This window comes from Paramacrobiotus metropolitanus, unplaced genomic scaffold (genome assembly GCF_019649055.1).
Source record: "Paramacrobiotus metropolitanus isolate TYO unplaced genomic scaffold, Prichtersi_v1.0 Parri_scaffold0000194, whole genome shotgun sequence".
Taxonomy (NCBI): domain Eukaryota; kingdom Metazoa; phylum Tardigrada; class Eutardigrada; order Parachela; family Macrobiotidae; genus Paramacrobiotus; species Paramacrobiotus metropolitanus.
Genome location: NW_026570414.1, coordinates 104,140 through 165,191, shown reverse-complemented (window position 1 = coordinate 165,191; position 61,052 = coordinate 104,140). Strand labels below are relative to the sequence as shown.

The 61,052-nt window shown below is 43.8% G+C and overlaps 7 protein-coding genes and 1 long non-coding RNA gene across 15 annotated transcripts; 2 read left to right on the top strand and 6 right to left on the bottom strand.

The window, feature by feature from the left end:
• Positions 1 to 19,721: 19,721 nt before the first annotated feature.
• LOC129600756 (calcium/calmodulin-dependent protein kinase type II subunit alpha-like) lies at positions 19,722 to 20,931 on the bottom strand. The gene is made up of 4 exons (XM_055499326.1): positions 20,614 to 20,931; positions 20,377 to 20,471; positions 20,181 to 20,295; positions 19,722 to 20,101 (listed from the first exon to the last, which is right to left on the bottom strand). Exons 1-4 carry the CDS (start codon positions 20,733 to 20,735, stop codon positions 19,978 to 19,980), a joined length of 456 nt encoding a protein of 151 aa, XP_055355301.1. The 5' UTR covers positions 20,736 to 20,931; the 3' UTR covers positions 19,722 to 19,977.
• Positions 20,932 to 21,478: 547 nt separating this feature from the next.
• LOC129600752 (uncharacterized) lies at positions 21,479 to 25,351 on the bottom strand. Its single transcript, XM_055499321.1, has 8 exons — positions 25,085 to 25,351; positions 24,438 to 24,693; positions 24,103 to 24,195; positions 23,266 to 23,733; positions 22,379 to 22,623; positions 22,112 to 22,323; positions 21,843 to 22,046; positions 21,479 to 21,758 (listed from the first exon to the last, which is right to left on the bottom strand). Exons 1-8 carry the CDS (start codon positions 25,148 to 25,150, stop codon positions 21,581 to 21,583), a joined length of 1,722 nt encoding a protein of 573 aa, XP_055355296.1. The 5' UTR covers positions 25,151 to 25,351; the 3' UTR covers positions 21,479 to 21,580.
• Positions 25,352 to 27,025: 1,674 nt separating this feature from the next.
• On the top strand, positions 27,026 to 28,831 carry LOC129600754 (uncharacterized). The gene is made up of 2 exons (XM_055499325.1): positions 27,026 to 27,439; positions 28,360 to 28,831. Exons 1-2 carry the CDS (start codon positions 27,322 to 27,324, stop codon positions 28,707 to 28,709), a joined length of 468 nt encoding a protein of 155 aa, XP_055355300.1. The 5' UTR covers positions 27,026 to 27,321; the 3' UTR covers positions 28,710 to 28,831.
• A 610-nt stretch (positions 28,832 to 29,441) lies between these two features.
• On the top strand, positions 29,442 to 30,854 carry LOC129600755 (uncharacterized). The gene is made up of 2 exons (XR_008692124.1): positions 29,442 to 29,808; positions 30,491 to 30,854. It is a non-coding gene; the product is annotated as an uncharacterized LOC129600755 (long non-coding RNA).
• Positions 30,855 to 30,971: 117 nt separating this feature from the next.
• LOC129600762 (integumentary mucin C.1-like) lies at positions 30,972 to 35,564 on the bottom strand. Of its 5 annotated transcripts, none has more exons than XM_055499335.1 (11): positions 35,276 to 35,564; positions 34,487 to 34,605; positions 34,128 to 34,191; positions 33,936 to 34,042; positions 33,303 to 33,494; positions 32,474 to 32,943; positions 32,285 to 32,304; positions 32,174 to 32,227; positions 32,049 to 32,090; positions 31,470 to 31,516; positions 30,974 to 31,401 (listed from the first exon to the last, which is right to left on the bottom strand). In XM_055499335.1, exons 3-11 carry the CDS (start codon positions 34,189 to 34,191, stop codon positions 31,216 to 31,218), a joined length of 1,182 nt encoding a protein of 393 aa, XP_055355310.1. In that variant the 5' UTR covers positions 34,487 to 34,605; positions 35,276 to 35,564; the 3' UTR covers positions 30,974 to 31,215. The 5 variants fall into 5 exon arrangements, with proteins under 5 accessions (XP_055355308.1, XP_055355312.1, XP_055355310.1 ...); XM_055499334.1 differs by having other exon boundaries at positions 35,280 to 35,564; XM_055499336.1 differs by lacking the exon at positions 35,276 to 35,564 and adding an exon at positions 34,898 to 34,937.
• A 7,490-nt stretch (positions 35,565 to 43,054) lies between these two features.
• Positions 43,055 to 46,749, bottom strand: LOC129600763 (uncharacterized). Of its 4 annotated transcripts, none has more exons than XM_055499340.1 (7): positions 46,504 to 46,749; positions 46,158 to 46,273; positions 45,792 to 45,855; positions 45,595 to 45,701; positions 44,977 to 45,188; positions 43,863 to 44,398; positions 43,055 to 43,499 (listed from the first exon to the last, which is right to left on the bottom strand). In XM_055499340.1, the coding sequence occupies exons 1-7, from the start codon at positions 46,601 to 46,603 to the stop codon at positions 43,420 to 43,422; spliced, it is 1,215 nt and encodes a 404-aa protein (XP_055355315.1). In that variant the 5' UTR covers positions 46,604 to 46,749; the 3' UTR covers positions 43,055 to 43,419. The 4 variants fall into 4 exon arrangements, with proteins under 4 accessions (XP_055355315.1, XP_055355317.1, XP_055355316.1 ...); XM_055499342.1 differs by having other exon boundaries at positions 43,059 to 43,499; positions 44,977 to 45,165; positions 46,205 to 46,273; positions 46,500 to 46,749; XM_055499341.1 differs by having other exon boundaries at positions 43,064 to 43,499; positions 44,977 to 45,165; positions 46,500 to 46,749.
• An 817-nt stretch (positions 46,750 to 47,566) lies between these two features.
• LOC129600760 (myelin gene regulatory factor-like A) lies at positions 47,567 to 51,151 on the bottom strand. Its single transcript, XM_055499331.1, has 7 exons — positions 50,795 to 51,151; positions 50,231 to 50,613; positions 48,488 to 48,507; positions 48,356 to 48,409; positions 48,241 to 48,282; positions 48,015 to 48,061; positions 47,567 to 47,938 (listed from the first exon to the last, which is right to left on the bottom strand). The coding sequence occupies exons 1-7, from the start codon at positions 51,149 to 51,151 to the stop codon at positions 47,885 to 47,887; spliced, it is 957 nt and encodes a 318-aa protein (XP_055355306.1). The 3' UTR covers positions 47,567 to 47,884.
• Positions 51,152 to 54,016: 2,865 nt separating this feature from the next.
• LOC129600761 (mucin-2-like) lies at positions 54,017 to 58,411 on the bottom strand. Its single transcript, XM_055499332.1, has 7 exons — positions 57,933 to 58,411; positions 57,668 to 57,844; positions 55,947 to 57,441; positions 55,355 to 55,841; positions 55,244 to 55,263; positions 54,678 to 54,745; positions 54,017 to 54,550 (listed from the first exon to the last, which is right to left on the bottom strand). Exons 1-7 carry the CDS (start codon positions 58,171 to 58,173, stop codon positions 54,426 to 54,428), a joined length of 2,613 nt encoding a protein of 870 aa, XP_055355307.1. The 5' UTR covers positions 58,174 to 58,411; the 3' UTR covers positions 54,017 to 54,425.
• Between the last annotated feature and the right edge of the window lie 2,641 nt (positions 58,412 to 61,052).

The following is a 61,052-nucleotide window of genomic DNA, read 5'->3' as shown; positions in this document are numbered from 1 at the left end:
ACACTGTTGGTTGTGGATCCGACGACTACATTCAGTGTAGAGATTGGATTGTCCACCAGACAATCGCTCTTGTTGCGGTAGCACGACCTACATTTCCCTCGCAACGATGACGTTCTTTATGATGATACGGTCGATCGCAATCATTGTAGATGTAGAGTGAGCCTGTCGCGGTTGTGACCAGGTCAAAATGCTCATTGTCCAGCAACAAAAAATCTCCTCCTATCATGGGTTTTACGCTCGCCCTTGCAATATTCATGTCGCCTTAATTGGCCGATATAACTTTAATTTGAAACTCGGGAAATTCATTTTCCTGTTGCACGCCTAGGGCATCAAGGTCGCAGTATGGCCAGGTTGCAGATCACAGTTATCCATTATCTTAGTGGTTTCCGCTTCCAAATTGCGAGTGCGGTTTGCGCGAATATAATTGTTCCATTCATTCTTATGCTGCGGAACTTCAAGGTCATGCGTCAGGCAAAATTTTCCTTGGATCAACGCGGCGGGCAAGCACAGGTTGTTCTATACACGGACGCTTACAATGGATTTCTTGAAACGATTTCTGTCATGTTCAGCGTGCTGATGCCTGAAGAACCAGGATCCACCAGCTGGCATGATAGAACGCCAGATCCGTATGATGAATGAATCGTCAATCACCAATTTCTGGCCGGAGTTTAGAAGCTCAATACGATGCATAAAGGCAAGTATGCTAAAGTCAGAGAGCTTTCGCGTGGTTAAATAGAACGCTCTTTCAAGCCCATCCGATTTGAGAGCCACAACAACACAGTCCGTCGGGCAAATTCTTTTAAAAGCACAAATCCATTATGACGCGCAAGATTTCCGGCATGCTAAGCATGGTTTCTTCTTTCGGAAAAATTTGCGGTAGCGAGGCTATCTGGACACGGTATTTCTGTTCAGTGCTGTTGAACGTTTTGAAAACGCGTTCCGATTCTTCGACCAATTGAAATAGAGAAATCGGGCAGTGATTCATCTCGAACACATTTCTACCAGGATCTTCATACTGCCAGTCGTCCAGTTGCGCAAGAGCGCGGCAGCTAAAGATCCTGGGTTTAACTGATCAACCTAATCTAGATGCAGCAAAGCCGTTGCTAGAGTCTATCATGTTTATTGGACTCATTGGGATTCAGTTGCGCGGTTTCCGTGCTTGATGATGTATGCGTTGCCGTCGTTATTGGCTGGCTGGTGTAGGTGGGCGTGTGGGTAGATGGAGGTTCCACTGGTAGACATACTGGCAACCTAACGTAATTAGCAGGAAACGGCAAGGTGTTTACTCACGTTTCTTTCCGGACTGTGGACAACGTTGGAAACAAAGGGCAGATAAAACCACAAAATCAGCCTGATGATAATCCACAGTGTGTCACAACACAGGAAAACAATCACCAGATTATACCGTAAATTATTAGACTATAAAATTTTCGCTGCTGCATATCGTATGCACAGCAAAAACAGACGTACCGCGTATCAGGAATTAATGGCAATTATTAAAATCCCAAACTCCGTACGTTTCTGAACTGGTTTCGGCACCAGTTTGTTACCTGTATCTTTACACGGCTAGGTCTGTGACCTTTACGATATCTCGTAACAACGATGTTTAAGTCGTTTAATACCGTAAGCTGTATTCTGCACAGATCGTAAAGTCAGAATGATTCCATCATTTCCGCCAGAAGCACACTACCACAAAATGAGACCGTCTAGCCGCATGCCAATGCATTCAGTACACAACATTTCCAAGGACATTCCTCTCCGTTATCACACTTTCCAACATACCACCCAAGACTATCGATACACTTCTCATGACAAATGAAAGTTAGTTATTCAACAGCATGAACAACAGGTGCACGCGCCGGTCATGCGCATCCACGCATCCACACGCGACTGGCAGCGCGTTGTTAGTATTATGCGGTTCCCCTTGGGAAGCGTTATCAGCGTTATGCGGCTAGCAAAGTTGGCAAAACAAGGAAGGAACCTATAACGGTATCGAAATTAAACGAGGACGAAGCGACAGTCAGAGTGCAGTCGCCCATCCTTTAAATCGACGCGTTGACGAAGGATGCGATGGCCATTCGGGCAGATTTATTGACGTGTTTCTGCAAAAGATGAGACTGCAACGAGGAGAGGCACCCAACCCGGCAACCGCATACAGAAGCCCGGATCCATACGATAAGTCTTGGCATGAAGATGGCGTATTATGCAACTTTCGAGCTACCTAATAAAAGATCATCGAGTGGAGAGCGTGAGGATAGTCCACCAAAATATCAGCGTATGCAGTCCACAGTTCGTGTAGTGGAACCATTGGTAGTAACGGTACCGGGTGATGAACCGATGGATACATCATCACAAGAGAACGTTGTCCAAAAGGAATGTAATCCTTTACAGCGATCTTCAGCCGTCGACACCGGCGAGTAAGGCACCGCCGCGACGTGAGCAGGGAGGTCGTCATGAAATAGATAACCGACGGGAACCGGAACGCCGACGAGAATCAGATGGCCGTCGAGAAGAATAAACCGTCCATGTTCAATAACCAACCAAGACGTCCTGACCTGATTAGCAAAACGTACAACATGGACGACGTCGAGGATCAACGAGCTGAAATCTGTCGATATCTGGGACTTGACATCGAGTCAGAATAATCGGTAACGATCCTGGCCCAGTTGCACAACTTACAACAGTTCCTAATTGACTCAGAACGAGTAGACTTCTTCGAGTGGAGATCACTACTGAATGTGCGACCACTCATTGCACATCCATTCGACAATGTAGTCTGCCAAGTTTGCTGGATTTGAATCTGCTGGGAGTTCCGTTGGATACGATCGACACCACGGGTTGGACACAGTTCCTTTGCACTGAATATGAGGAACGACGGGAATATGTGGCACAATTCGTGTTACGACACGTGAACCCAGCATTTAAGATGCCTGCGGCACGAGCAGCGATGGGACTGGTGGTCGATCCCACCAGTCATGACGCAAGAACGTGGGGACAAAAGATATTCGCGGCACGTTTAGCGCACTACCCGTCCCAAAATCAGTTGCTCTCCGATACGATGGGAGATAAAGTTCCACCGGTGTTGCGAGAAAAAGCTGCCAAACTGGGGATGCCAGCGAGACATCAGGCAATAACTCGTAAAGCGATTTATGATTTGGAGAGCACCAAAAAACTACTAGAATATGGCAAGCTCCAAGAAAGGTTCGATTCTCAGTACCAGGAGATGCTCGATCGAATGCGCGACACCATGGACACTCGACACATCGAACAAAAGATCGTGTCCATTCGTACATCAAGGAGCATTTAGTGTGGAATGGACCTCAGAATCCACCACCTTCTTAAATACCTAATGCGCCTGGTAAACGAGCTGTCAAGAATCAGAACATTCGTGATCGATATGAGGACGTTAAGCAACGTTTGGCCAACGATCATCACAACCGCAACTTGCAGCTGGAAGAACATGATGGACGACATCAGGTTGAGGCGATTAGGCGAAGTCGACAAGGAAAAGGTCGTGGTCCGCGACATATCGCCGTTCGAGTTCAGGCGAAACAGGCTGATGAAGTCGACTCAGCAGAACCGCTTGATCGATCTTCTGATCGGAATCAGACAGTCTCAACTCGAAAACGCCAGCCGCGAGATGGTAACGATGGAGATGAGTCGAACGAGATGATGGATCAGTGAAATTGACCTATAAGGAGTTGCAACGGATTAAAGTCGGTTTTCCTAGTCCATCGACTCAGTGCTCGTTTTAAGTCAGAGGATTTACGGAAATCAGCCGGATTTCTTAACGGAGTAGCTACGGTGAATTCAGCCGGCCTCTTTGAAATGGGATGTGCGGCCAGATGAACTTTACCAGGGAGGCAAGCTGAAACAAGCTTGAGAGCCGACGAGAAAATGGCTGAGTTCCCTCCATGACCTTTAATGGAGGACGAGTTGGAATTGATGACTGATCTACAATGCAGCACATCCAGAATCATCTCGCCAAGAAGATGACCTCACCACGGAGAAAGCGAATTACGCTTGTCTACATGACGTCCCTTCAATGGGCCTTCATGACCAGTATGGATCTCATCTGAACGAAGTCGTACAATAGACACGCACCTATTCCAAAGCCGAAGCAGTATTCCTAAGTCGTACATCCGATACGCACCTAATCTCAAGCGGATCTCATGTGATGAAGTCGCATTGTATGCGCGTGATGCTCAAGCGGAGCGGAATGGACCAAAAGTTCGTAAACGGTGGACAGGATACCGGTGACCTTTATAGTGGAGGATCCAAGTATACGAATTTGATTAATACTTCTCTTCATCTGTTTTAACTGTTGATTGATAGTATTTTTTTATACAGATCTCTTTATTTTCACATCGTGCATTTGGAATCGTCTATAATAGACTTGGTGTGATAAAATTGAATAAGAGAATATGATGTTTTCATTAGCATTAGAGGACGCGCAGCCAGCCAGCCAACGATCGGATTCATCGGGGACATGATCGCAGCCTCGGCGGAGCTCGGCATCCACCCAGTGGCATGTAAGCGATGGCTTCACTAGCGTTCGCCTTCGCGGCGCCACACTACGGATGACGTGTCTGTGCTGTGTTGTGTTTTGTCTCTGATTGGCTGACGGCTAAAGCCGTGCATTGTTTGCGCCTAGTGGGCGGCGCCAAAGTTCGCATGCGACCGCTGGATTTGGCTCTTCGCTCAATGTCGATCCGTAGAGATTTGCCATTCAATAAAGCTTGCTCTTGCTTGCAGATGCCGTGTGTTTAGCATTATCCGTATTATATAGCATAGCACGCTACGCAGGATCCTGTCCGTCTGGATCTCTGCCCTGGACTCATCCAGAGTTCCACATTATATATGTATGGTTAAATTTTAAATTACACTAAAATGACTTTCCGGGAAATTGATCGTAGACCACAAGAGCATCTGAGGCTGAATATGACTCTTGTATATTATGGTTCAACCGTTCAACAGTTCCCGGTAACAAAAGAACTGCATCGAAAAGCCTTTATAATTACAGCAAGTGTGCCCAGCTTTTGAAAAAATTCTTATAAACCGGCTTTTGAGCAAAGTGTGTGCATATACATTTCTGTACATCAACCAACTAGTTTAAATGCTTTTTACAAATTTTGGGTGAGAATCCAGCGCAGGATGCTTGCGTTAATGCCTGTTGACCTAAGGGCTCTGGCTTTTATCCCTAGACCTAGAACCAGGTAGGTACTCCCGGAGCACGACCGAGAAAACAACGAGGCTGCTTCCCGATTGTAGAAAACTAGTTATTCCATCAGGAAAACGGTTGTCACATACCCCTGACATGCTTTTAATGATCACTTGGTAACCCAAATTTCTGTAAATTTTGTGTTAAGTGGAAGCAGTTCCCCAAGTGAACTGGTCAACTGTAGAGAAGATGTCAGCCGTGAAGTTAAATTTTCCTGTGTCACAGGACAATGAAATCTCTCCTCGGTCACATTAATAATATGACAGGATGTTGTATCTGTCTGACAAAAATTTCGGGAAGTGAAATACGCTTGCCGTGGCTCAACATAAGTTTTTCAAAAAATGGACACTTGGCTTGAAACACCGCTTGGCTGGCGTTTTGTTTTCGCGTGAAATGGAAAGCCCTCTTTTTACATACACCGTTACTCGTATCAAGTTGCACGGTAGCAGTATTAGCATTAAATTTAATGTACAGGAATTGATACTAAACCCGATACAATACATTATTAAAATTATTTATGAATCACAGAGTAGAATGCGCAGAAACTCAAGCAAATGGAATGATACTTCAATGTATAAAGAAAACTACAGGCGTAAAATACAGACAATCAAATAAACAGGCATGCAAGCAAATACAAAATTAATAAACAAACCGAAACCACAAGGCAGAGTTAAAGGCGAAAAGCATTACGCAAAAACAAAGCTTTTGCAGGCACGCCGTACATCATCCGTCATCCAAACCAATGGGCCAATCATCGCTATCACTGTCGTTCTCCGAATCGTCATCACTGTCGTTCTCCGAATCGTCATCACTGTCGTTCTCCGAATCGTCATCACTGTCGTTCTCCGAATCGTCATCACTGTCGTTCTCCGAATGGTCTCCCTTTCCATATGCGGCTGCGATGCGACGATTTTCCTGCAGGACATAATCATAATTGTCGTCCCGATCGCGACATTCTTTCCCATCGTACACCGGCGGAAAACAGTGTTGCACCGGCAGATAGAAGGTCTGCGCGTAATCCCCTCCCGCCACTTCAACCTGCAGTTCCTTCAACATAGGCACCTCCGCCACGGTCCACTGGTTACTCTCGGCATCGTACACTTCCAAAGACGTCAGCGCCCGGTTTTGTTGATTGTTCCTGTCGACGTGGGTCGTCCGCCGCACACCCAGATCTTCCCATCCTTGAGGAAGACGGTGATGATTGCGCGCTACGTTCAGATCCGCGATGAGCTCCGGAAAAACCCGCGCGTCAATGAGACGCGACAGCTGGCGCTCGTCGCGTTGGAGTAACGCTCCGTGTAGAGCGAGGATCGTCGTACACGCAGCCGCCCGTGAAGTACAGGCAGCCTTGGAAGACGATGATCCCTGTCATGATGCAGTGTCTTTGCACCTTTCCAACTGGCATGCTTCTCCCATGTGTTGCTGTGGATATCATAGGATTCCAAGCAACTCTTAGGATGGCCATCATGTTTTTCGTCCACGGATCCAACGGACAGGAACCAGATTCGGCCGTTAGGAAGCGCGTACGGCTGCATTGAATGACTACGAAAAATGAGTAAAATAAGCTGTCATGGCAAAATATTAGATAAAACGGTACTTATTCGTGCACATAGAATATGGGCTGTGCAAAGAAGGCTTACTATGGCAGCAGGCACAATTTAGCTGCTGGGATGCACAATAAGCGGTCGTATCTTAATAATTTATGTATCTGTACCTACAGTATTGTGCTTAAATCAAACTGAGAACTGTCTTTGAGCGACGTTTCGTAAATCGGAATTTGTCCGTCCGTTGGTTAGCTTTCGCAACCGCCACAAGAAATTGCTCAGTAATCTTGGAACGTGCTGGTAAACGTAATACCGTAGCATCTTTCTGGTGCGAACAACTACCCAGTACTGTTATTTCTACACCGCGCATAATAAGTGGTTCAACAGTCCTCAACTACCTTGTAACGAAAAACCTGAACACCTACAGGCTTACAGACAACGCTTGTCTGGTTTAGGTTTTGTTTACCGGTTTGGTTTTGCACTGAAAACAAGTCGTCTTCACTCTTCAACATGCTGTGGTGGTCCGGTAGCCGGTGGTACAATATTCAAAATTATTAATTAGCATACGTTTATTCACTTTATTGTACAGGAAGTAACACTCATGGTACAGGAAGCCTTGTTACAATGCTCAAAATATTCTAAATCGGAAAATACAATTCCGAAAGAAACCAAATGAAGCTAAAATATTGAAAACATGCTCGCATAAAATACGGGCATTCAAATAAATAATTAGGCACAAATTTCAAGAGCGAATACAAATAAGTTACGGCGTAAAGCAGCGTCAAACGCGAAAATATTCCCAGCATTACGATGTAGTTACCCAAACCAGTGGATCAGGCGCGTAGGGTTTATGAAACAGCAGCAGTTACGATCGGGTCGCCTTTTCCGATTTGCATCAGAAACAAAGAGTTGCAGGTCTCCACCAGCGCTCTGCAAGAAGCAAAACGAAACGTGTTAAAAATGACAGTGAATGTGGCAATAACTAGTCATGGTTACATGTTTCGGTGTGATCCACCGAAACGCGCCACATTTCAACGCAGGAATACTGATTCAACTGGAAAGTTTAGTACATTATACGACGACGCTACGCCTGTACCTTATATCATTTCGCCGTGCCTGAAAGTGCGGCTCTTTTCCATGGTCTAGTGCGAGGTATAGGTTCCGGAGTATCTGGATACGTAAACACTTTACCGAAAAAAATCAGGCGGTCGACATGCTCAACATGGTAGTGGCTTAAAATCCGTCAGCTGTTACAGGCTCGGGTTGGACAAATTGTTGGTATAGGTCTTCATCTGCAAACAAACTCAAAACGTTACCTATTGCGAAGTTGTTAATTATACATATGACGTCTAGTTAGTTGTTAGTGGCACAGCACAATCATCTTCCTCCAATACCAAAGCTTTCTTACAGCCCCAACATAACGACGACGGCTAATAGCGACGATAGCTAATCAATGCGCTTACCGAATTAATCTGATAACCTGCCACCATCAACCAAAGCTATCATGCAGTCGGCTTTGAGTCCATAACTCGAATTCCCAAACTATGTTCGTGCATTTAAAACATATCACAAGCTTACTTGGATAGACAAAGCCGGCAATGTATTTCGGATAATCGTCCTCGTCCTCTTCTTCTTCGACGCCCAGGTTGATTGCTCCCTCGTCATTAAAGTTCATCCCGTCAGGGTTTCCTCCTTGACCTTCTCCTGCAACCTCAGCTGCAGGGGCGACAAACTCGCCCAGAATTAACGGCGCCGGCTGGTCGAAATCATTTAAAGCTGACCGTATTCGCAGTTGGACAGCCGCCAAAATATTGCGGGTGGTGCCGCAGATGCGGTTTTTGCCTTCATCGGACAATTTCGAGTCTTTCTGTCCCACGCGCTCCACTAATCTGACTAGTGTTTCCAAGCAAACGTTGGCTGGTTGCTGGACATCAGTGACGGTCGAGTCGCTCTCCTCGAAATTGCCCGCGAACATGGTGGCGAAGTACGCTGATTCGGCCGCCAGAACAGCTTTGTCCACGGACACTTCGGAACCGCCGATGGTCAGCTCGTTGCGCATGAAGTCGAAGCGGAGGAGCTGGTGCGGATGACCTTTGCGCATGTGGTAGAAGATGGCCTCTTTCTTCGCTGCACGCTTCAACAACGCTCCACAACCCGTCTGGCGCTCGTCCGCAATCTGCTTCTGTGCTTCAAGTAGTTGTCCGCTCGCGGTGGCGATCAGCAGATTCATATCCAGATCATCCCACGCAACACCGCCGCTCAGTAGACGATGCAAATGCTGCTTCCGTCCGTGGCATAATGCGCGCACCACCACAATATCATCTGCAGAGTGAACCCTTAATTAACAATCGAGAGTAACAAGTATGTATTGTACAATCGAGTAACAAGTATGCTTTCAAGTACCGTATAACTTCTACCGGAAGGATCTTCTTCTGCCGAACTACTGATGTACCACGACTCACAGCTTTTCCAGCTCAAGTTTCTAGTACTTCCTCCAGCAAAGCAGTCTAGTTATGAGTCGAACATGTGTCTACAAGATTACTCACCTGATACACCATCGCTTCGGACTGCGGAATAAAGTCTTCATGGGACAAAAGAGCAGTGACCTCCTCATCGGTCAGCAGATCATTGACTTCTTCTGCACTGCACAGAAGAAACACTTCGGAATCGGCAAACCGACAGCGACGTGGAAGATGCTGGATAATCTTCGCTACGGTCGACCTCTCCAACTCCACGAGTCCATCCCGACGTGCCAGACGCCACAGTCGGTACACGTTCTCCGGTCGCTGCATTATTTCTTGCAGTATCTTTTCGGCATACTTGACGGCTTCGTCCATCTGCACGTATTTGGCGGCCGTCCACACTCGGACGGCGTCTTGGCGTTCCACGGCAAACTCGGACTCGACTCTGCTGAGACTCTCCACCAGCTTGACCAGCGTTTCCAGATGGACATTCTCCGGTTGATGCAGCTCGATGCTGGCCGAGTCGCGTTCCTGGAAATGTCCACCCAACATGGCGCCGAAGTACGGTGACCCTTGGATGAGTGCGTCTTTGTCCACGGACAGAGTTGTACGGCCGATTCGCAGCAGGATAATTGATGGGTTTTTGTGCTCGTGATGCGCCTTCTTCGTACAATTTGTATCCATAGTGGCGAATTAGGGGAAAATTGTACTAAAATTAAAATTGTACGTTGCGGAAAATAGTCAGATCTATTACATACAAGTATTCCAACAGACTGATAGAGGAAATATCAAATATTGATATAGGAAATATCAGTATGTGATCAAGTCTTTTGCAGTTGAAAAGTTTATCACTAAACTGGAAGCGTGAAATGTGAGCTTTTCTTTAGCCAAAACCGATAACTAACTGTGCTGCATGGTGCATGCACCAATCCACTGTACTCTACATACTGTATGTCCACTGCCACACTTCACTGTACGGTACGTACTACTGGTAGTCTGCAACTACTTAGTATGAATTCGCGCTTTTATTAACGGTAAATACGAGTGCTTCGTAGTTCGTACTAACCGTAAGCCCGTCGATCAATTCGACCATTCGTAGAAAAGCTGATTTATCCATGCGTACGGGTTTAAGTTTAACACATCAGCCTCGCTTGCGCGACCTCGCTCAAGCTGACCAGTTAAATACAGTACCCTGATCAGCATTAGTACAAGACGAGTACGACCACACTCACGCTGATCGGATGATCGACAAAATGATATTATGATCGTACGTGTGGTTGCGTGCGAGCGGGTACGATGAAATGATGAAAGCGCGTTTACGATGAAAGCGATGACGCGTTTGAAGTTTGAACGATGAGTCGACGCAAGTAAATGGCCACTGGCCACTGTCGAACTTTTCAGTAAGAAGTCTGATTACATAGTTTTAACCATTACGACGTCCATTTGCGTACGTAATTTTCAGCTCTTGCACTTTTAATTTGTAATTGAGCTGATTTTGTCATTTTAGTTCTTATTTCGCAACGCTTGTTCGCCATAATTTGCCAAAATGGATGACCGTCCAAAGGCCAAGAAACCCCCACAGAGCATCACCAACACCAGAACCCAAGCAATACCCAGCTGCGAATCGGTAGCGCAACCTTGTCCGTAAGCAAAGACGCCCTGGTCCAAGGGTCACCGTACTTCGGCGCCATGTTAACTGGGCATTTCCAGGAGAGCGACACCACCCGTATCGAACTGCAACTACCCGCGAACGTTCATCTGGAAACCCTGGTCCAATTGGTGGAAGGTCTGGACAGTGGCGAGTCAGAGTTTACCTTTACACGTTTACAAAGACGTCGTCCGGGTATGGATGGCCGCGAAGTACCTGCAGATGGAGAAGGTCGTGAAAACGGCCGAGAAGATCCGTCGCAGGATAATGCAGCGACCGGACAACGTCCTTCGTCTGTGGCGTCTGGCTCGGCGGGATGAGCTCGTCGATTTGGGAGGACTGGTCGTTGCAATTATTAATCCGCAGCATCCACGGCGTACCCCGTTTACGGATCCTGACATGTTCTCCCAGTCCAGTGCGGAGATCGCCAATCTGTGGAGTCTGGCGCGTCGGGAGAGACTCATCGACCTGGAGAAACTGACCGTTGCAGGCCTTCTTCAGCATCACCCACGCCGTCCTCCGTTTACCGATTCAGAGGTGTTTCTCCAGTTCAATGTGAACGAAGTCAATGACCTGTTGACCAGTGAGGAGTGTATTCCGCATTCCGAAGCTATACAGTACCAGGTTGGTGCATTTTCTAAAATGTCTAAACTAGTCTTCAATTCTCCAACAGAACCGTAGAAAAAAGATACTGTAATTAGTAAATGATAACCACATATTTCATGGCAATAGTACTATCGCTTTGGCGATTTTTTTGGCAGATAACTTTAATCTATTTGCTCAGTTGATTTTACAGGCGATAATGCGCTGGTGCTGTCACGACGCCCCGGAACGCATGCAACATCTGCATCATCTTCTGGAAGGATGCATCGTGTGGGATCATCTGGACATTGGAACCCTCATGACCTCCACCACAGGGCCACTGCACGCAGCGCTGATCCAGATCCGTGACGACCGGCACCGCGGTCTGCCCGGCGGCGGAGCGTCGCAGAAGCGGGTCGTGCCGAACGAGGCCATCTTCTACCACATTCGCGACGGCCGTCCACACCAGCTCATCCGCTTCGACTTCACCCGCAACGAACTCATCAAGTTGGAGACACCGTTGCAGCCGAGGTTGGACTGACGTTGGCACAAGTTTGCCGCTGACGGTTTCGCTGTGGCCGTCGGCCGGGAGCTGATTGTCAGCAGTTCGGCGTACGGTTTCGCGGGGGACGCCGTGATGGCGATGGAATGCATCAGCGGTATTTCGCGCACCCTCGTGGTCAACGCCCCGTTCGCAGAATGTTTGTGTGCGGTGGCCCTGGGCAGCAAATTCTACCGTGCTTGCAAAGCGAAGAGCGGGTATGGTGAAGTGTGGTACGATTTTGATATGGCAACTAGGCCCAGAACCATCGCACACCGCTGGAACGCAGAACTGCAAGGGTAAGCACACCGTGTTCTGGACATAATCCCCTTCAATCAGTTCCTCATCCAGTCTTTCGACATCGGCACCTCCATCAAGGACCACTGGTCAGCCTCGGCATTGTAGGTTTCGAAGAACGTCACCGCACGGTTCCGTCTAATATTCCCGGCGAGTGGGTCGTTCCGCCGTACACCCAAATCTGGCCGTCCTTGACGAAGACGCAGTGATGGTAGCGCGCCAGGTTAAGATCCGCGAAACGCTCCGGTTGGGACTGAGCGCGGCTCAGAGACGCGATAGCAGGCGGTTATCGGGCTCCCGTTTCTTCTGTCTGAAACTAAGGGGTTACCATACGTGCAGCCGTTCGTGAAGTACAGATAGACCTGGATGACGATGATCTGGCTGTGACTCTGGCATTGCGTCGGCTCCTCCCAACTGGTGTGCTTCGTCCCCGTATTGCTGGAGATGTCGTAGAGTTCCACCCAACCCGCCGGATAAATATCGTTCGCTCGTCAACGGATCCAACCGACAGAAAGCAGATTCTATCTTTAGAAAGCACGTACGGTTCCATTGAGATACTGCAAGAAATGACAAGACCTATAAACAGTGTTTTAACAGAGAATTTAATGAGCTTACCGATTATCCCCGCGATATCTTGCGGCGATGTCCGCGTACTCATTCCTCTTCTCTACTAACTTGATGCCATCATTCCTCATCTGCCGAAGCGTTTCCCATTCAACCGTACGAAGTTCACCTTTCTCCGATCGTTTGGCTTTAGCTTTGTCTTTCGGCACCCAGATCACCCGTCGCGGTTGCTTCTCGAACGTGTAATACGGGATTTGTCCGATCTGACGCAGTTATATCGGGATGGTGACAATTATGAGTACAACAAAACAAGCTTTCATTACCGGATGACTGACAAGTTCATCAAAGACTGGCGTTTGGAGGACGAGCGTGATAGCGAATGGCCCGATCGTCTGGATGACTGACGACATGGGTTATGACGTTTGACCCGGTTTTCTGTTCCATATTTCGCTTGAAATGCTAGCAGCATTTTTGCTGTTAGCATTGGCGAATAATCATTACATTGGCGAATAATCATTACATTGGCGAATAATGTAATGATACTTACAAAACTAGATGCGTAATGGAAGAAAGTTGCTAAGTATCATTACATTATTCGCCAATGTTTCTTTCGGAAGCAGTTTTGTGTGAATCCCTAACCCCGTTTTTTCTAAACGTCGATGAGTCTCTTCCGACAGGCCAGACGCAATAAGCTTGGCGTTCTTCTCCGCACTGCACTGTGAAAACATGCCGGAATCCGTAAACGGGGTACGACGTGGATGCTGCGGAATAATGACCGCAATGACTAGTCGTTCCAAATCCACCAGTCCATCCCGCCGAGCCAGACGCCACAGACGGAGGACGTTGTCCGGCCGCTGCATGATTTTGCGCAGGATATTTTCGGCAGTTTTCATGACGTCGTCCATCTGTAGGTATTTGGCTGCCGTACATACTTTGATAGCGTCTTTCCGTTCAACGGGCACTGTGGCGTCGCCACTGCTCAGGCTCTTCACTAATCTGACCAGCGTGTCCAGGTGGACGTTCGCAGGTGGCTGCAGCTCGATACAGGCGGCATTCCTCTCCTGGAAACGCCCATTCAACATGGCGGCGAAGTACGGTGATCCTTGGACCAGAGCATCTTTGCTAACGGACAATGTTGCGTCACCAATTCGCAGCTGGATATTGCTTGGGATCTGGTGTGGGAAATGCCCTGTCTCTGTATGTAATTTTTTGGTCTTTGGGCCGTTACCCACGTTGGCGAATCGGGGGAAAAAGATGCCGAACCAAATACGAACGAAACCGAAAAATCAGTTGAATTAAAAAGTATAAGGGCAGGAGCAACAAACAACTTAATTACTTACAAGTAATGTATGCAAATCAAATGTCGTCATAAGAGGCAAAATTAGACAGTGGCCACTGGACACTGGCCAAGACGACTGAATTTAGCAAGAACCATAGAGCGCGGCGAGTGATTAATAATACGGCACTGACCCACTGTATACGCGAGTTTCTACGCCGGCGATCGGGTTGTACTCGTATCGTACTTGCTGGTCAGCGTAAGATGCAAGCCAGGTGGATGTATTAACGCGTACGCATGCGGCATGAACACAGTACAAAATACGGCTTCTATGAATGGTAGATGACCGCGGGGTTTTGTGTGAAGAGTGAATACTGCCTCACTGAAGCACTCGTTTACAGTAAATGCATGAAATTAGTAGTACGTACTTATACCATACAGTGGAGTGTGGACGTACAGTGGATTGGCGCACACAGCGCAGACTCTGGCTCCGCAGACCACACGTTTTCACGCTTCCAGTTTAGTGTTAAACTTTTTAACTGCGAATAGTTTGATTTCGTACAGGTACAGACGGTACGGCGCATATCCTCCTCGCTTGCAATAGTTGGTAATTTGTACAGTATATTACTAGATCTGACTATTTTCCACAACGTTGATTTGTATACAATTTTCCTTGTTTCACGACTATGGATGCAAATTGTACGAAGAAACTTAAGTCAGCGCATCAGCAGAACCCAACGACCATCCAGCTGCGAATCGACAGGACAACACTGTTTGTGAATAAAGACGCCCTCATCGAAGGATCACCGTACTTCGCCGCCATGCTGGGCGGACATTTCCAAGAAAGCGTCTCAGCCACCATCGAGCTGCAACAGCCCGATAATGTCCATCTGGAAACGCTGGTCAGACTGGTGGAGAGTCTCAGCCGAGGAGATTCCGGTTTTCCAGTGGAACGCGAAGACGCAGTCCGAGTGTGGATGGCCGCCAAATACCTGCAGATGGACAATGCAGTGAAAGCGGCCGAGAAAATCTTGCGCGAGATAATGCAGCGACCGGAGAATATGTACCGTCTTTGGCGTTTGGCTCGTCGGGATGGACTCGTGGAGTTGGAGCGATTCATAATAGATTAACCCGTTTAGGGTAAGAAGGCGGTTCCTCTAGAGTTCCAATGGTTCCACAAGTTCCACTGGTTCCATAAGTTCCACCAGTTCCATCCAGTCAACTAAATAGCTACGCTAGTATCCGATGAAACCGCAACAGAAGTTCATGTTACGCCTCCTTATGATACCAATGGAACGTATGGAACCGTATTGAAACCCATTGGAACTGTCGGAACTACTGTACGTTTCTCATAGCGCCCTTTACGTGATACATGGAACCAATGGAACTCTATTGGAACCCATTGGAACGTATTAACAATGCTTCCTTTGGTTTCAGCGAGTTCCAGTAGAGTTCCATAAGTTCCACTGGAATCAAATAAAGGCGCAATGAGACGATTTACAGAAGTTCCAACAGTTCCAGTAGAGTTCCATAGGTTCCATTGGTACTACACAAGGGCGCAATAAGACATGTACAAGAACAGATAGTAGTTCCAACAGTTCCAACGGGTTACAATAGAGTTCCATAGGTTCCATTGGATTGGTACTACACAAGGGCGCAATAAGACATGTACAAGAACAGATAGTAGTTCCAACAGTTCCATCGGGTTCCAATAGAGTTCCATTGGTTCCATTGGTGTCTCTTGAGGGCGCAACGACTTTTTGTGTGTCGGCTATAGCGGCCGCTACAGGGAAACTATGTCTTAGTTACCCTAAACGGGTTAAACTCTCTTCAGTGTAGCTTGGATGAGGTCAGGGACCTGTTGACGGATGAGAAGTACATGCCAGAATCAGAAGCCGCTGTTTATCATGTTGGTGCATTACGTTTTCTGGAGTTTCTCAGATTCTCTTAGAGCAGCCAAGTGGGCAAAATTAATATACAATAATTGATCAATGATCACTAATAATAAATCAAGATTCTCCCCATTAATTGATAGCTGATCACAGAGCGCATAAGTCGAGCGAACGACCGTTTTATACTAAAACTAAAACATGAAAAAAAAAAGAAATCGAGAATTTTTTATTTATTTCGAGATTGTTTTTAGGACTTCACTAAAGATAAATCTCTCGAATAAGTTTTCCAGTCGTATATTGCAATGGGAAGTGTGACAACACTTTTTAAAAACTTCCACTCTCCTGTTGCAGGCGACAGCGCGCTGGTCCCTGCACGACGCCACCGAACGCCTGCATCGTCTGTTGGATGGGTGCATCGTGTGGGATCACTTGAACATCGAATAATTGATAGCCACCGCTGCAGGGCCAATACAGGCGGCGCTACCCGAATTCGGGACGACCGCAACCGCGGTGTGGTGGGAGGTGGAGCTTCACTCCAGCGTGCGATTCCGAAAGAGGCCATCTTCTACCACATGCGCCAACATCGTCCGCATCAGTTCCTCTGCTTCGACTTCACCAAGCTGAATTCACCGTTGCAGGCGACGTTGGCTCCATCCTGGCCAAAGACTGAGGTCGTGTTCGGGTTTGCGGTGGCCGTTGGTCGAGAACTGGTCGTTGGTACGAGTAAGACTGGCAGCTTGTAGGACGGAGTGATGGCGATGGACTGTATGACGGGCGGTACTTGCTGGTCAGCGTACTGTACTTATTTGGTCAGCGATCGAGAGACGCAAGCGAGGCTGATGTGTTTAAAACGTACGCATGGATAAAGCACAAAAAACGGATTTTCAACGAATGGTCCTTGACCGACGGGTTTATGGTTATTACAAAACACTCGCATTAAATGCACGAATTCATGCCATGATGCCAGTACATACTAGTAGTACGTACCATGCAGAGAAGTGTGGACATGCATTAGACTGGTGCACCACTGCACGCAAAGCAGACAGTCATCGGTTTTGTTTTTGCAAATCTCACTTTTTCACACTTCCAGTGTAGTGAGACTTTTCAACTGCGAATTATTTGATAACATTACTAACATACCATATTTTCTAGCTAGACCTATTGGTAATTCCTGTAATAGATCTGACTATTTTCCACGACGTACAATTTTAATTTTGGTACAGTTTTTCCTACTTCGCCAGTATTGGATACAAATTGTTCGAAGAAATTAAAGACGGCCCATCAACAGCAGAAAAACACAACCATTTTCCTGCTGCGAATCGGCCGTGCAATACTGTCCGTGGACAAAGACGCACTCATCCAAGGGTCACCGTACTTCGGCGCCATGTTGGGTGGACATTTCCAGGAACGCGACTCGGCCAGCATCGAGCTGCATCAACCGGAGAATGTCCATCTGGAAACGCTGGTCAAGCTGGTGGAGAGTCTCAGCAGAGTCGAGTCCGAGTTTGCCGTGGAACGCCAAGACGCCGTCCGAGTGTGGACGGCCGCCAAATACGTGCAGATGGACGAAGCCGTCAAGTATGCCGAAAAGATACTGCACGAAATAATGAAGCGACCGGAGAACGTGTACCGACTTTGGCGTCTGGCACGTCGGGATGGACTCGTGGAGTTGGAGAGGTCGACCGTAGCGAAGATTATCCAGCATCTTCCACGTCGCTGTCGGTTTGCCGATTCCGAAGTGTTTCTTCTGTGCAGTGCAGAAGAAGTCAATGATCTGCTGACCGATGAGGAGTTTGTTCCCGATTCTGAAGCGACAGTGTATCAGGTCAGTAGCTTTCTTGGAAGCTTTAAACTTTAAAGTCAGCCCCAAAAGAAAATTCCCCAAGCCCGTCATATTTTGTTTCCGTAGTAACAGTCGCATTACGTTTTCAGGCGATTGTGCGCTCATGAAAAAATACGTCAGAAACCGGTCGAAAAAACTGTTGCGGTTTAATAAGTCCTAGAAAACTGTAAATGTTACGACCAAAATTCGAAAATCATAATAAAATTTAAAAGCCGCGCACCCAGCCAACACCCGTGCCGATCCCCACAAAGGTCACCCGTGCACACAGCCAATACCCGTGTCCGAGCTCCGTGCACGCAGCCAACACCCGTGCGAACACTAATAAAATGATGTTTCCAAGGAAGCTAATAAAATTATGTTTCTCGATAAGTCTGCAGTCATGTTGCGACAGTTGTGTTCATGGCAATCTTGCCAAACCGATAAAAAAGCACTTCCGTACATGTACTTCCGCTTTTTACCGTTAACTACAGTATTTAACGCGCAATGTTATTCTGCAGATTGCACGGATTTGTTTATTATACGGTGCCATCAGTCGTGAATCATTACGTTTAACGGGCGTACTCTGTATACTCTCATACAAATACGTACGCGACACACACACAAAAAAATAAACCCTGGTAAACCGAAGAACATAAGCAGATACATAAAAAAATCCATTATCCAGAATAGATGAATTACAAAAAGGATGATTTTAGTTATTGACGTTGTCCTCGTAAGTCGTACAAGCGACTGAATAAATAAACTGCTATCAACACTAAAAGTTTAAAATAAGAACCAGACGCACTGAACTTGCAAGATCAGGCAGGAATAAGTAGACGCTTGAATACTGAACTATGACCTAATGAACTATGACTGTCATGCCAGCTAAGCGGCGTAACAGGGAAATTTCTCGTAATCACTTGCTGGATACACCCACCAAAACACGAGCACTGAGACAAAGAAAAGCGGCTAAATTGTAATCGGTGAAATTCATACAAGGACGGTACTGATTGGTCAGCGTGAGACTCTAGCGAGGCGGCCCCATGTGTGCAGCTTTTGGGCGTTTATGTATACGCTACACACGAAAGCAGTAAAGCACCGGAATTGATTACAGAAAACTGCACCGAAGCTTTCTTGATCGACTGCATCTGCGTTTACGGCGAATAATACCTCTCGAAGAACATTTTTTGGTCTTATAAATTGGTGATCGGCGATCAATGATCGGCGCGATAATGAAAAGACCGTGTTTTCGAAAATCGCAAACGTCTTAATCGGTGATGAATTATGATTAAGATACTTTGCTAGGAGATCGCTTATATTCGGCCAATTGATTTAGTAGTAAGTCGAGCCATTCCGTGACTAAGCATACAAATGTTTAACCGGTAAAGTTTTCAATCACAATCGGTCTTGGTGCTTATCGCAACTAATAAATATATATCCAAAAAAATGTTTTGTACTCCCTTCAGTTTCTTAAAGTTTGGTGTTGCATTGCTTGCCGGCGTTCTAACCAAGATAATACTGTACGTGCTTGATAATGTTTTAATCCCTGCCGTTGTTCTACGATATTCTACTACATGTAATATGACATTTTTGACCTAGGGTAAGGTACCTCTCATTTTTGTCAAATAATGCCAAAACTACAAATTCTAAAAACAATAACGAACTTTTTATTACACAAAAAAGATACGTATACTATTTAATACAGTTAGTTATACATGTACAGTTAATACAGTTACAGTTAATACAGTTATGTTTTCGGAAAGCCTTTAGTCAGGCGCTCATCGCAATTTGTTCGCACAAGTACCCGTATTACGTGAAGCGGTTAAAACGAGCAACTGCCGCCTTTTGTCGTAAATTGTTCAACGCCATGTAACGTACATCATGTACAGATATACAGTATATTAATTTTATGCGCGATGCGCATCCTCTCGAGTTCACCTGCTTACATGTAACCTATAAACAGTTTTGGGCTCGAAGTGCCACAATTTTGCCCATGGAACAGACCCAAAAGGAACGTAATTCTCTCATCATCAGAGCAGAAACACAAGCAAACACAAGCAATAATCATAATTTGAAAATTGTACCAGGAAGTAAAAACTACACTGTCTACACAGAATGCTGTAACAATTTACGTCGGTGTCTTGGTGGACAAACGGCCGCCGGAGCGATGAAAATGGACCAACTGCCAGCGTCCGTCGCGCTTATGCCATACACGAGTTTCCTCAAAGGATTGCGACGCCGCAGCACCCGATCTGCGAAACGACAACCAATTTTAAATCTGAATAAATACCGCTTACGTTATGAAGCTTTTCTGCCGGTTAGATTCCTCACTCGTCAATACTCTGGATCAAACGGATGTAGGCAATCGAGGCCGCATCATCGCCTAGGAGGTGAACTTGCGGATTCACCACGGAGGTCTGAACCGACCTTGATCCACGCTGTGTACCTGTACGTGGTGGAAAATGACAAATATTTATTATCCTTGAAATTTCCGATGAATGAGCGCAAAAAAATTCGTTTGGCTTACGATTATCGAAGTAAAATTTATGGAAATCCATCCCGGCAACAAGATGTCCCAGTGCTTCTGGTTCAAAAGCGGTCAGGGAAGGATCACAGAGCTTACTACAAAAAAATATCAGAATTTAGTAAGTAAAGCTATCCGCACTGTAACTGAGAAAACAAAACAGAAAATTGCCTTTAAATTACGTGCGATTTAGTGCACAGGTAAGTGCTGCAAGTATGAATTATCGCTAAGAGTACTTACGAATACGACTCGAAATCCCCTGCACTAATAAAATCCAGCAGGGACTGTGTCATGTTTATGATCATCCGCTTTTTGTCCACCGAAGAATTTTCATCGGCATGCTTTTTCAGTGCAGGATCCATCTTCTGATTTGTTTGGATGTAATTCCTTCACTGCGTATCGAAATCTATATCGGTATTAACCGTTTTACCCGGTTCACCGACAGTAACCAACACTGCACAATGATTAACAAATGTTTGATAAAACGTTTTTAAGGAAATGGCATCTACCGGATATACTGTACGCGCATATCGGGCGATCGCTGTACTATCAGTCTATCACACAATTAAACTATCCGGAGCAAAGGGCATGAGAAAGTAAACATTTTCACTAGGTCCGTATAAGACTAACTGAATTCGGTGAACATGCCCGTGCAAGTGCGCGTAAATACAATACACTGGTGAACCGTACATCGTAAAGTCAATTAACAGATAGGGAAATCCGAATGCTGTCACCGCGTGCGGGTGCGATAATTAGTTAGACTATTGCACAGCTAACAAGTTCAAGTACTTATTTTACCAAATTTGTTTATTGCCCCGGTTCACACAACAATTTCCCGGACATAACTTCGAAAATACCATACCATACACGGATTTTGCGTAAGGAACAGTTATACAACTTGCGAAACGAAACAAATGTGGCTGATGATTGTTCTTTTTTTTTGTAGATCTTGTACCACTGTAGTCGCGTAATGCACAAACTAGAAAAATATTTAATCGATTCAAAAAATAATTACCCTAGCTGTCAGAAAAACTTAATGTAATCTGTGATCTTCACCCAACGCTGTCACATAGGTATTACAATTTTACTTCCTCGCCAGCAGTTTGAGATGAACTGTACCGAATTCGACCTAGGCTCAGCACGCTTGCCTTTATTTTAAATGAGAAAGCAGTTTACAGCATTATCGTACAAACTGCAACGGCAACTGCTATATTAAAGCATTACTATGATAAGCTACCGGCTCATTGCCGAAACCACTGCGTACATAGCACATAAAATCATAACTACCGCTGGAAAAACTAAGAGTCCTCAAGGTTACTGCCAGCGTCAGCGATTGTAATCCCTTATTAGTGGTCACCCGTGGATCGACACCAGGTATTGTTGTTCTAAAAAATATAGCAGCAGTTGAATAATTTTCGATATCTGCTTAAATTACGATGAGACTCAGCAAGTGTCTATGCAATACGCACCCCGAATTATATAATACAATGTCGTTGTTTTCGTTTGAACCGTCTGATTTCCTGGCCAGACAGCGCTCAACCTCTGTTCGAATACTGTTGACCGGTGTCCCGGTATCCATAGGTGTCGCCACCAAATAAAACGCCGTTTCCCCGTTGTTAAAGGTCAAATATTGAAATGGAACTTGGAGACTGGAATCTCGATATACATTTACACTGCAAAACATTTCACTCTGAAAAAAATCTAAAGGTCACCAGGAGAACATACGAAAATTACGTACCTGTACGGTATAACGATGGTTTCCGAAATATCCTCAAACGGAAGAACATCCCCGCTGTTAACATCTTCTAGCTCCGCTCCCGCCGGATCCATTTTCAAATAGCAGCGAATGGGGATCAAGAATTGGTCCCGATACTCAATTTGTACCGCGCCGATATCCACTTGTTCACTCCGGGCCACCAAGACTTGGTAGGATAAGGTGTAGTTATCTGTCTAATAGAAAATCCTACAAGTCGCTTTTTACGCAGATAATGCACATCGCACATACATCCATGTTGAAGATGCGCGGGCAGCGTGTGGCATCAAAGACAAATTGGAAAAAATCCGTGGAACGGCTTTGGACGTCGCTTTGTACAGCACGACACTGCTGGTCAGCGGATGACGGCGGAATCGTCAGCGATTGGTTGACGACCTGCGCGGTCCAGGTCCCGTTGTTCCATCCGGCTAGCTTTTGCTTGACGATGGACACGTTCATGGAGGAGGAGCCACAGTGTGCGGCTATCTGCGGAATTGCTGTTAAATCGACAACACATTTATAGGGTAGGGAAGATCAATGCATCCTGCAAATTTATTGTATGGAATACCGCAAGCCACATTAGCTGGTGGCTAAAATCGCTTGTTTACCGGTATAATTTGCAAGAACTTATTTAACTTTTCTGTTAAGCAGTAAGGTTTACGGCAAAAAATCAAATTCTTCTGGACACCGAGACAACTAACTAATAAACGAAATAAATGACAGAGAAAACTTGCATTGTTCATATTAAGCTGCTTCCGTACGAGTCCAACTTTAAACTTATGTGGTACAATAAAACCAGATCTTTCTCTAGAAATCCTGTTTTCTAACGTGAAAATTCAGTCATGTTGTGTCGTAAAGGTCGCATATACGCTTTTATGATAACACAATACTTTATCATTGATTTTTGTATTCAGGATTTCTCGTTGTTTAGACGGAATGTTTACCAATACCTTGCGACAGTGTATGACGAAAACTCAAATTTCGGTAAACGGGAATGCTGTATCTCCCGTTCTGAACAAGGAAGTAACTTTTCCTATTTATTTGTATAATTATCCCATACGCTAAGCGAGCTCATTACACTGCGGCTGTGCAAATCAACTTGCCGCGACAGTAAAGTGTGCTTTCCACAGCTTCCTTACCTTCCAGCGTGATATCAAACTGCTCTGCTCCCGCCAACGGAGTGGCCCTCACAAACGTGATATTGACCGACACCGCCACCGGGCTGATAATCACAGTGCGCATATCGTTCTGCTGCCCGCAGAAGCGCTCCTCTCTAACCTCCCGCACATCTACCATTCCGGTAGGTTCGATCCGCTGATACTGGAGAATTTGCCGGATGATCACATGGTTGATGCTGTTACACGCTATGTTCGCCGGGGTGTTGGGATATCGCACCAGCCGGCTGCTGTCTAAATGCAGGTAGACATCACCCTGCACCAGGAACTCCATACTGCACTGGTTGGTCGGGCCGACACGGGAGCGGTGGAAGATACTGCGGATCTGCGGGCCCGTGGGCAGGCGCATACGACGGGTGGCGTTGCAGGTGATCTCGCGGATGTCATTGTTGCCAACCAATGGCGGTGCCGGGAGCGGTTCCGGAGTAAGCTCTACGAGATCGATGGTTTAAAGCATAATACTTCGACGTTGTTTTGCATTCCGGACATCTTCACAATATGAATTCACGTACCGGACACCATAGAGGCGGTACACTGTGCGTTTTTCCACTTTAGCAAGTTTGATAAGCTTTTAAATACAAACAATAATTATCAAGTAATCAACTTCTTAGGAGCTATAGTGAGTAGTGACGTGGATTGTAGAACAACGCGTAGAATAGATGATCTCTGGTGTCCAGTGTGCGAATTTATATTGTGAAAAAGTCTGGAATGCGAAAAACGTCGAAGCGCTCGTTGTGCACTAAAGCTTCCTAACAAGCTTTATTGCATGTAGCCTTTACGAGTATTAAATCTGCTCATTACCGTTGCACGTAAGGCTGATGAGGAAATTCCGTCCGCACTGTGTCTGCTGTCTTATTTCCGCAAACTGACACATGGAGATATCGTCAACATCATCTGTCAGCAGCAAAACAAAATACATGTGTTATATGTGTTGTATATGTGTTATGTGTTATATATTTCGTTAAGGAGAAATCAGTGAGTGTTTCCCGCATTATACAGTCTGAAGCTCATGATTACTGTCGCCGTGGTCCGTGTGCAATAAGAAAGTCAGCATACTGATCCATATTAAATTTTCATAAAAACTTAAAGCGGATCAGCAGTGATCTGTAATCTGTATTATAAGATAATTCACTGACCGGGACAGGAGACAATATCTACCGACGCGTAGCCGGGTGATGGAGCGCCACTGGCGAACCGGATTGACACTACATTATCGAAGCCGAACTTTTGGCACAGCAGCCGTCCCAAACGGCTAGGCGAGCTGCGAATTGTGACATTGGATGAGCACGTTTTCCACCACGTGTTGTGCGTTGGTGCGAAGCCTTCCACTTGACCGGTTCGACGATTGCCACCGTCCTCCGTTATCGCCGCTTGTGCCCAGCGAACTTGCAGCTAAAAGCGTATATGGCACCATTAAGCAGATTGTTTGAAAAAAGGGATCTTCATGTACGTTTTTTTGCAAAATTTCAAGTTTGATGAGGATCGGTTCGATAATGAGGCTTTTGGTACCCCTCAGTACATTTAAACTTTTTGGAATTTCATTTCAGCCATAACTTTTTGGAATTTCATTTCAGCTTCCCAACGGAATGTTGCGCGCATGAACGGTTTTCACGCCAACATATGCAAATCATTTGGCTACAGAATGTCACAAAACATAGCAAAACCTCTTTGGGAGTGCGCGAAAATGAAGGTTTTCGTCCGTGTACACGAATGTTTGTTATGATGTACCGGCACAGTTTCCTTACCGAAACGTTAACGCGTTAAAATACCGTGAAACACTCACCTGAGAAGAAACACAGTGCAGATTGAAAATCAGGACGATGACAACAGATGCTTGGTACATCCACATGATAGCTTTGGTTATGTACAAAATAACACATTTAAATGGACAGAAAAGATCCCGGAAATCGTCGCTCAGTGAAAATCTAAAAATTCTGTATGTTATTACGCACGAGCGTTTAGAAATTTCTGCAGTTATCCATATAGTGAAAATTATCGTAGCGGCGCAAGAAAAACTTCAGGTAACCAAGATACTCTCGGAAATGCCGCACAACGAAGCATTCAGCGTGCTAGCGGAAGTGCGCGTTTCGATTGATAACCGCTACAATGCTGTGCTGTGCTGCTATCGGTTGCCCTTTATCGGAGCTGTTCAACGCTTATCAGCAGCTATGCAGTAATGAGAGGAAGTGATTTGTTGCTTTGCAATGCATTCATCCGGCTTCGTATATTGACACTTTGTAATGATAAACATGTACCACGTAATATGCTGCACAACATCGCTAAGCGGACGGTAGTATCGTGGTTTTCCCATAATTATTTCGGTAAATGATAAAGTGTATTGTGTCGTATGTCTCGCAACGTTACTCGTTGGCAGTTGACACATGAATGTCTGGCCAGTCATTCGCTGGCCATTTATAATAAAAACATGCGATATCCATGGATATCGCATGTTTTTATTATAAAAGAATCAATAACAACCGTTGGAGCGGTGTCGCTTAAGCTGCCGCCCTCAGGCGCTGCAAGGAAAGTACCTACTTATTTACGTCTCCAAAATCAGTTCTCCGCGGAAGCGCAGTGGCGCACTTTGTAATTTTTCTGGTTATAGTTTGTACGATATTAAGATACAAAATACATATTTGCGAAGGTTTATATTTCTTTCGCACTATGTACAATGGAAGCCAAAATTGTCTTACATTCGGTCCGGGACCGAATGACCAATAAAAATAAATGGCTAGGACCAAATGACCAATAAACAGAAAACGCGCAAGAATACGAACACTTGTTCCTGGCGCATTTCCCAACGAAAACCATGAAGCGATATCTCAAACGAAAGACAAAAAAATTTCAAGAATTTCCATACCAAATGAGTCATCCTTCATGAGATATAAGAGAAAATCGAGCCATTTTAGTTTGTCGTAGACAAAGCACACGATTTCTGTGTGAAAACTGAAACCAAACCGCGGATGCAAATCCTATGCTATGTCTACGAGAAACTTTAGATGGCTGGATTATCTCTTAGATCTTATAAAGAACACCTTGTTTGGTATCAAAATTCTTGAAATTTTTTCCTCTTTCGTTTGAGTTATTGGTCGATGGTTTTCGTTGGGAAATGCGCAAGGTTCAAGTGTAAAATTTAAATGTCAGCAAGCCGATAGCCAGTCAAAAATTTGGCTGTTTGAGTACAGAAAAGTGCCTGGTTGCGCGAGTTTTGTGATTACATAAGTGTAAGACAATTTTGGCGTCCATTGTACATACATACTGGTTCATAAGTTTATCGTTTGTCTAAATATTTATTTTCAAAAATATTTATTTTAAAATTTTTTAAGAATATTTATTTTTAAAATATTTATTTTTTAAATATTGATTTATTTCTGTTAGACTGTTAGTTTTGAAAAACGATAAAATTTTTGTGGAATATAATCCAGAATTCGAACGCTAGAATTTAAATAAGTAACACTTCTGCGCTTACACAATAATTTAATTTTTTTTATAATATGCAATTTATAGTAGCTAAATTGGAATAAGTAGTTAAAATCGGCATTGCATAACAAATCGGCTGCAAATAAGCAGCAAAACTGCATAAGGAATTTTTTTAACAGCTGCTTTACTGTTGACAACTTCAGTGCTACGTCAGCGACGTTCACGGCACCGCCTACGCGAGTGGCGGTCGCAAATATAATGTGGCCCAATGAAATTTCGACTACACTGCGCAGTGAAAATAAAAACGATATTTTTATTATTAATTTTTGAATCAAAAATTTGATTACCAAGTTTTCTTAAATTCACCCCTGGCTACCTTTTGCTTTTCTTCCCATGATTTTCTATGGAAAAATTATTTTGCCGTCAAGGAATGACTGAGTGCCAATACTTAGGATCGTGAGCTGCTCGGAATCCATAAACGACTGATTGATTTGGAAACGGAGCTCCGCGATGTGACTGTGTGGGTTCTCCAACGTGATGCAGCCTACAGCGACGACCCACAAGCATTCCAACCCCACCGCTGCGTCCCCCTGATACACCATGAGCCTATCGATTCGTCTGCAGTTTCCCGACGGGCGGTCGGAGGTGGTGGCGGTGGATGGGACGACGACGGTGGCCGCGTTGTACGATGAACATGTGGCGGCGCACATTAGCCCCGGTACGGGGGACGGTGTGCACAGCGCCACCGCCCCGTGTTACTGCTGGCGTATTTTGTGTTTTCTCAGTTTTCTGTTCATTCTTTCGCTTTTCCTGACTTGAATTTCGTTTGTTTTCTTGTCGACTCGTGTAATCCGTTTTATTAGTTTTCTTGTTTCTGAAATTTTTAATCTGCTTGGTGTCTTTCATCGTTTTGTAATTTTTTGTGGTGATCTTCGGGGTTTTTTCCTTTTTTGGTGTTTTTGATGATTTTAATTTTTATTCTTTGTATGAATTTTCTATCGTTACGTTGATTGACCGGAGTGAGAGGCAGGTAGAGATAACAACGTTTACGATTTACGGTATTTACCGAGATTTTTAAGTATTATGATTGTTGTAAAATTAATTGGTTATTTATTGCTGATTTATGGAGCGGTTTAGGATGGCCGATTTTGGTTTCTCCTGTTTCAGGGTTCCTTAAAAAAGTTCCAAACGATACTTTCCTGTTAGGCGTAGCGATTACGGCCATTTATCGGTAAAAAAATTTTAATCTTTTTAAAAATAACGTAATAAAGTTTTTAAAAAATTTAATGAATAATTACATGAAAAGTGTAGATCGGAATAATACTCGCATTGTTATTGAATTATAATACGGTAACATACGTTTATGATATATCAGAAGATAAAATATGCAATGAATTTTAGAAAAATTCCAAGAACTCATAACTGGTAGCATCGATAAAATAAAAACTGAGAAATAAAAGAAAACATTTTGAAATAAATCATTACTGGCCTGCTCAATGAAATCAATTACGATATGTTAAGCGTATCACATCACTAATGGTGATTATGTTTGCATTATTTAAATTATTTTTATTGTGTATTTTATTTTACGCCTTGAATTACGTCACTTGAAATTTGTGTTTTCTATGAATTTTTCAGGACAGACCGGTCAGCTTCTCTACATGGGCCGCGTCCTGGCCCCGCCCACGTCCCGTCTGGCCGATCACGGCATCCACGCCGACACCGTGGTGCAGGTGTTCCTCCGCCGCCCACAGCCCACCCCCGACAGCGACCCCGGGGCGGTGGATCCCAACTACGTGCCGCCGGGTCTCGGGCACGGATTGATGGTCATGGGGGGTTTCGCGCTGCTCGCCGGGTGGATGTACTTGTTCTTCGCCGGCGAGGAGAACGAGGATGATGAATGGGAACTCAACGTCCCGGCCTGTCTGTGCCTGGCCATACTGTCCGTGACCTTTCTGCTCATTGGCAAAGCCGCGCGAATATTCTGAATAATGCGTACTTTGAGATGCTGTAAAATATTTGTTTAAATTGGTCGGAGATTTTTTTATTGACTATTGTGGATTTTATTAGTGATGCGGGAAAAACAACACAAATAAATGGAAGGTGGTGCCGTTGTGGTCTGCCGATACTGAAGTACTGCAAATCTCGTAATTATGTCAATAAATTAATTGGCGAAAAAACTCAGCTCAGCTCTCCACCTTCGAAATGTTTTAGAACAGATTTAATTTTTCTTTACTAAATTTATTTCTCACTTATGCAGCAAGCAGCACAAACTGTTTCGTAACAAGGAGGTAAATAAGTAAAGATAGGTGAATAAATAAATAGGTAGAGAAAGCTCATCTCAGTTCTGGACCTCCGAAATTTTTTACACTTATACACATAATTATAACATATTTGATTTTGTAAATTAATAATAAATGAATAGTAAAATCAATGTACAATAAATATTTTTATTTAAACAGCATATTGGCCAGGGCAAATTACATACATTTGTTTGTTTTCCACATTTTACCGCCCTGAATGGGAGTTTTTATGGTTAGCTGTGCAGATATACGCGCACTAGTATATCTGCACTTTTTTAGAAATCAGAAAATTTTTAAAGAAAACAAAAAAATTGATCAGTATTCTATTTATTAATTTAAAAAAAATCTTTCTTACAACATCTGACAGCAATAATTTGTACTGTACTGGTCCACTGGATCATCACGTACGCGTGCTTACTATGTATTTGACCTTTCCTTAGCAACGAAACATGTACGTACGACCCAACGACCCATTTGCTAGCAGTCGGAGATATCAAAAAGCACTAATTTAAATCTTTTGATTATTTGTTGCGCGTTGTGTGCCCCGGTGAGCTCGTCGTACTTCATTCACGTTTTTTTCAATTGAGAATACTTGGTATTCCGTTAAAAAACGCCCGTCGGTGGAAAAACAGTGTATACTCCGTGATTATCATGTCGCGTCTGTCGGCTATTATCGGCCTGGTGGCCCTGTGTGTCGTGCTCCTCCTCCAGACGTACCCCTCCGCCGTAGAAGCCGCCGGAACACCGGCACCAGCGGCCGGTGCCACCACCGCAAACGCTACCGGTAAGACAATCAGCTTACGAAATTCATCGTAAGGATAAATTCACCGCATATAATTTTTCAGTTTTCTTTAAAAAAAATTTTCCACCGCATTAAAATTTCCGAGTTGTTGAGGTCTTTAGGATAATTTACATATGCAGATTGAGAGTACCGTGTATAATTTGTTACTTAAGTTTTTAATTTTTAAACCAGTTCTTTATTTACACGAATATTTTTAGAATCCATGATTAATCAGATCTGATTAAAATAAATTTTTCGGCAAATATAAAATTTATTTCAATTAGATGGTTCGTTCTACACGAACTGTTTTATTTTTTATAGAGCGTTCAAACTAGTGCATCAGTAAGGATAGATCACCGAATAAAAAATATTTTATTTATTTAATTTTTTGATCGAAATTATCGTGCGTCTTAAAGATGTTTTTTCGTGGGTAAATGTTTTTTAAATTTGGTGCTGAATTTCTACATTAAATGCGCTTGAAGTCTGTATTTCCTTGGCAACTTTTATGGATTTACTTGAATTCTCAACTACTTTTAATAAAGGTCACGGACGGCATAGCCATATAAGCATTAGAATAATAATAATATTATTATTATTAATAACATGTGAAATACAGCGAGATAATTCTGTAAATAATTTTTCGTGGGTAAGCAGTTACGTGTTTGAAAAAAATGTGTTTTTACAGCGAGCGGAGCGGAACAGTGTGTATCGTCCGCGGGATTGCTGGCCACCACCGCTTTCCTACTGAAGCAGACCATCGCACTCTGAGGAACAAGGCGGATATGTATATAATTCCTTTAGAAAGTGCCTCTCAAAAGAATGCTCCAACAAATGATGATGTATTCCACAGAGTATCTCTGCGCTATTTAAAAAAAACGTGAATTTCCGATGTTTGAAAAAAAATGAATCCGTTTCCTCGTGCAGAAGTAAAGAAACAAGATTTCGTTTGGTTCACTATATAATATACAATTTACGGCAATCTGTTGTGGAATAAATGCCAGCCAATTTTAAAATGTGCCAAAAATATCAGTAAAATACATATCCGGAAATCTTTCATTCCATGATTCGTCACCTCTCTATTGTCGTTTAGGCATTATTTAATTACGAAAACTAAGTATTGATCTATAAAATGGTACCAGTTTGTTATTGTGCACTTAAATACAGCATCACAATCATAATGAATCATTCGTATTTTTCTAATCCAATATTTCCATAAACAATGCATTAAAAGAAACAAAAGATGACAAGACTCACACATTTCAACGACAACACTCATAATTAATTGTACTGTATAATGTATATTGAATATACAGTATGTATAATGTGGCATATACCATTAAGCGAAGGAATATACGGGTAAACACAATAAAAAGTAACATACAGTACTGTAGATGAAACCTAATACAGAAATTACGTGTCTTTGACCCTGCTGGTGACTTTGATCTCTTCGGCGGTAATGAAATTCCACTTGGGCCGCGGCCGATGGATGACGCGTACTTCGTTGTGCACGGCACCGTCCGCCGGCTGCTCTAGTCGTCCTTTCAACCTTCTTTTACAGCACCAGTGCGCTAAAGCGATCACGGCGACCAGGAACAGCTGAAACATGCATGACAAAATCCTTGGCATTAATTTTACCTTATAGAGATTCCTTGCTTAGATCTTACCGTAGCACCGGCTGACATTCCGCTTAACACCATCGGAGTCATGTATACTATGCATAACAACCAAAAACAATGTAATCACGCATTCAAGATGTGATGTGTACCGCAACGAAAGTTGCAGCAGTATGTCAGAAACAATGGTTCATCAATGGTAATCATTACTGCCCATCTGCTGATCATCCGTAATCATTACCGAAAATCGGAACGCAGGTGGACGTTGGCGTTTATACTAAAGCGTATGAAAATTCTGTACAGTTGCAGGCTTGCAGCTAACCTTAAAATCTGTTTGATTTTTTTTTCCTGAGTCATAGTTTTTAAACTTACATTTTTTACATTCTAATATACTCCACTTTATTTTATTAATACTAGAAATTTTTTATTGTGATAAAAGTCGTGGAAATCAACCAGTCGGTCCGTTTTGGCAAAACTTAATAAAAAATCAACAAACGGTGTGTATCAGGAAGATAACAATGCGCTGTTGCGCATGAATGGCTAGCAGTGAACTGAGAGAAGTGCTCGTTTATGCAAATAGGTGGCAGAACGAAATAATATTCTGATACTGTTTTTAGTCTTACACTGTACCTGGTACTTTGGTGGTCCCTTTAGTGCGCCGACTGTATCGCACTGCAAAACCAAAGTATATTACATTCGTTAAATTTTCGGCCCGCACAGAGAATCGTTGTTGTGCTATTATACAGTCATCGTACCGTATGTGGTTGTCGTGCGCGAATCATGGCCTCGGAGCTGATAATCAGGTTCTTCTGCAAAGATAACAAGATCGTCATAGTACAGAGCGTTGCTGAGAAGGAATATCTCACCGGGCGTTGTTTCAATGTCTCTGAAAAGAAAGTGGAACACAGTAGAAATAATTTCTTAATAATTTAGGTTGCGCTAATGCCTTGTTGTACGGCTGGCATAAGATCTATGGATATCAGTCCTGAAAGTTTTTATCTGCGTACGTAAAATAAAACGCACCAAGATGGTAATTAGCAAAAACTTTGCCTTACTCAGGCTTTGAGGTCGTTGTGGATGTCGTAGTAGGCGATGTTGTCGTCGTCATCGATGTGGTTGTCGTTGTAGTGGGCGTTGTCGGTGTAGTAGATGTTGTTGTTGTGGTAGGTGTGGTTGTCGTTGTAGTGGGCGTTGTCGTTAATGTTGTTGTTGTGGTAGGTGTGGTTGTCGTTTTAGTGGGCGTGGTCGTTGTCGTGGGCGTTGTTGTTGTCGTGGGTCTAGTTGTGGTGGTTGTCGTTGTAGTGGGCGTGGTCGTTGATGTTGTTGTTGTGGTAGGTGTGGTTGTCGTTGTAGTGGGCGTGGTGGTTGTCGTGGGCGTTGTTGTTGTGGTAGGTGTCGTTGTAGTGGGCGTGGTCGTTGTGGTTGTGGGTGTCGTGGTCCTAGTTGTGGTGGTGGTTGTCCTTGTTGTAGTTGTAGTCGTCGTAGTGGTCGTTGTGGTTGTCGTGGGACTCGGCTCAAAGCTAAACTGTAACATACAAAGCGTAGACTGAAACTCGCTGCACAGGAGGGCTGGTAATAACTGCTTGGAAGATCTCCTAGACCTAGCAAAGGGCATGGGCATTATTTTGTAGCGATTAGACGTCCAACCCGGTAAATCAGGATTAGCCCGTATTAGAAAGCCAAAAATTATCGCTTATCTGTTGCACAGGATTTAAAACTGTCGTACGAGTACAACCGTATTTAATTTAATCCACCAGCAGTACAAAGGTCAGCTAAAAAAGACAGCAGGACTGCTGTGCAAGTAGACTGCCAGGCTGTCTGTTTATTTCATGGAAGAACCGTGATTTCTAGATGACAGTACTACTGGCTGTGACAATTACTAACCCACTGTCCAACTGGTCTATCCTGATACATCTTGTAGATGGCCAGTTGGAGGAAATTACTGTATAATCCTTGCAGATTGCATGGGTGTGTACACGATCTCCAATCAAAATTATGGTCTACATCTTTGCAGTAGCAACGGTATTCACTGGCCGATACTTTGTAGCAGCAGTTATTCCAGATTAAGGAGCCATACTTCAGAAAATTATTAAAAACCGACTCCCCTTTAATTCGATCAATCTTAGTGGGAGCAGTATGGACAACCAAGCGTCTTTGTGAAATTGTGCGCGATTACGTTACCTCCTGCAGTTTGGCAGTCTTTTTTAACTAACAGGAAGCCCAGATACATATTATTATATTATGACTGTAATGTGCAAGCTTAATAGCTGCACTCGATCCAACTGCTTCGCGAATTTTTCTGTTGATTGACAGAAGTCAGTACGTACACGATGCACGCCGACCCATAAAAATTTGTTGGCAGCAGAAGTTGGATGAAATCATTAAGTGCAGCTGATAAACTAGCAGCCGCCAACCAGGGCGGTTGTGCATACTGCATTTTTAACTAGCCGCGGGAATCGCAATATATTATAGTCGAACTTAAAGGGGAGTCGGAATAAGTAATTTGTCGAAGTATACATAATACGGATCGCAGACGCTGTTCGATGGCCACAATCCCGGCGGTATGGTACTGGTCTCATTCAGCACACGTCCGCAGCCCTTTTCCAGCACCCAGTTCCCATCTCCTACATACGGTGCCGTCATCTGGGAGGCATCACAATTAAGCCACCCGACCCGCTTGACCTGCCTCTCATGTTGTTCGGTACTAACCTGCTCGATCGTAATATCTTGTCAAACAACCCGTTTCCATATCGCAGTTGGATTTCATCATCATCTTTAATAATAGTATTCAATGCATCTTTAATAATAGTATGCTTTAATAATAGTATCAAACTGCAAAGTTTGATGCGACTGCCGTATGCACATATCAAGAGAAAATTCGTTAATGACTTCGGTTTTTCCAAGTTTGGCTGTAGCTTGTACATGTACGTAGTGCCGTAAACGGAAGAAACCTGACCATGTTTTTGACAATACCTTGACGCACACCATAATATGCACAGAAGCTGACCGAGCAGGATTTCACTGCATCATTATTAGACCATGTGTTTAATGCGTTAAATAGTACTTACCGAATTACTTGTGACGCTATCGGAACAGGGCGCCGTTAATGCCGTACCACAGATATTGCAGCTCCACTTGTCCTTGGGAACAGTACACTGTCCTTGTGCTTCACAATGCCGTGCCAGATCTGCAATTTGTGAATTACTTATTGCATTGTGCCATGTGTAAAAACCCGGTTTAATGCGCTCTGCATTCAGTCTTCTACTACTGTCGGAAGTTTACAGCTGAGTATCCTTGTGGTGGTGTCACGTAAGTGAAATTAAATTCAGAACGTGCGCCACAATAAATGGACACTTTAGCGACCGGAAGAGCGCCAGCTGACGGGCGAAATTAACTGTTAGATCACGTGTCATAAATCAGGCTTATAAAACCCAGACGTAACGAACTTCGATGGATGGGTCCATTGACCAACGCGTGACCTTAAAATCCAAAAAGACAGGATGGTGCCAAAGGTCCCTGATCGTCTGACGATATTCTCATCATGCCGGCTGCAATAGGCAGTCTTTTACTGAGCAGTCCAAAAAGACTTTGCCTTCCCAACATATCAGGAAAATTAAAGCAGCCGATCATTGAAAGCAAGCAAACACCCCTGGCACTGTTTTACGTAGAAACAGCCAGAAATGGCCCGCAGTCAGTCCCGTTAAGGCTAAGCTGAAGCGAGGCTTGATTCCTGTGCTCATGCCCTCGACACCTCGTTTCAGCTTCATATAATACCCAGAAAACGCACGTCCGAATAAACACAAAGCTGAGTTGGCCGCCGATGAGATACAAGACAGTTATACTACGCCTGTACATACTTGCCAAGAGTGACGAACCACGGCAGGATCGCTGCAGGCGCAAATAATAATCCAGTTTCCCTTTTGCATCGTGGGGCACGACATCGCCCACCTGCCGCAGACATACGGAATTTTCTAGTGAAAAAGACGTATCTTGTTTATTTGCGTGGTAATTCAAAAAGAACTTGTAGTTTCCTGTGCTGCAGACCAAAGAAACTAAGAAGGAGAATTATCAATTTTTGATAGATGTTGATGCTGAACATGATAATAATGGGATTTCAACTATTGCATACTATTAAGTAGTCATCAATTACGGCTGAGCTAGTACAGGGTCAGTAGTCTCTTAACGGCCTAATTTTGTTGTTGCTATGGTTCATTAGCACAAGTGACACTATTCTTTTATAAGAATATCTATAGATTCATATACTCTTACGCCTTTTTTTTCCGGAAATTATCTTCTAATTCAAAGTTAACATTTCTCTATCTTTCATATTTTTAAAAAATCTAACATCCATGTACGGGGGTCACCTACAGTTTGAAAAAATTTGTTTAGTCTTTCGTAACGTTTTAAAAAAGTTTTTAGATTTTCAATACAGTGCTTAAGCCGTTAAGTATGTGGACACGTCTTGAAACACCAGGAATGATCAAAAGATACAGATTTGCAACTTAGCAACATATAAACAATGCGAATAATTATCAATAGATTCATATATCCATACGTCCTTATTTTTTGGAAATTATCTCCTAAATCAAGATTGATTTTTTTAATAAGGTGATAATTTTATAAAATAGAGCATCGCGCAAACGTTCCTACCTATATCTTTTAAAAAATCTCAAGTTTTGGAGAAGGTCTAAAAAGATTTTTAGAAGCTGTAGTTGGTTGGTTGTTAGTACTTAAAGGTCATTAGTTTTGGAAATTATCTCCTAATTCGAGATTCCATTTGTGAAGCTTTTGATTATTTTATAAAATCCACCATCTTCTAAAGCTTCCTATCTGCAGCTTGGAAAAAAATTTTGGTTTCCGGAACGTTTTGAAAAATCCTTTCAAACTTTCAGTACTTAGCGTTTAAAATTCATAGAAATTTCCAGTAAATTCTAGAAACGTCTCGAATGAGCAAATACAAGTTTCACAACTTAGCAACGTAAACCAAACTATAGTTACGTAAACCGTTAACCTAAACTATAGTTATTTAAAATTGTCAATCACAAACTTATAAATTTTTTTTAATTCTTGAAACCTTTAAGATGTTTTTAAATCTGTTTGAATACCTCAAAATAACTATAAATTGTTCGAAAGTCGGCTCCAAAGCTTTTACATTTCAAGAATTTCTAAATATTTCTAAATATTTCGACTCGGCGCCGCGCATCGGGGCCGTTACCTCTAATTTTTTGAGCCTCCAAAGTTTCAAAACTTAAAAATATCTAGAAATCTGAGTACCTCATTATCTCACGGTCTGAATTGTCTAATTTATATGTAATTTCTAAATATCTAAAAGCCAGCCCGCGGCCCGTTTACCGTATTCACTCACATAGCAGCTCTGTGATACTGGCAGTAGCTTGGGTATTCACTAACCTCAAGCTCAAAATCTAATAAATATGTATTTAACTTATCATGGATATAAATGATATTTTGATATATACTCACGAGCTTGATTGAATGGCTGAAAATCTTACAATTACTTAGTAGCTAAAGTCTAAAGATGCAGCCTCCCAGGTCACCTTGGGCAACCGTTAATTGTTTCTCACAAGTTTCCATTAATTCTGCGCTAAAATATCGGCTTAATGGTTTTTGTGAGCATTGTGTAAGTGATCCCACCACTCCATTCATTTAATCACCGTTTAGATATTATCGGTCGTACAAAAAATTCAAGTTTTCAGTTCGTTATATCGGCAATATAAAGTTACATTAAAAACGTGAAAAAAAACCTTGAAAAATGCAAACAAAAAGAAAAATTGCTGAGGCTTTCACAGTTTTTATAACACTGGTCGAATTTTACCGGAAAGCTTGAAAACTGTCCGCATTTCTACAAGTTAAAAGATTTTCGTAGCTGGCCAAGCTGGGGTTTCATATTTGAAATATTTCTCAAAATCATTTTTATTGCTGTACGAAGTAGATTTTGTATTTTTTTCGTTCTTCCATACCTTGAACACAACTGGTCGCGCGCTAGCGCGACCGATACTTGTAAGTACAGTATTCTAGTTTTGCCTCTTTATTGTTAAGTGAAATAAGTGAATACTTTTAAATAAGTACGTACGAAACATCTCTAAAATAATGTTTCTAGTCGGCCTAGAGTTTTAAAATTAATTTTCAAAATATTTAGTTATCTGAAATACCTCAACCTGTCATGGTTCAGATACCTAAATATCTAAATATATTTTTACTCGGCCCCGCTGCGCGGGGCCGATACGTCCAATATTTTGCGCTCCAGAGTTTCTAAACTTTTAAAACATATAAATGCTTAGATATTTAAGTGTCTAAATACATTTTTACTCGGCCCCGCTGCGCGGGGCCGATATTTCCAATATTCTGCGGTCCCGAGTTTCTAAACTTTCAGTTATTAATTTCTCGATATATGAATGTTTGGATATCTAAACATCAAAATATATTTTTGCTCGGCCCAGAAAGAAAAGCTAAACGGCTCACAGAACATTTGTAACTGGCTGGACGTAGCTGGGCACAGCTGCGCTTTTTAATTTTTTCGAGATGTTTCTCCGCTAGATTCTTTGGGTTGGGCTCACAATTTTTTGCGTTTTTCGACCGGAGCGCAGCGAAGGTCCTCTAATTCAGGCGAAATGAAAAAGTGTATGTCTGTCTGTCTGTCCGTCTGTTTGTTACGGAAGTAGAAAATGACGTAATAGTTCTGCTCGATGACTGACGTGATAGTTCTGCTCTCTGGTGAATACGGGATTATGAGCGGATGTGCGCTGTGTATATATGTACACTGCTGTATTGAGAAGCATTGTAATTACGCCAAAGATCATGAATACGACGGCATGCATCGACATCCCAAATACGTAAAAATAAAGATTTTTTAAACCTAAAAGCGGACATGTCTTCTGTGATGATCGAGTGGCTATTGGCAATCCATCACTGCATATTTTAGCTACTGCAACCACACGTCCCATCTCCACTGTTTTCTTAAACCACCAAAGGCTGCCGCCAGCTTGCCAAGGCGTTGGTGACACCAGTACCGGATTTTTGCATACAGTCGAAATTCTGCAATTTTTTCCCCAAAATGCGGTTGGCTGAAAAAGTGAACAACCACACAAAGGCCTCAGCGCCTCACTTGCAAGCATTCGCCTCGCGGCATGCCCGTGTGTATGCATCTGACCGGCAAAAATCGCACTCCCATTCCCCGTCTCGGAAAAATGTTTTGCGGCCGTATGCCAACAACACCGAAGTCACGAAGTGGCACTGACAACCCTAGGCCCTAATGGTGATACCCAGGTCCGACACATTTCAGATAAGCTGATTTTCAAGTTAATCTGCGGCCTTCTGCATGCCGTCAGTGTATTAAGTTCGTTACCGAGGCGGTAACAAGCTAAATTTACAAAAACACAATATGAAAAACTTTGGCCGATGCAGCTCAAGCTTTGATATTGCCGGGATGTGGCATTTAGCGTACGGAATGGGGAATTGCATTTCCTTAATGTTCAGCTGTAGGGCACTGCTGTCGAAGGGTATCGAGCCAAATAAATGTCGAAGTGTAATGGTAACTACCTATCTGACAATGGTGACCTGACTGCCTTAGTAAACTGAACGGCAGCCTGTATAGAAAACGTACTGGTATGTACAGTACGTCGATATATCGGGGTGCACTACCGCCTTCTTACCGGACGCCTATTCTAACACTCGAGATCACGGCTCCCATACCAGCCAAAAATTTCAACACTCCCACTCTAATAATATTTCTTTCTGCCTTTTTGCTGAATTTTAGGTGCAACGCTACCCACGGTTGCGGTATTTTTTTAAAGGTATGGATTACCCAGAAATCATGCTTTTCCATGCTTTAACCTGGTAGCTAATTTGGCTAGCTGGTTCCACCTTTTGGCCATAGGGGGAACGGAGCAAAAATACCATACCCCTGTGCCAGTTACGAACCACTTTTGGGCGACGTGCTTTTGGCCACATAACTTCTTGTTGGTTTACCGACTAAACGTCCACTGGACGTCTTTGAAGTCCGAAAGTTTTGGTCGGTAACACATCCACATTCGGACATGCTACCACACTGCATCTGTTGTGTTATTTTCTGCTCTGCCCATTGAAAAACAAACTTTTCCAAATTAGCCGCTACAGACACTTTCGGTCTTTAACCCTAATATGAGCTGCCCTCCGGTCAACCAATGCACAGTTCGGTGCTTTTTCCTAGTAGGTATTAAAATATGATTAATCAAATGCTGCATATTTTGTGGTTTTCCTTATTCTTCCATACCTCAAACACAACTGGTCGCGCGCTAGCGCGGCCAGTACTTGTACTTATTAAACTACTACTGCTAGTCACTCGGTCACAAACAAATTGTAATGATTCCCTTATTTTCATTATCTCAGGTTTCTTCTAGATTCTTCCTAGCCAGCCAAATGTACTAGTATCTTCCGAGCTAAGTAGTCGAGCACATTTTGTAATAAATGAATCAGACGATTCACTTTGTTCACGAAAAAACAAACTTTGTGGTAGGAAAATAAATAAACCAGGCTTGATGCTGCTGACATCCGAGTACTGTACGTGAGTCGTGAGATCACAGTGCGTATACGAGCCTGTTTTTAAATACGCGTATTGTACAGAGGTACGGTGGTATTACCAGTTGGTGCACTGGTTGCTCTTTCACGTTGGCCATGGCCACAACACTACAGTATGGTTACTGCTGCTTCGTATGCAATACACTTGCCAGTGCCAGGTTTACACCCTGCCACTGTGGCAGGTCGTAAACCTGGCACTGGCAAGTGCGTGTGGCGTTGCCACTGGCAAGGCAAGGGATAAAACCTGGAGTATTATTCCTCTGGCACGCAATAAAATATGGCTTGTGCCAGAAAACACGTGGCACAGCGTTCAATAAATAAGGAGGAAAATACTGATGTGTGTCATATGATGAAGTACTGATGTACGACACGGTGTCACCGTTTACTGTACTGTTCCATTGTATTGTATTGTATTGTACTGTCAGGTTGTAAATAAAAACGCGATGGTATCAGTTGTATTCAATTGCAAATACGTAGATGAATTAGGTCCGTACAAAGAAAAGAGTTGCAAAGCCGTATTAATTTTCTCAACGAATTAGACTCACCGGCATGCACAGCTCGATCAGCAATGGCGTAACGGTGGTGCAAAAAGAGTGAATTCGAGAGCTAAACTACAGAGTACTCTGCTCCCGCGTTGCAATTTGCAATCATTTGGGATGAGCGGTGTACGTCTAATATTGTAACGCAAAAACCTTAACCGCCTAATGGAGACCGTTTGGTGCCAAGACAACAATAAAGTGACGATCTACTCTACTATCAGATTTATTCCGCACCGTCTGGACCTTTACGCGATGGTAAAGGTCACGGTACAAATTACAATCACACAACAATTTCCAACAGATCAAAAGGACGCCGATCTTAACGCAGCTGCATAATTATAAAATGCAGGTAAATATACCGGCGATAGATGCTCACGGTGTGATTCGGTAAAAAAAGTACACCATAAGACTTTGATATGAGCCATTGAAAAGCCGATAGCGTCCGTCAGTCTTCACTAAATAGATCTGTAATAATGATGATAACTTTTGATTGTTAACATCATCATTTAAATTCCGTAATTAGCGCCATCATTTGCATCCCAATATATTCGAATTGCTTTTAACACATGTTCAAACGGGTGCCTAAATTTCCAAAAAACCTGATATGAATATTACACAATACACGTGCAGGCTTACAACTCTGTACAAACGGCACAAAGTGAAACGGCAGTCATCGATTATCAAGTTAACCCTTTGACTGCACAAGTAAAAACTGAGATGACTACTACTGATTGTTAAAAGTTTTGGGTTGACTGTTGTTTGGAAAATAGAATACTATGCAAAAATAAGTACAGTTGCTTGCAAAAGTGCAATTGGCAAATGTGTTATGCTTGTGCAAGTATGTTACTAAATAGATAATTATAAAATTTGTGTAAGGCGGCTTTATAAAATAAAAAAAAGGCCTTTACAAAATTTGTGTAAGGCGGCTTTTTTAACCAAACAGTGCAGTTTCACACCCGCATCGGCCTCTAGTTGTATCGCCGGCTCAAGTTCAGTGCACATAGAGACATAACATTATCGACCGAAGCGTAGCGAAGGTCATCTATGTTCAGCGAATATGGAAAATGTGGTGTGTATGGAAATTTGCGACTGTGACCGGTAATTGCCATAATCTATTACCTTAACCATAATATTACTAAACCTTATGGTATTCTATCGACTTGCATGACGTCACGTTATGATAGACGCACTGGGCAACGCAGTGGGCAACCACTGCGGGTTCGGTGTTGATTAAACCTATCAAATTCATGCAGTTCCTTCGTGTTATGGCTAAAGAATGCAGAAAACAATTTGAAGTTTGGGAAGTGAAAGTCGGCAAGGGAAACGTTTGTCAGGAAAATGAAAATTTTAAGATTTACGTTCTTATCATTAGCATAGAGGTCTATGTGGTGGTTTGCCCTGCTGATCGAAAATCTTCGATTTTTGACTTGTGATCAAACGAAGCGAGATCAGCCAAACAAAACAAAACAATTAAAATTTGACCAGTCAAACAAAGGCATCAAACAATTTAATTTTAATCAAAAGAACTGATTTTTGGTCAGCATAGTGGTCTATGGCAAACTGCCTCATAGACCTTCATGGTAAACAAGATTTACTTTAATCGTAAACGTCTCATTTTCCTGACATTATTTACTTGTCAACCTTCACTTCCCAAACTTCAAATTTTTTTCTGCATTTTTTGAGCCATAGTATGAACAGATTGGGCCAATTTGAAAGTTTTTATAAACACAAAAGCCGCAGGGGTTAACCACTTTTCGCACAGTGCGCTTCATCGACCGTGACGTCATCGTACAAAGTGCAAGCTCGATGGAATACCTTAAGGTTTAGTTATATGAATACTAATTATATGTGCCAGGATTTCGGCCCCTCTTTTTCCCGGCCAGTGATCTCAGCTTGTAATCACTCGATTTTGCTGATTTAAAGTGCAACAGAATCTTTAGACTACAGGAAGTGTTCCTGGGCTGTTGGCGCTTTGTCAACTTCATTTTGTTACGCCCAGTGGTCACTCAAATACTTGTTACCATGGATGCCATAGGGCTAACATGGGCTGCTTTGTAACCACGGGCATAGTGGTGCACTGCAAAAGGCGCTGCAAAATGACAGGGACAACAGTATACAGTAGTTACGAGTCTTACGACCACTGTGCTTCCGGTTATTGCTCAGAGAACACGTCCCTAACCTAAAGTTAAAAGCTGCATTAAGAATTTCAACGACCTGTTTCTACCAATACTGAATACATCAACCCGATGCCCCATTGGTATCCCTAAAATGGATGAAGCGAAGAAACCTAACACAAGTAAACCGCAAACGTATCACAGACTGTCCTTTTAACAGGCCAAATTTCATAAATGACTACTCTAATTTTCCCACTGCTCTCGCTGAATTCGAATTTAATACAATATTTTTATTCTGACAAAGTTGCATTACAATGCATGTGAAAGTTCACACGAATTAAATTTACCACTAATCGTGAGCCCATATTCATCCCTGCTCGGCTTGTAATATTATGCCTTAACATATAAACACCTAAATTGCCGCCAGCGTTGACAATGCATCACCATGACGAAACAAAATATTCGTCGAAAAACAGTTCTTATAAAAGGAAAATTACTTCTGGTTAGAATGATTTTTGCGAAATGAGAAACATTATTGAAAAGTTGCCATGTGTGTGTTGCTTTAGGAAACTCATAAACTTTTTGAAATTCGAAATGTGATTCCAACATGAAAAACTTTACTGCCCCAGCTAAAGAACTGTCCGGGAAAAACTTACGCAGTTGTGGGAGCGAAATGTTCATATCTGCTCTGGGCGGTTTTACCTGCGTACAAAGACTAGTACGGAATGAAAACAGCATGCATCCGTTGCACAACGACGAATGAGTTTAACCAGTTTAACCAGTCGTCATAAGTCGTAACAAAAGGTTGATTAAAAAGCCAGAGGACCATCTCACCGGGTGTTGTTTCCGAGGTTCTGAAAACGAAGGTGACACAGTAAAAAAATAATTTCTCAGTCACGTTTTAAGTTGCGCTAATCCCTCCTTGTACGACGGGCGTAAGACCTGCGAATATCGATACGAAAGGTACATATACGAGGGGATGCCATCAGGTAAATAATGCATCTAAATAATCCCTGCACTTGCTGTCGTCAGCCGACTGGAGTACGACGTTGTGGCTATACATGGCGCTTATGCACCGCGCAAGATTTAGCCATATGTACTGCCGCTACGTCATACTCCAACCGGCAGCAAGTACAGGGATGATCTGGATGTGCTATTGACATCCCCTCCTATATTACAACCCGATAGTATGGCAGTTCTAAAAACTTTTTGCGTACTCCGGCATTGATGTCGCTGGTTGTCGCTGATATATAGTCGTGGTTGTCGCAGTGGGCGTGAGTGTCCTCGTGGGCGTTGTGGTCGAAGTGGGCGTTGTAGTCGTGGTAGGGGTTGTTGTAGTGGGCGTGGTCGTTGTTGTCGTGGTAGGTGTCGTTGTTGTCGTCGTGGTGGGTGTGGTCGTTGTCGTAGGCGTGGTGGTTGTTGTCGTGGTCGGTGTCGTTGTTGTCGTCGTAGGGGGCGCGGTCGTTGTCGTGGGCGTTGTCGTTGGCGTGGTGGTTGTTGTCGTGGTCGGTGTCGTTGTTGTCGTCGTAGTGGGCGCGGTCGTTGTCGTGGGCGTTGTCGTTGGCGTGGTGGTTGTTGTCGTGGTCGGTGTCGTTGTTGTCGTCGTAGTGGGCGTGGTCGTTGTCGTAGGCGTGGTGGTTGTTGTCGTGGTCGGTGTCGTTGTTGTCGTCGTAGTGGTTGGTGTGGTCGTTGTGGTGGTTGTTGTAGTTGTCGTCGTCGTTGTGGTTGACGTGGGACTCGGCTCAAAACTAAACTGCAACACAGAGAGTATATTATATAGATGGAGATCGCTGCACACACGCTGGTAATTACTGCGCTTGCGAAGCGCTTTTAAACCAGAGCAAAATCAACTGTGAATTTTTATGCCACGTGTGGGCGTTCTTTGGGGAAAATCGTGATTGGAACGGATAAGCTATGAAGAAGCCACTAAATACTGATAGTATACGAGGACATTTGGGTGCTGTGAACATACCCTGCACGATTAGGCTGCGATGAACAGCCGGCTAAATTTATAGCCGTTTGCATTCAGACTGTAGCGTTGCGAGCTACGGCTAACCAGCTGTTCATCGCAGCCTAATCGTGCAGGGTATGTTCACAGCACCCAAATGTCCTCGTACAGCGGAATTAGTAACATACTATATTTACGTTTTACATAACTGTCGTATAACAACCTTTTATCCACCAGCCGTGCAAAGGCCAGCTCAAAACAGCGGTAATGCTGTGCAAGAATGCAAGTGGACTCATCATTTCATGCGAGAACTGTGATTTCTGGATGACAGCTTTACAAGCTGGTAGATATTACAAGGATTGACCATTATGACCACTACTAACCCATTTTCCAATTGGTTTATCCTGATACATCTTGTAGGTGGCCAGTTGGAGGAAATTACTGTATAATCCTTGCAGATTGCATGGGTATGTACACGATCTCCAATCAGAAGAATACGCATCTTGGCAGTAGCAGCGGTATTCACTGGCCGATACTTTGTAGCAGCAGTTATTCCAGATGGAGGAGCCATACTTCGAAAAATTAGTAAAACCGACTGCCCTTTAATTTCGAATACTGCGATAAATCTTGCATTTTGTTAGTGCTGGCAGCATGGACAACCGTCTTTGGGAAACTGTTCGCGGTTACGCTACCACTTGCAGTTTCTCAGACGTTCTAACTAACAGGAAGCCCTGATACATGTATATGGCTCATAATAATGAGCATAATGTGCAAGATTACAAGTTAGTAGCTGCACTCGATCCAACTGCTTTGCGAATTATTCTGTTGATTGACATAAGTCAGTACGTACACCATGTACACCGACCCATAAAAATTCAAACAGCAGTTGGACCGAGTGCAGCTAACAAGCTAGCAGTTGCTAACCTTAGCCGGAAATCGTAATACAGTATATATAGTCGAACTTAAAGGGGAGTCGGAATAACTAATTTGTCGAAGTTTACATAATATGGATCACAGACGCTGGCCGAAGGCCACAATCCCGGCGGTGTGGTACTGGTCTCATTCAGCGCACGTCCGCAGCCCTTTTCCAGCACCCAGTTTCCATCTCCTACATTGTGGGTCGTGATATATGGGGCGTTACGATTAAAGCCACCCGACCAAGTTAATCGGCGTTGTTTGGCATTTTCTCGTTACCGACCTGCTCGGTCAAAATATCTTGTCAAACATCCCGCACCGAGATCGCAGTTGCCTTTCATCATCATCTGTAAGAATGGTTAGCATTGTAAAATTTCGTTGTGTCTCAGAACGGATGCGACGGCCGATGCATTTCGCATAAGCACGGAAACTGCAAAGGTTAACACCATCGATATTTCTCATGTCCCGGTACAGTATATTCCAAAGAAAAAAAACCTTCCCAAAGATTGGCGGTACCGTCGTGTTGAAGAAACCTGCTTCTTACAATGCCTGGACGCTGCTATGATCAGCGTAAACACCTGATCGTGCAAATTGCGGTTGACTCCACCGCATCATTACTCATAGTTTAAGGGCGGTTAATAAGGTTTACCGAACTGATGGCGCCCCCGTCGGAGCAGGCTGCCGTCGACGGCGTACCGCAAACTTCGCACTTCCATTCGACCTGGGGAGAAGGGGAACAACCCGCTTCACAATGCCGGGCTAAACCTGCAAATCATGAATTGTTGTAGGATGCTGTGCAAAGTGATTGTGCTGTCGCAAGGTTACACTTATATATCAATCACTGTTTTACAAACATATGTTGCGTTCCAGGTTTATACAAAAACCCAAGACAGACGTACGTTTGTATGGCGACACGAATACACAAAAATTGATTTTGGTCGCGCATGAGATAAATATCTGTATAAGCCCGTTCAACTACGCCTATACTTACTTGCCCAGAATAACGAACCACGGCAGGATTACTGCAGGCAAACATAACAATCCAGTCTCCCTTTTAAATCGTGCAGCACGACATCGCCCACTTGGCGCAGACATAAGGAATTTTTTTGTGAACAGGCCGTGTCTAGTTTCCGTGCCTGGCTATTTAAAAAAGAACTTTGTTGTACTGCAAACCAAGGAGAGGTCAATATTATTACTAATTATTTTTGATTCATATTGAACATGATAATAATATGGATTCGTAATAGGCAATGGCTATGGAAGTACTCACGGTAAAGCTAATACTTAATCACTTCACGGCGTGATTTTGTTATTGTTGCTAGGGCTCGTTAGCAGAAATAACACTCTACTGAGTCTACTTTTTCAGACTAGTCTCTGGTTCGCAATAAACCTGTAACTTCCTTTTAACATATACACTGTCTTAGCCTTTTAGGTTTTCCTTCTGAAAATCCTCCTAGCAGACCGAACCTATGTTCCGAGCCAATTTTATCAAAAAATAATCAGATTCAGCCTGTTCGCCAAAACAACCTAATTTGTTTTAGGATCATAATTTAACCAGATATTGCTCTGCTTACAGTGCTAGCGTCAAGATGACGGTTTCCGAAACTCTAGAGCAAAAATTGAAGTGTCTGTTCCTACTTGCTGAACCGATGTAATCCTATCCGTTTGAGCTCATGCCAGCCGCGAAGGATGGCATCGAGGTTGCGACAATCGACTGCCGATTTGTCTGAATGCGATAGGTGTTTCAGCCAGCGCATTAAACCTGTCTCCAGCTGTTTCACGGCATCGGCACAGTTCCTTCTTGTACGTCATTTAAATTCAATAATAATATTTGGATATTGTACTGTAGCAAACGGAAGAAAATCCCAGTCGCAGTTGGTGACCTTTCGAAATGTAAATACATAGATACAAACTTAAGATTATTCTGCTCACTATAATTCAATTCGTTAAACCAGAGTTTTAGACTTGCAAAAGTTTTATTAGGCCAAAAAGAAACGTTCAAAAGAAAGTTTTCTTATGTCTACGCCAGGTGGGCGATGTTGTGCTTCACAACGCAAAAAGGAAACAGGATTGTTATTTCTGACAAATAAAATCTGTCCACACTTCACAATATCAAATACGGCATTAGAGAAAGAAATAACTGCAAATAAAATTTTACACGTATCTGTAAGGAAGTAAACGAGAAAATAAATATAAACACACAATAAGAAATATGCATAACATAGGTAAAACCAACAATTTCCTCCTGGCTGCGCATACGCTTTTGCCTCCCTGGTGACGTTGACCACGTAATCAAGTTCCATTTTGGCAGCGGCCGGTAAACGCCCACAACGTTGATGTGCACGGCATCTCCATCCGGCTGCGAGTGTCGTTATCTTAACTTTTTTTATAGCACCAGTGTGTTAAGGCAATCACGGCGACAACGAACAGCTGTAACATACAAGCATGTCTTAATTACGCATCACCTTTATCGTGTATAGATTTCAAGCGATCTTAGCGGTCTTACCGTAGTGCCCACGGAGATACCAATTGACAGCGCCGGGGTAATGCAACCTGTTCAAAACAAATTCAACAACAAAACTGAATGTTCTATGCAATCATGCAATCAGCGCAAAAATGAGAACAATCGATGTTAAGCTAGGCGCCGCTCCACGCTGATGTTTGACTAAAGCATTTATATTGTTCAGTCGCGGATTGAACGATAACAATTTATTTATTCTTATTGTAAGTACCTGGTACTTTAGTCGTGCCATTCGTATGCAGACTGTATCGCACTGTAAAGGTCATATTCATTGAATTTTCGGCTCCCACAAAGAAGATGGCAGCGTTAGCATGAAGTCGCCTTACCGTATGTGGGCGCCTTGGCTGAATCAGCGTCTCGGACTTGATATTCAGGCGCCTCTGCCCCACAATGCAAAACAGGGTAACCATTTATTGATCGTTACGACAGGAAATGTTAATGAAGAAGAAATGCCCCACCGGGTAATGTTTCGGGTGTACTGAAAAAGGCAAGAGTATCACTTCAGCTATAGTTTACCCACAGCGTCCTTGGATGCTTATTTCTTTTACGGCAGGCATTAGATCTGGGAATATGGTAACTAGGAAAGTGCACTCGCTTTAGGCGGGCACTGCATGACCGAAACGTAGCATGATTATATGATATGTAATCACGTCGCTTGCGCTATACGTCCATTATACGATTTTTGCAACTTTCGATTTAGAACTATTTGCGGTACTTTGTGTCCTGCAGAGCTGCCGCAAATTAGTAAGGTGACTTAACAATTTTGCTGCAGCTCTGCAGGCTAAAGTACTGTAAATAGTGCCAAATACGACATTTCTAAGTTTGGCATTGCCGGGTGGTTTTACTCGTTATAGATTTTCGCTGTACTTCGTAACATCCACTTTACTAAGGTGGACGAAGCACATAAAAAATCTATAACCGGTAAAACCGCCCGTACAGATTAAACACTTCGTTGTACCTAAAACTGCATAAATTTTGCCTGGCCAATGTTTTAGCTGTGGCATTAATGTTATTCATGCTGGACTCACATTTCGGATCTCAAACAATGGGCTACTTATTGCCACACACACGATCGTAAGCTTTTCGGTAACAATGCTTCTCATTTCGCACCGATAATTTTAATCAGAAGTAATTTTTCTATTATTAAGGATTATTAAGGATAAGTAAATAAGGATTAATCTTCGATGAATGTTTTTGTTTTTCGTCTTGGTTATGCATTGTGAACGCTGTGGCAGGTTAGGTATTCAGCAGACAGGTAATGGATTATTGCAGAAACCATGATTTCCGCTTCGTGTTCCACCTTTCTTGCCAAAGGTTGGCTCTTTGACGACGGGCTGGTCTTGGTAAAAGGGGACGGTATGGAAAGAGTTTTCGAAGGCCATTACACCCAGTCTCAGTGGCAAATTTTGAAAATCCCCTAACGCCGGCATCCTTGGACCACAATACGAAGAACTGTTTTTTGACATAGCGGATGGCTGTGCCAGTAACAGAGGCTATTGTTAAGCAGCAGTTTTAAAAGTGTATCTACAGTAGTATGTATAATAAAAGCGGCAACTTGTCTAATTTTGCCTTGCTTTTATTTCGCCGAAAAAAATACATCGCATATCGACCAATACACCAGACCAGGTGGCAGGTAGTGCTTTATCATCGACCGGCTAAAGTGCAGCATTCAAAAGTAGAATTAGCGAAATACGCAAATTTGCGAAAAATGCGGCAGTTTGCAATAGCCGCCTCCTAGTCGGACTACGGAACGGCTACTGATATATTTCTGGCCATTGATATTGCTACTTTCGCATTTTTCCCAAATTATTTGATATGTGCATGGTGATAATACTGACCATTGCATACATACAGCTAACAGTAAGGCACCAAAGGGCATCGGTACCTAAGAAATGACACCACGGCTCGTAATATCCGTGAGTATAAACGGCCACTGGCCCTTCCTATTTTATATGTGGTGACCGACCGACGGATACCGCCAGTTACGTAAGGTGGGAGTATATACGGCCACGGCGCATGTGTTCATTCGATAGAAAAGGCAATTGCGCATGTGTGCATTTAGTGGCGGTGACCGACGGACGGACACCACATTTCCATTATCACTGAACATAGAAGACCTTCGCTACGCTTCGGTCGATAAAACCTTTTTACACACATAAACTATGACCCACTCGATGCCGATATCACGAGGTTTGGCTTACTCTGGCGTTAACGTCGCTGTAGAAGTCGCCGCGGTTGTTGACGTGACCACTATGGTGGGCATGGCGATTGTGGTTGGTGTTGTAGAGGTTGTCGTTGGTTCGGCCCTGGTGCTGGAGGGCATGATTGATGCTTTGCTTGTCGTCGGAGGCGTTATTGTGGATGTAGTGAACGTGCCGTGGTGGTTGTCGTTGGTTCGGTGGTGATCGTGCTGGTTTCCATCGCAGTAGTAGTTGTTATAGTTGTGGTTAATGGTTTCATCGTTGTGGTCGTCGTAGTGCTCGTTGTGGTGCTCTTTGCGATGCACGTCGTAGTACTCGCCGTACTGCTCGTTGTGCTGCTCGTTGTTGTGCTCGTTATGGTGCTCGTTATGGTGGTCGTTGGACTGGGAATAAAACTAAACTGCAGCACATACCGGTCACTGCAGATCGACATTTCAGACTCGAAAAACAGCAAAAGAAATTTACAAGGCTTTCAGCGTGGTTTGTGCGATCAACGTTGGCTTCAGAATCGAATTACTTGTACCAGCTTTATAACAGTTCCCAAAACCACCAGCGTTGACTAACCCACTGTCCGATTGGTCGATCCTGATATAATTTGTAGATGGCCAGTTGCAGGAAATTAATGTACAATCCACGGAAATTGCATGCGTATGTGGATGTGATCTGGTCTGCCGTAGTATCTTCATTGAGGCAGTAGCAGCGATATTCACTGACAGATACTTTGTAGCAGCAGTGGGTAAAGGTGTGCTGTGAATCAAATGGATAATCCATATTACAGATCGTGGACGGGGGCAAGAATCCCGGCGGTATGGTACTGGTCTGGCCCAAACCATGTCCGCAGCCCTGCTCCAGCACCCAGTTCCCGTCTCCTTCATATATTGCCCCGACAGTCTGTGAGGCACTACGGTTAGTGTCTGGCATTGGGCTTCCGTGCTGTCCGTTACTGACCTGCGCGATCGTAATATCACGTCAAACATCCCGCTGTCAGGTTGCACTGACTTTGCCTCATCTTCACCTGTTATAATGTTGTCAGATAACCTGTGAGTCAATCAGCGACAGGGATTTGACAGCCGAAGGTCCATAAGACGCTGACGAATAATAAGTAGGTCATAATTTATAAATTATGCTTAACAGTGGCTGTACAGGCGCTATCGCCAAAGGTTATGAGTGATCCAACTAATTCTGCTGTAGCCAAAGCACTTTGTATTTTATAAGCACTGCGCAAACCCAAAGCATTTGTGTTAAAAGCAGATGAGCGCTGAATACCTCGATGCTATCGCAATGGCCAACACGTTTATTTACGGGCTTAACCGGAGACGGCAATATTTAAATTGGAAATACTCGTTTCGCTTGGGGATATGCCTCGCTTGGGATGTAACGTGTGTCGACAGATATTACAGTAAGCTTACCGCTGCATCAGCGGTGGTACAAGCGGGAAAAAAAATTCCACCTTTATTCTTATTTGGAAGGGCGATACATTTGTTGACCGATTACTTTTTGAGACAATGGGCCCTTGGGGACCATCGGCAATCGCCATTGTCAGAGAGTTGGACAAGAGAATTCTACAGCATACAGGAGAATGCCGTACGCATGAATTCCTGCGCCAGAGTCTATTGCTGGAGATTCAACGTGGAAATGCGGCCTCTATTCTTGGGAGTGGGAACAATGGACGGAGTGAAAATTAAACAAAATTTTGCTGTAATGACTGTAATTTTGTTGTTTATCTTATTAGATCTATGCAATGCTTTTTCGATGTAAAATAGCAACCGGAAATAATGCAAGGGCACCGGATGGCCGCATTCGAAGTCATGAACATCACACCATTCCCTCCTGCCACCGGCAGGGTTGACAAAAGCTCACTAACTAAACTAAAAATCTAAACTAAAACTAAAAATCTAAAAATCTCTAAAGCAGACGTACGCATGATCGGTGGAAACGATTATTGTGACCATATCCTGCCAAGACCAGACTTCCATGATCGGCCGGGTTTAGCTTTAGGACACAACGCTACTAGCATCATGGCGCAAACGCAAAACCAATCGACGCACATGGCTCATACAGACAGTACGGGTGGTTACCGCATCCAGTCGGGCAGGGCATGGTCACAGCGACCATCGGTCCTCGTATAGCGCGATTTGTATATATGACAAATAGATATCCAAAGCGGGTGAAAATCAACCATTGCTGAGTAAAGTGTGGATCAAAATTTATGAAATATACAAAGTTAGAAAGTGGACTTCAAAAATATTCATTAAACATTTAAAATGTGAAGTAGAACCCTTACACGCAGCCAAAACCCGTGACAGTTTCTCGTGCACGCTGCCAGCATCTGAGGTACGCAGCGGACTCAAAAAGGTCACCGGAACACGCACCCTATGCCCGTGTTTACCCGTGCGCGAAGCAATAATGTATTACTACCGCTGTACCGCAAAAGGTCACGCTGGCATCCGTCGTCTTGTGCACCTAACCCTGCTTCATAGACGTGCCATATACAGTGTAGCACCTACGGAACTGCTGGCGCCATTGTCGGAGCATTCAGCCAACGATGTCGTACCACAGGCATGGCAGTTCCACTCATCTCTGGGATCCCGTCCTTCACAGTGCCGTGTCAAATCTTCAAAAAAGTGTCGCATATATACTATGTGGAAAACTCAATTAATACGCATAGTAATCAATCATATTAATCAGTCAATCCGGATTCCGGGGGACTACTGAAATTCAGTTGAAAATTTACACCTGTCGATTTATGGGATGGCTAAATGTGCATGAGCAAATAAAGATAATGCGCTGATTTAAACCATGCAACTATCGTGTGAACGTAAAGCAGAATTGCAGGAGCGGAAAACTAGAAATGGCGGTGGATACGGGACCAACACATGAACTCTTCATCGCAATAAAGAGGACGCCGACAAAGCGTCCGCTCAGGTACCCGCAAAAGACGCAGTTATGTTCGAAAATCATCTGAAAACTGAAACCAGTCAGGTTTGCCTTTACTGCGTCCGCAGTAAGCGCCTGACATGCGATTAAAAAAATGCAGCGTATGCGTTCCGAATAAAGGCAAGGAAAGATACAGGGGGCAGTCAGTGGACACAGAAAAATGTCGGCATTGGTTTTGGAACGGCAAATGATGGTAGGCAGTCACTGCCCATTGTCTACCGTAATAAACTGCACGAAAGGGTAGAGTTTCTTGTGCCAGCAAATGCATTTGGTGACTCGTTTCTACGAGTAATTTACAAGAGAATGTAGACCTCCGCTTTATGCGGCGAGCATAAATACAGTTCATTTCCTCTTACAGTAGATATAGCGTTAGCTCATGGTGTCAAGCCTATACTTGCCAAAAGTGACGAACCACGGCAGCACTGTCGCAGGCAGAATTAGCAATCCAGTCTCGCATTTGCATCGCGGAGGGCGTTGTTTGCGTTGTCCACCAACATAATGAAATATTCAGGGAAACGAACAGAAAAGTTTTTCTGTTTCGAAGGTAATAAACAAAAAAATATTTTGCAGCTTGTTGTGCTTTGTAATCCAAAGAAAATGAGGCAGATCGTGCACTATGGTATTGCTACTATTGTACTATTGTATTCAAGATAAGAAGAGGAATAACATACTTAGCTAATGATATAAAGGTCATATGCATAATTAGATGTCTGACGTATACATACGGTACGAACAGTACGTACTTAAACTTGCTCCAGCCACAATGTTGAACGCAGAGCTTCCTTCGTCTGATAATTCGCTTGTTGTTGCTATGCATTTCCGTTACATACAAAATAACAAAATAGTATTTCGGGAAAACCTGGACTACCATAATAGTAAAACACATAAAATTAATTATTTCTTACTGTTTAAGGACTTCGTATCAGAGTCGAAAGTTTCTCTGTGTATCACCAAGAAAGCTTCCAGTAACAGATTGCTGAGATACTGTATTACAGTTTGTTGAGAAGAAACAAGTTCACGAAACGTGTGCATCGACATTTTAAAATACTTACCAGAAAACCAGCGCTACTAACTAACCTATAATTAGTAAAATTTAGCTATAAGTTCAAGAACATAAACCAGTAACGTGCTCCTGCTAAAAAGTCCCTCGCATTACGATGCCGATGTGCTAGCTTAAACCAAAGACAGTACTGACACAAGGTACTAATGTTTAAGTTTTGACAGGCACCCCGAATGATTGCTGTTCTTAGCATCCCTGTTATCCGGTATCTCCGCACGGTCGCTTGGGAACGCTGGGAGCAATGCCGTCAGTGACCATTTGTATCCAGCCCAAGGTTGGCGTATCGATAACATCTTCGACGATTGTTCCATATTCTTCGTTCGCTGCAAAACACAGGCAACACATACATATTTACGATATTCCGAGCCCTTGCTAGTGCAATAGATTGACTAATCGATATTATAAAATCTAACATGAACTGTATAATATGCGAAATCAAGGTGACCTTACTCCAGCATCCCGCATCGACCTGAAGACCAACCAATCGGGGTGTAGCTGTTGCGTTATCCCGACACATCCTAAAACACATCTCTTTTTCACATCAGCATTACAAAATTAAATTTTATTGCATAGTTTCGAAAATAGTATGTACTCACAATTACGTAGAATTGTGAGAGTGCAATATTCTCGCTTAAGGAGACGTAATTTCGGGAACAAAATTAGTGAGTAGCGTGTCGTACGTTGGGCGACCGGTTAATTTCTTCCTCTTGGAAAAAAGGTAAATGCTTCGTTATAATGCATATCGCGCATACATGCACTTCTCTGTTTAGTCCCAGTACTGAGGGCGTATGCGTACGTGTTCCGGGTTGCAGATTTTATCATGATTTAAATATTTTGAACTGCGGACCGACTGGCTAATTTCGGCTATTTCTTATCCTGCGGTACATTATTACGTATGTATCGCTATGGTCGATAGTACTGATACTCGACAGTCGACGGGTTCGATATTATATTATTATTATGATTTACGATTTTGTATTCTTATTACAATGAAGCGCTATCATTACGGTACTTACAACGGCGCTCCAGTTCCATACTGAAAAGCAAATAAACAGTGCATCAGCATATGGCAGAAATAATCAAATTAATGCAATGTGCCAGTGAAGAAACATAGATGCTTCCCTTACCATACACCCCGTGCTTCGTGTGGATCCACCGGCGCAAAATCCCGTCAGGGAGGGCCCGTGGAGGTAGCGGGCATGCAGAGGCTGCGTGAGTTCCGTATGTTTATCGATGCAAGAACGGATATCCCAGGGTGCTTGTGGAACACTCTCATAACTTAAAAATTGTGTGTCCTTCCACGACCAGCCGATGTACCCGTACAGTTCACACTTTCCGGTGTAGGCGTGGTCCCGATAGTAACTGGCATCTGAGAGAGGTATATCCTGCCGCCTATCGGAGAAGCACACCGGGCAGGCCCGCTGCATATTGAGAGGCTGTTCGAGCTCCAGCAGGACCAATAGACGATCGGGGTAGCGGTTGGTTGTGCGCAGCTGGTCGTCATCTTGAAAAAAGATTCTTTTAACCGCGCTGTACTGCGCCTTGGGGTCCATTGGGGAATCAGCAACCCTCACTCCAAGATTAGGCTCGGCCTTGCGCGTTTTCGGGTCACGCCTGTACCACAGGAAAGCGTTAGTTATGTAGAAAGCACAGTTTATAACCGTGTAACCGTTCATGCATGAAAGCCGAACTTAGCGGAAACGGCATCATGAGACATACAATACACCGCTGGAAACCGTCAACACCATAGTGGCGTTGATAATCACGCCGGCAGGGAACCCCACGGTTTTTCTCCATCGCGATGAGTAGCCCTGGCTGTTAAAGGTGTCCAGGAGCGGGTCTGGGTCACAGGATGGCGAAATGTAGTGTCCGATGTCCACAATAAAACAGCCGACTGCGGGATTGTACGTCGGATCCAACGACCTACCACAACTGGGGAACAGCGGCAAAGGAGGATTCGGAGGGGTGTCATTGCACGGCTTAACGGTTATGTTTGGCGTACTGACTGGAGGAACATCGGTCGGCGTGGTTGTGTACCACGTGGTGCTATTTGGCGTAAACGTTACCGTTGGTGGCGTGTATGTCACCGTTCCAGTGGTAGTGGAAACCGATGGAGTCGTAGTGGGGATAGGCGGTGGATATGTTCCTGTTCCGGTGGTAGACGGAATCGACGGTGTCGTGGTACTGCTGGGTGATGGATATGTCCCCGTTCCGGTAGTGGGTGGTAGGGAAGGTGTGGTTGTGTTGGAGGGTGGTGGATATGTCCCTGTTCCGGTGGTACTGGGAGTTGGCCATGTGGTGGTACTGGAAGGAGGCGGATATGTTAACGTCCCGGTGGTAGACGGAATCGACGGTGTCGTGGTGTTTTCAGGTGGTGGATATGTCCCAGTTCCGGTGGTACTGGGAGTCGGCGGTGTGGTGGTACTGGAAGCAGGCGGATATGTTAACGTCCCGGTGGTAGACGGAATCGACGGTGTAGTTGTGCGGCTGGGTGGCGGATATGTCCCTGTCCCGGTGGTTGATGGAACCGGGGGTGTCGTGGTGTTAATGGGAGGAGGATACGTTCCCGTTCCGGTGGTACTTTCAGTTGGCGGTGTCTTAGTACTGCTAGGTGGCGGATATGTCTCCGTTCCGGTGGTGCTTGGAATCGACGGTGTCGAAGTGCGGCTAGGTGGTGGGTTTGTATCGGTCCCGGTGGTTGGTGGTAACGACGGTGTGGTCGAGCCCGTTGGTACCGTCACGGGTGGTGGAGTGGCTGTTGTCGTGGTGTTGGGCGGAGTCGAAGTGGTGGTGGAGGTCGTATTACAGGGTGGCGCTGGTGGCGGCGGTGGTGTCATCGTCGTGTTGGTTGGAGGGTTCGGTGGTGTCACGGTCGTGTTTGGCGTGGGAGGAGTCGTCGTGGGCCACCGCGATGTGGTCGACGACCTTGTTGGTGGAGTGAGTGTCCCACTCGTCGTTGTATGGTTCGGGGTGGTCGATGTGCTAGTCTGCGTCATGGATGTGGTGGTCGTATCAGTGGAAGACGTGGTAGAGGGCGTTGGCGTCGTCGTGGCATTAGGGGTCATTGTGGGCGTGCCTGGAGTGAGCGTTATCGTCTCGGTCGTACCAGATGGTGGTGTCACCGTATGCGGTGTTCGTGGAGTAGTTCTTGATGGTGGTGTAGGAGTTGTCGATGGGGGAGTTGGTTTAGATACGCAGCAGGTCTCCGGCGGCTCTGGATATACCCCAATGATATAGTTTGAGTAAAAGTCGTACAAAACGGATATCTTTGGCTGTTCAAGCATTTACAATAATTTTAATATTTTAAAATTATTAAGACCTAATTGCACAAAATCATTTATTTTGTGGAATTAGGTCTTGATAAATTTGTGTAGTTCGCGGTCTTTGACCTTTTCGGAAATCCTTAATTTACAATGGACATAAACACGGATGTACTGTACCTTCAAGAGCATGGGCTTTAAAAATCTCCGGTAATGCACTGTCGGTGCTAGTGCCATAACAGCACGAGTGTGAACGGACATTACAGATTTCACATTTTACATTGAATTTGGTATGATTCAGTCCAAATCGCTCACAACCATCCCAAAGTTCACTGTCGCGCACGCATACACCTCCGTCTGCTTGCAAAAAAACTTCGTCAATTAATAAATCCCGCTCTTGATTTTGCCGAAAGAATTCCGTCACTATATAGTATATAGTACGTACCTGTGATGACCCTATCACGGAAGGCTCTATTAGGAAAAAACTCATCGCGATACAACCAACAGGATTTAGGTTCAGACACATCCAAAACAGCAGATGAGCCCAAGCCGTCTTTTCCAGAACGAAGGCGTGGTAATTTTACAGCATGAGCGAATGGCAAATTCCGGTCAGTACAGTACGCAATTAAAGACACAATCAGTACGACAGTTTTTCGGTTCATAATACAAATAGCTGTAATACCCATAACAATTGGCAGAATTCGCTTTGGTGTTTCTTGTGCAGATAGGGCGGATAATATAGCTTACTCCATGGAATATTTTTCTAGTGCAATATGTCGGATAATTCGTGTGGAATATAAGTGGTGTTAATTCACAACATCACACATTAAGAGATATTTCAAGGTGATTTGGTTTACAGCAAAAATTAATATTAACAGTCATAACTATTATGGTATCGTTGTACGAGTAGCGCTGGGTAGACGCTCAGTACTTCGGTTTCACAAGCTTGTGCGCACTGCTATTGCTTAGCATTAATTTCGAAATCTAGTAAGTATCAATACAGACTGCAGTTCAAGCACTGTAACCAAAACACCTTTACTGGCATTCCGTATTAGCTTATCAAAGTACGTGCACCATTTATGCACAGCTATATACTGCGAATAATACTGTAAGTATATAGAAGCGGAATTCATTGTCGTGTTACACACCCTCCCTGTAATGCTCCAGTCATCCACCTGCCCGATCCTGAAGCAAACAATCGTTTCGCGAGCACAAACGGATACAGATTTCGAGCATCCAGCGGATCGCCTAGCGAATTCCAGAAACTGTTTAATTGAAAATGGCTATAACTTTATTCAGCCAACACCCGCGGCAACTTTTTAGGTGTAAAAATCTTCTTAAATTTTTCTTCATCTTCTGACGCACTGGCTCGCAGAATCCATTCCACCACCAGATCCTGTTTTAACAAGATCTGGTTCTGGATGAAAGATCTGTTATAACAGGGCGTGGTTTATAAGATATGGCAGTCAAAGCGTCAAAAGGCGAAGAAGCATTTGGGAAGATTTTTGATACCAAAAACGTTAAAAGTAAAGTATGAAGAATGAAGCGTTTTGAATAAAGCCAGTTTAGTTATAGCCAGTTTGAATTCATCAGTTTTTGAAATTCGCAAAGCGATCCGCTGTTTGCTCTAAATCTGTATCCGTTTGCGCTATGCGTCGGCACACCGACAACTCGCTGACGGTCATCTTGCTGACCGACAACTTGCTGACGACTATTTGCTGACCGACAAATGTTGACCCGACAGTTTGTTGAAACAAAAAATCGCTGAACGACAGTTCGCTGACACCGACGATTTGCTGACGATATTTTGTTGACTGACAGAATGTTTACCCGACGACTTGCTAAATTGTTGACCGACATTTTACTGACCGACGTCTAATGGAAATACCGACAACTCGCTGACCCCAAATTTACTGCGCAATGTGAGCACCGGGTACCAGGCGTCCGTCCAGGGCGGGTGCTTCATGGTGAAGTTGCAGAACTGTGCTGTTAGCAGCGGCAAGTAGTTTGTTACCCATCAAATCCTAAGAAACCTAAGAAACCGGTGTAATTATCAAAACATTTCTAAAAGTTTTTAATAAATAATTGTTATTGGCTGAAACAATAACATACTCGTGAACTTAATACCGCGTAATAAATGGCAAAAAGTTATAATTCACTTATAACTGTCATAGTATTGCTTCCTTTTTATGAAACCAGCGAAGATTCCAGTTTTCGCGTAAATATCGCTAATATGCGTTGAACTGGTCAGCAAATTGTCGGTCAGCAATTTTTCGTCTTCTACAAGTTGTCGGTCAGCGAGTTGTCGATTACCGACATTTCGCTGACCGACAAGTAAGCTGTCGTTCAGCAAATTAGTTTCTGCAAGATGTCGGTCAGAAAGTTGTGTTAGTCAGCAACACGTCGGTCATCAAGTTGTCGGTCAGCGAAATGAAGGTCATAGAGTTGTCGTGCTACACGATCTCGTTCGAAATCATGCCTTCGGATCGGGCTGGGGTTTACAGTTTGCGCCATCTGTGCGGTGCTGTTCCTTCTCGTTACAACTGCAGCTCAGTTTAAAAAGTCACCGTCATCTGTGCCATTTGTGCGGTGCTGTTCCTTCTCGTTAAAACTGCAGCTCAGTTCAAAAAGTCACCGTATTGCAGCAAACAGTGTATGAGTAGAGTACATACCAACAGACTGCGCTGAGTTTCGCCGCCGTAGGGAGTAGTACAAGTTAATTTAGTAACAGCACACGCGAGATCCCACACGCGCCTACTCCCTGTGAACTATGAAGCCGTACATGTAACCCGGTTTCATAATTCCGATTTCCACCGGCACCTACCTAAACGTTATTAAATATTGAATTAAGCGTTACAACCCCAACAAAATCGAGTTTTGCTGTCTGTTTTGTTGGGAGTGCCGTCTGATACTGTCATAAAAATGATGTCACTCATTCAGTGTCAGAAGCAGCACGTAACATAGCATAGGCGAATTTAACTCCCTTGGACGGGAGGGCTACTTAGAACGTGGAAGCTAAAGGTAAAAAAACAATCTGCTGGAAAAATTGCTAGAAATTTGGTATAAAGTAGTAAATTGGTTCGAATATTTTTACCACAATTTGTCATTTCAAAAATGTCATGAACGGGGCATTTTATTAATTTTTACTATGAGTATGCATTTTTGACTGTGACCTTTATTACTACGTTAGTATTGTCATTTGTCCTCATATATACTGCAACAGCAGCCGGTTAAACTGCTGTTCTAGTGGGATGGTTAATCCACCGTACCACGATGTAGCGGCTGTTAAGGCTAACTGACAATCAAAAGGCTGGCACGATCAGCAGCGATGACCTGGCAATTACAAACCGGAAGTACAGCAGCCGGTTAAACTGCTGTTCTAGTGGGATGGTTAATCCACCGTACCACGATGTAGCGGCTGTTAAGGCTAACTGACAATCAAAAGGCTGGCACGATCAGCAGCGATGCTGACCGGAAGTAAGGTGGCAATTACACAACTACTGTGTGGGAGATGAGATGATTCATCTCGAAGTGTTTACAAACAACAAACGCAAGACACGGCAGT

Coding starts and splice junctions, on each gene's coding strand:
- LOC129600756 (XM_055499326.1), bottom strand. CDS start 20,735: ATGGATCCTGCACTGAAAAAGCATGCCGATGAAAATTCTTCGGTGGAC. Junction 20,296..20,376: donor TAAATTTTACTTCGATAATC/GTAAGCCAAACG, acceptor CACCACGTACAG/GTACACAGCGTGGATCAAGG. Junction 20,102..20,180: donor TTGATCCAGAGTATTGACGA/GTGAGGAATCTA, acceptor GTCGTTTCGCAG/ATCGGGTGCTGCGGCGTCGC.
- LOC129600760 (XM_055499331.1), bottom strand. CDS start 51,151: ATGCCAGACACTAACCGTAGTGCCTCACAGACTGTCGGGGCAATATAT. Junction 50,614..50,794: donor ATCGACCAATCGGACAGTGG/GTTAGTCAACGC, acceptor TTTTATTCCCAG/TCCAACGACCACCATAACGA. Junction 48,283..48,355: donor AGCCAAGGCGCCCACATACG/GTAAGGCGACTT, acceptor TGACCTTTACAG/TGCGATACAGTCTGCATACG.
- LOC129600752 (XM_055499321.1), bottom strand. CDS start 25,150: ATGTGGATGTACCAAGCATCTGTTGTCATCGTCCTGATTTTCAATCTG. Junction 23,734..24,102: donor CATCAGCCTTACGTGCAACG/GTAATGAGCAGA, acceptor TCGATCTCGTAG/AGCTTACTCCGGAACCGCTC. Junction 21,759..21,842: donor ATTGTATTATATAATTCGGG/GTGCGTATTGCA, acceptor TATATTTTTTAG/AACAACAATACCTGGTGTCG.
- LOC129600763 (XM_055499339.1), bottom strand. CDS start 46,603: ATGTCTGCGCCAAGTGGGCGATGTCGTGCTGCACGATTTAAAAGGGAG. Junction 45,702..45,791: donor AAGATATTTTGACCGAGCAG/GTCGGTAACGAG, acceptor CCCACAATGTAG/GAGATGGAAACTGGGTGCTG. Junction 45,166..45,594: donor GCGTCTGTGATCCATATTAT/GTAAACTTCGAC, acceptor AATTTTTCGAAG/TATGGCTCCTCCATCTGGAA.
- LOC129600761 (XM_055499332.1), bottom strand. CDS start 58,173: ATGGGTATTACAGCTATTTGTATTATGAACCGAAAAACTGTCGTACTG. Junction 55,842..55,946: donor ACGGTTTCCAGCGGTGTATT/GTATGTCTCATG, acceptor CCTGTGGTACAG/GCGTGACCCGAAAACGCGCA. Junction 54,551..54,677: donor GGTCGATGCGGGATGCTGGA/GTAAGGTCACCT, acceptor TGTGTTTTGCAG/CGAACGAAGAATATGGAACA.
- LOC129600762 (XM_055499333.1), bottom strand. CDS start 35,379: ATGTCTGCGGCAGGTGGGCGATGTCGTGCCCCACGATGCAAAAGGGAA. Junction 34,606..35,279: donor GCCGTGGTTCGTCACTCTTG/GCAAGTATGTAC, acceptor CACAAATTGCAG/ATCTGGCACGGCATTGTGAA. Junction 31,517..32,048: donor AGGGACCACCAAAGTACCAG/GTACAGTGTAAG, acceptor TGTTATGCATAG/TATACATGACTCCGATGGTG.
- LOC129600754 (XM_055499325.1), top strand. CDS start 27,322: ATGAGCCTATCGATTCGTCTGCAGTTTCCCGACGGGCGGTCGGAGGTG. Junction 27,440..28,359: donor GGCGGCGCACATTAGCCCCG/GTACGGGGGACG, acceptor TGAATTTTTCAG/GACAGACCGGTCAGCTTCTC.